General features: G+C 38.4%; 1 protein-coding gene across 1 annotated transcript; it reads left to right on the forward strand.

Annotated features, from left to right (window-relative positions):
* Nucleotides 1-35753: 35753 nt before the first annotated feature.
* On the forward strand, nt 35754-58427 carry LHFPL7 (LHFPL tetraspan subfamily member 7). Its single transcript, XM_053699828.1, has 3 exons — nt 35754-35963; nt 39822-39960; nt 58165-58427. Exons 1-3 carry the CDS (start codon nt 35754-35756, stop codon nt 58425-58427), a joined length of 612 nt encoding a protein of 203 aa, XP_053555803.1.
* Nucleotides 58428-72089: the final 13662 nt, after the last annotated feature.

Raw genomic sequence — 72089 nt, forward strand, 5'->3', positions numbered from 1 at the left:
CAGCTATAAGCACATACTACAACAGTATAACCTTACTTTTTTCTTCGATCTCTTGAATATGACATCCTTTATACTTCAGTTATATCCTGTTCTGCAAACTTCACCTTTCATCCTAGTAGTATTCCTTACCTCTTATTTTTACACAATGCAGCTCTTCTCTGTACACAGCTGTTGTATATCATTCTTGTGACTGACATTCATACATTTTTTAACACTTTGCCAACTCAGGGTGAATTTACATAGTGGGTTTTAACTATGAGCCACAAAGTGTTAACCAATTTGGTTGGGGAAAATTGATATCAGCTTCCATTTTCACTAGGTGTACATAGTCCCTCATTCTGTCAGATGTTAAATGTAACCTTACCCCATTTGCATTTAATATTCAGCGACTTGGTAGTTTTTACAGGAACATTAGTTCAGAGTATGTTGGTTAGTATCTATAACCTTGTGTCTTTAAATTTGTAAAACTATTATATTTCAGGATTTAACATATTTGATATTCATGTTAATAGGTATAACTTATATATTAATTATTAGAGTCAGTATGACTATTAAATATTCATATGATTTTTTTTATAAATTAGCTGCTTTTACATTATATTTTTCACTTGTTTATGATCTAACATGATTTTTTTTTTCTTCATATTATGTATATGGTCTCATTTCAGAATGGAGCAGGATGCCGCAAAAGTTAGTATGTTCCATGCCATCCTATGGGCGTTTAAGCCCAGAGCTTTTAGGACGGCATAGAACGTCCTAATGGTGTCTATGGGTTAAAGGGACAGTAAACATCTTATAATTATAAGACATTTATATTGTTTTCTTATAGAATAACCGCTAAGTCAAGTCTTAATGTTTTAAAAACATATTAACATCCTTTTACTGTAATTATTTTTCAAGAGCCAAACTCCACCCATCATTTGCCTTACTTGGAGGGAATTAAGGAGATAACAAGACTATAATGTTAGTATAATGTGCAGTGTTTTGCGGTTGTTATCAGATAAAGCCAATTAGGGATAGCTATGTTGCAGAGTAAGCCTTGAAAAGTTAGCAGGGTGCATTTCTGATAAATTAAAAATTGCTCAATTTTTACAGCTACATTATATCGAAATGGGACAAAAATTATAATAATATAATGCAAAGTTGTTTCTTAGCACATAACTAAGCATTATAAATAAAAAATATCAAGGTGTTTACTGGCTACAATATAAACTGTGTGCAAATTATAATTCATGACCTTCTGTTGACATCAATGGGAACTGAAAATGACCTTCAACTACCATACTTTGCTAAATGAAAATCTGACAGCTTTGTAAATTGCCGGGCGGACATCTTTTTGGTCTTTAATAATGAGAAAAAAATCCATCCATAACTATAAACCTCTCTCCCTTGACTCCATCACTGAGCAACCCTGAATTTCCTATGGATCTTACATTCCGCCCGCCATTTGATAAATCGGCCTTACGGAGGGATGTTTATCAAGCCGTCAACCGCAAATACGCTGAAATTCGGCAGCGTCATTTTGGCAAGCTTGATTCGACCCATTTATCAAAGCCTACAGACTGGCAAAAGTTGAAATTTGTGACATAACATACGATCTGCCGGTCTCAATCCGACACAGATCGATGCTTGCGTCATTACAGATGTTCCGAATACAAATTTGGCACTATCTGACACCTTTTGCCATTTATCAAACTTCTAACAGGTACGCTCACCACTATTCCGGCCCAGCATACCTGGTTTTCAATCCGCCAACCTGGAGGCCACGGATGCCAGAGGAATCAATGGGAGTCTGAAAGCAGCGAAAGCTATGTTCAATGCTGCCAGATATCCCATTGATTTCTATGGTAGAAAACCAGTAATGTTTACACCTAACACCCTAACATAAGCCCCAAGTCTAAACACCCCTAATCCGCCGCCCGACATCGCCGCCACCTACAAAATGTTATTAACCCCTATCCAATTAACCCCTATCCCGCTGCTCCCTGACACTGCCGCAACTAACTAAAAGTATTAACGCCTATCCCGCTGCTCCCGGAGCCCACCGCAACTAACTAAAAGTATTAACCCCTTATCCCGCCACAACTAAATAAATATATTAACCCCTATTCCGCCACTCCCGGAGCCCACCGCAACTAACTAAAAGTAGTAACCCCTATCTGCCACTCCCGGACCCCTCCACAACCTAAATAAATGTATTAACCCCTAAACCGCCACTCCCGGACCCCGTCGTAACTGTAATAAAATTATTAACCCCTAAACCCCTGGCCTCCCACATCACTAACTAAACCTATTAACCCCTAAACCGCCAGCCCCCCTCATCGCCATAAACTAAATGAAGCTATTAACCCCTAAACCTAACAACCCGCTAACTTTACATTATAATTACCTCATCCCTATCTTATAATAAATTTAAATTTACCTTTTAGAATTAAAATAAACTATATTAAACTATTAATTAACCTACCCTAACTATTATACTAAAATTACATTAAACTATATTAAACTATTAATTAACCTACCCTAACTATTATACAAAAATTACATTAAACTACAAATTAAATTAACTATATTACATATTTAAAAGCCTAACCCTACTCCAATTATTTAAATCTACAATTAAAAATTACAAAGTTACAAAAAAATACCAACTAAGTTACAAAAAATAAAAAACACTAAATTACACAAAATAAAAAAGAAATGATCAAATATTTAAACTAATTACACCTAATCTAATAGCCCTATCAAAATAAAAAAGCCCCCCCAAAATAAAAAAAACCCATAGCCTACAATAAACTACCAATGGCCCTTAAAAGGGCCTTTTGCAGGGCATTGCCCCAAAGAAATCAGCTCTTTTACCTGTAAAAATAAAATACAAAACTCCCCCCAACAGTAAAACCCACCACCCACACAACCAACCCCCCCAAATAAAAACCTATAAATAATCTAAAAAACCTAAGCTCCCCATTGCCCTGAAAAGGGCATTTCTATGGACATTGCCCTCAAAAGGGCATTTAGCTCTTTTACTACCCAAAGTCCCTAAGCTAAAATTAAAACCCATCCAATAAACCCTTAAAAAACCTAACACTAACCACCAACGATCCACTTTTTTTTCGAAGACCGGACATCCATCCTCATCCAAGCGGCAGAAGTCCTCAACGAAGCCGGCAGTTGTCTTCATCCAAGCGGGCCGAAGTCTTCATCCAAGCGTGCAGACGTCTTCATCCAGACGGCATCTTCTATCTTCATCCATCCGGCTCCATCTTCAAGACATCCGGTGCGAGGCATCCTCTTCTTCCGATGGTCAATGACGAATGAAGTTTCCCTTTAAGGTATGTCATCCAAATGGCGTCCCTTACATTCCGATTGGCTGATAGAATTCTATCAGCCAATAGGAATTAAGGGGGGAAAAATCCTATTGGCTGTTGCAATCAGCCAACAGGATTGAGCTTTCATCCTATTGGCTGATTGGAATAGCCAATAGAATGCAAGCTTAATCTTATTGGCTGATTGCAACACCCAATAGGATTCCCCCCCCCCCCTTAATTCCTATTGGCTGATAGAATTCTATCAGCCCATCGGAATGTAAGGGACGCCATCTTGGATGACATAATTTAAAGGGAAACTTCATTCTTCAAGAGACGTCGTAAGAAGAGGATGCTTCGCACCGGATGTCTTGAAGATTGAGCCACTCCGCGCCGGATGGATGAAGATAGAAGATGCCCTCTGGATGAAGAGTTCGGGCCGCTTGGATGAAGACTTCCGGCCGCTTGAAAGAAGACTTCTGCCGGCTTCACTGAGGACTTCTGCCGCTTGGATGAGGATGGATGTCTGGTCTTCGAAAACTGTGAGTGGATCGTCGGTGATTAGTGTATAAGCCAATAGGAATTAAGGGGGAAAAATCCTATTGGCTGTTGCAATCAGCCAATAGGATCGTCGGTGGTTAGTGTTAGGTTTTTTTTAAGGGTTTATTGGGTGGGTTTTAATTTTAGGTTAGGGACTTTGGGCAGTAAAAGAGCTAAATGCCCTTTTAAGGGCAATGCCCATACAAATGCCCTTTTCAGGGCAATGGGGAGCTTAGGTTTTTTAGATTAGGTTTTTATTTGGGGGGGTTGGTTGTGTGGGTGGTGGGTTGTACTGTTGGGGGGGTGTTTGTATTTTATTTTTCAGGTAAAAGAGCTGATTTCTTTGGGGCAATGCCCCGCAAAAGGCCCTTTTAAGGGCCATTGGTAGTTTATTGTAGGTTAGGTTTTTTTTTATTTTGATAGGGCTATTAGATTAGGTGTAATTAGTTTAAATATTTGATAATTTCTTTTTTATTTTGTGTAATTTAGTGTTTTTTATTTTTTGTAACTTAGTTGTTATTTTTTGTAACTTAGTAATTTTTTATTGTAGTAATAAATAAATTGAGTAGGGTTAGGTTTTTAAATATGTAATATAGTTAATTTAATTTGTAGTTTAATGTAATTTTAGTATAATAGTTAGTGCAGGTTAATTAATAGTTTAATATAGTTTAATGTAATTTTAGTATAATAGTTAGGGTAGGTTAATTAATAGTTTAAAATAGTTTGATGTAATTTTAGTATAATAGTTAGGGTAGGTTAATTAATAGTTTAAATTAGATTATTTTAATTCTAAAGGTAAGTTTACATTTATTATAAGATAGGCATGAGGTAATTATAATGTAAAGTTAGCAGGTTGTTAGGTTTAGGGGTTAATAGCCTAATTTAGTTTATGGTGATGTGGGGGGCTGGTGGTTTAGGGGTTAATAGGTTTAGTAAATGGTAGTGATGTGGGAGGCCAGGGGTTTAGGGGTTAATACATTTATTTAGGTTGCGGCGGGGTCGGGAGCGGCGGGATAGGGGTTAATACTTTTATTTAGTTGCGGAGGAGTCCAGGAGTGGCGGGATAGGGGTTAATACATTTATTTCATTGCAGAGGGGTTCGGGAGCGGCGGGATAGGGGTTAATAACTTTATTTAGTTGCGGAGGGGTCCGGGAGCGGCGGGATAGGGGTTAATAACTTTATTTAGTAGCGGAGGGGTCCCGGATTGGCGGGATAGGGGTTAATAACTTTATTTAGTTGCGGAGGGGTCCGGGAGTGGCGGGATAGGGGTTAATAACTTTAGTTGCGGAGGGGTCTGGGAGCGGCGGGATAGGGGTTAAGCATTTTAGTATAGTGGCGATGTTTAGTGACAGGGTATAAATAAATTTGGGAAAAAGCCGAATAGCAGCAAGATCGATGACTGTTAGTTAACAACAGTCCGCTGCTCATCGCCCCGTACTTGGTGCACGACTTTTTGCTGGCTTTTTAAATAAATATGGAGATCGTATTCAGGTCCGTGGCCGCGATGTTAGGTGAGCATATTGGTGCAGCATAGTTGACGACTTGATAGATATCCATCATAGACTCCAGTTTATCTTTGTGAGATAGAATTATATGATTTTAAATTGTATGATAGTTTTCTTTTTTGTTTTTTAAATTGTTCTTGTTCTTTGTGGACTTCAACCTTCTAAAGTAGTATTAATAAACTAGTTCATTTTTAATTTAAATTCCATTTTAATTGCTATTGGAATGCTGAAAATGATTAACACCACCAATGTAAGCTTCACTTAAGTGTGTAGATTTGTCCCCTCTAATAGACCCACTCATAGTACCAAATTTGGCATCACTTCCCCCAGAACATCAAAAAATTGAGTTAGAAAAAGCCTAGATCATATGACGTCTTACTTGAGGACTTAGTATGGAACCTGAAACACTGTATTCCTTCTTTATTTCTCGACAACAAAATAATTAGGTATTGCTTGGATTTGTGGCATAGATTCAAGCAACCTCAGATGGTGACTTCTCTTAAGCCGACTAGGACAGCCAGGGCCGCCACTAGAAATTTAACTGACTTAACCATTGATCAGGGACCCCCCCCTTTTGACCAAGTGACTAAAACGTATATGCACTTTATTCTTAAGTGTCTATTTAAACTTGGAAATGTTGTAAAGGTAGTAACATACACACACACACAGACAAACTCATACACACACACTCACACATAAGGATTCACATATAGACACTCTAGCAGACACACAAATAAACACAAAAACAGAATCAGACACAAAAACTCAGCACTTGTTTATTGACCTGACAAGTTATGAGGTAAACTACAGTTTTGTAAAAAAAAGAAGATTTAGAAAACAAAATATGGAGTTCTGATTATCTTTTTGTAAAGGAAGATGCCAACTAAATGATGACAACAGCATGCAGTGGCTGAAAGGAAGGGCCCTGAACTGCCTAAACAATAATTTAAAGGTTAAATGGTGGATTGGTGACTTCCGGAAAGGTCTCGTTAGTCTCAAAGTCTGTTGAAAGATGTGAATAATCAGTAGTAAGGTCAAAATGTCCTAAAAAGGAACAGACAATGGACACACACACAAACTCAAACTTGCACATACACCCAAGGAAACACAGACAGAGACAGCCTCAGAAAACACACAAAGACATACACACAGAGACACCCACAGAAAACACACAAAGACATACACACAGAGAGAGACAACCACATAAAACACAGAAAGACATACACACACACACCCTCACTGAGACATCCACAGAAAACACACAAATACATACACACACCCTCACAGAGACATCCACAGAAAACACAGACAGATATATATACATGCATACACACACACACCCTCACAGAGACATCCACAGAAAACACAGACATACACACCCACCCTCACAAAGGCATCCAGAGAAAATACACAAAGACAAACATACACACACCCTCACAGAGACACCCATAGAAAAAGCTCAAAGATATATGCACACACCCTCAGACATCCACAGAAAATGCACAAAGACATACACACCCACCCTCACAGAGAGACCCACAGGAAAAAAAAAACATACACACTCATAGAGACACAAACCAAAGCAGAAAGACATAAACACAGACACCCACAGAAACACTCACAGGAGGAAACATTTATGCACCTTGCATCCCCTAAATCAACATTGTGTGACATGCATGATAAAAAAAATTGTAGAAATTAAGAGATCACTTTTTAAAGAATCATATTTGTAAATGTGCAAACAAAAATAATTTTGTGAATACAAAATTGTACATTAATGATCTGGGTAGATGGCTAGATTGAAGGTTGACATATGTTTGTTTGTTTTTTCCCCATTTTCCCCAACCAAGAGCACCACTTCAAATATAGTGTACAAATGTTCCCATCTGTCAGCTGTACTTATGGATTTTGAAAATGCTGTACTCTATGTGGTCTTGGTGGAACCATAAGCTTTGGTACTCATACCATTAGATCTGGTTAAATGCAGGATTTAGGCTCATTGGTATGTATTTCAAAATTAAGTCAGCTGTAGTGTAAACTGAACTGTTTTAAGTTAACCTGTCTAACTTCAAACACTGAGCAATCTTAGTCTGAGAGTATAACATTTTATGCAGATGTAAAATAAAATGCCTGCTTGCATCTGGAAAGTCCTTGCATAAAGGGGCAGTAAACTGGAATGTAATTAATATATATATATATTATATATATATATATATATATATATATATATATATAAAAATTTAAAAAATGCATATCTGCCAAAAGGGCACCTACCATTAGTGTATTGAGGAGGAAACATTTCTGCATGGTTCTAAATATAGAATTTCTACAGCATTGTCAAATAATCATAAATACACTGCTGTTAAAAAAATGTTTTTATGGATCCCTGGCCCCACCATACAACTACTACCACACTGAAGTTACAATCTAAAATTGCACAAAGAAATAAAAAAAACATTTGCTCAGTAAGTCCTACCTCCTCAGCAAATGAAAGTGATCTGCCGTCTGACTCAGGCACACACTGTACAAACAAAGTGCCAAGTCTGTCTCACACTGTGCATAGTGGTTTAGTGCACACTCTCAAATGCTAATACTTTACTACTTGTAATAACATTTCCCATGCTCAATTAGCACTCTGCTGTAGTACTTTAGTTCTTGCCTCATGGGGCCCACCTGGCCCATTGGGCCCCTGACAGGAGTCACCCCGTCACCCCCTGATGGCGGCCCTGAGGACAGCTATTCATTGTGTAACCCTTTTTTAACTATACTTTAAATTGCTTACAAGCTGGCATTGGGTTCCCTCTAGACTCCATAGAGTTTCTAACTTTTACCCACCCACATGTTGGAGGTCTTGTGGAGCAGCTAAGGCTGATTTGCATATTTGGTGGAAATGCCCTGTAATAGCACAATCGTGTTAAACTAGGTTTACCCACAGTATTAGACCAGTATTATGCAAACTCCATTTAGAAAATGCCCAAATTGACTAAAACTAAGAAGTATACCTATCTATCTATCTATCTATCTATCTATCTATCTATCTATATATATATATATATATTATTATGATGATGGTGTCACTAGCTTTAGCTATGTATTGGAAACAACAACCAGCCCAACACTACAGAAAGTGGCAGATATTATTAACTAGATTGAACTTATGTAGGAGAATATTTTCCTAAATAGGGGTATCCCTGATTTACATTGAGCAATTTGGGAGCCATGGAACTCACTTGCTTCTACTACTACATCTAGCTTGTAATATCAATTATTTTTATATGAAGATGTGAATGGTGAGGGGTCAGTTGAGAAAACCAGTTTTTTTTTTTTTGCCAGGAAACATAGAGGGATATGGAATTTCGAAGCGTAATTGAGGCGAGCTTGATTCCCCTTATTTATCAAACCCTACAGACCATCCAAAGTTTAAATTTGTGACGTAACATACGATCCGCCGGTCTCAGTCCGATACTACAGATCGATACTTACATCACTACAGAAGTTCCGATTACAAATTCTGCACTATCTGACTACTTTTGCTAATTAACAAATATCTAACCACTATTCCGGCCCACCGTGCCATAGGAATCAATGGGAGTCTGAAAGCAGCAAAAGCTTATGTTCGCTGCTGCCCGATATCCCATTGATTCCAATGGGAGAATAAAAGTTATGTTTACACCTAATACCCTAACATGTAACCCGAGTCTAAACACCCCTAATCTGCCGCCCCCAACACCGCTGACACCTACATTATACTTATTAACCCCTAATCTGCCACCCCCTACACCACCGCCACCTACATAATGTTATTAACCCCTATCCCGCCGCTCCCGGAGCCCACCGCAACTAAATAAATGTATTAACCCCTAAACCCCTGGCCTCCCACATCACTACCACTTACTAAACCTATTAACCCCTAAACCTAACAAGCCTCTTACTTTATATTAAATATTAACTCATCCCTATCTTATAATAAATTTAAACTTACCTTTAGATTTAAATTAAACTATATTAAACTATATTAAACTATATTAAACTACTAATTACCTACCCTAACTGTTATATTAAATTACATTAAACTATATTAAACTAATAATTAATCTAACCTAACTGTTATACTAAAATTACCTCTGCCACCTTAAAGCCCCAAAAAGTAGTGCAAATAAAAGTTCAGACATGTATTGATTTACAGATCTTCTTTTGCCATACTCTATCTCGCATTGTGCACACTCCTCTATGTACCTGTCTTCAAACTCTTCACCCAGTTACTATAAAGATAAATATACTCCTGCACAACCAAGAGTTTATGGGAAAATCTTCCATCTTAACTTCCTTCTATCACTACAAGTTCATGCTACTTCCACACCTATTCTTCTGTTCATGACCTTTTTCCACACTCGCCATTTTCAAAGCTAAGGACCATGCAAAGTGCTCTAACAAATCAACTTTAGTGCTTATTCGTTCTATGCACCAAATGCCTCACTATTCACAAAAGGACAGAAACATCCATAATTAGCCGCTATACATATAAGAATCCACACTGAGAGACTTTTCCCTGTCACATACGCTGTCAGCATTTATCACTGCACCAGCAGTTCGCGTGAACTACTGGTGCAATGGCCACTAGCAATCGGGTTAATTTCTGTCCATGACCTCAGAGCAGGAGGACAGGTTATGGAGCAGTGGTCTTTAGAGTGCTGCTTCATTACTTCTGTTTCCAGCGAGCCTTACCGAGCTTGATAAATCGGCCCCCAAGAGAACAAAGAAAAATTGATAATAGCAGTAAATTAGAAAATTTGAGCTCGCATTCTATTGGCTGTTCCAATCAGCCAATAGAATGTGAGCTCAATCCTATTGGCTGATTGCATCAGCCAATAGGATTTTTTCTACCCTGATTCCGATTGGCTGATAGAATGAAGAGGATGCTCCGCGTTGGATGTCTTGAAGATGGACTCGCTCCGCGCCGGATGGATGAAGATAGAAGATGCCGTCTGGATGAAGACTTCTGCCCGTCTGGAGGATCACTTCTGCCCGGCTTGGATGAAGAATTCTGCCCGTCTGGAGGACCACTTCGCCCGGCTTGGATGAAGACGTCTCCCGGTAAGTCGATCTTCAGGGGATTAGTGTTAGGTTTTTTTAAGGGTGTATTGGGTGGGTTTTATTTTTAGGTTAGGGACTTTGGGTGGCAAAATAGCTAACTGCCCTTTTAAGGGCAATGCCCATCCAAATGCCCGTTTCAGGGCAATGGGGAGCTTAGTTTTTTTTAGATAGGTTTTTATTTGGGGGGTTGGTTGTGTGGGTGGTGGGTTTTACTGTTGGGGGGTTGTTTGTATTTTTTTTTACAGGTAAAAAAGCTGATTACTTTGGGGCAATGCCCCGCAAAAGGCCCTTTTAAGGGCTATTGGTAGTTTAGTTTAGGCTAGGGTTTTTTTTTTATTTTGGGGGGCTTTTTTATTTTAATAGGGCTATTAGATTAGGTGCAATTAGTTTAAATTTCTGTAATTTGTTTATTATTTTCTGTAATTTAGTGTTTTTTTTTTTTTTGTACTTTAGCTAATTTAATTTAGGTAATTGTATGTAATTTATTTAATTGTATTTAATTTAGTTAATTTACTTAATTATAGTGTAGTGTTAGGTGTAATTGTAAATTAGGTTAGGTTTTATTTTACAGGTACTTTTGTATTTATTTTAGCTAGGTAGTTATTAAATAGTTAATAACTATTTAATAACTATTCTACCTAGTTAAAATAAATACAAACCTGCCTGTAAAATAAAAATAAATCCTAAGCTAGCTACAATGTAACTATTAGTTATATTATAGCTATCTTACGCCTAGATTACGAGTTCTGCATTAGCTTTAAAAAGCAGCGTTAAGGAGTCCTAACGCTGCTTTTTAACGACCGCTGGTATTACGAGTATGGCAGGTACAGGTGTACCGCTCACTTTTCTTCTGTGACTTTTGGCTACCGCAAATCCCCTTACGTCAATTGCGTATCCTATCTTTTTAATGGGATTTGGCTAATGCTGGTATTACAAGTCTTGGAAGAAGTGAGCGGTACAGCCTCTACCTCCAAGACTCCTACCGCATAAAAAAGTCAGTAGTTAAGAGTTTTATGGGCTAATGCCAGAACATAAAGCTCTTAACTACAGTGCTAAAAAGTACACTAACACCCATAAACTACCTATGAACCCCTAAACGGAGGCCTCCCCACATCGCAAACACTATAATAAAATTATTTAACCCCTAATCTGCCGACCGGACATCGCTGCCACCTACATTATCCCTATGAACCCCTAATCTGCTGCCCCTAACATCGCCGACACCTACATTATATTTATTAACCCCTAATCTGCTGCCCCTAATGTCGCCACCACCTACCTACACTTATTAACCCCTAATCTGCTGACCGGACATTGCCACCACTATAATAAATGTATTAACCCCTAAACCGCCGCACTCCCGCCTCGCAAACACTATAATAAATTGAACTAACCCCTAATCTGCCCCCCAACATCGCCGCCACCTACCTACAATTATTAACCCCTAATCTGCCGCCCCCAATGTCGCTGCTACTATAATAAAGTTAATAACCCCTAAACCTAAGTCTAACCCTAACCCTAACACCCCCCTAACCTAAATATAATTTAAATAAAACGAAATTTTTGCGGGGTATTGCCCCAAAGTAATCAGCTCTTTTACCTGTAAAAAAAAATACAAGACCCCCCCCAACATTAAAACCCACTACCCACACACTCCTACTCTAAAACCTACCCTTAAAAAACCTAACAGTAACCCCCTGAAGATCACCCTACCTTGAGCCATGTTCACCCAGCCGGGCCGAATTCTTCATCCAATCCGGGCGATGTGGTCCTCCATCCGGCAGAAGTCTTCATCCATCCGTGGGGCAGAAGAGGTCCTCCACCCGGCAGAAGTCTTCATCCATCTGCGGCTCCATCTTCAAGACCTCCGACGCGGAACATCCTCCTCGGCCGACGGACTAACGACGAATGAAGGTTCCTTTAAATGACGTCATCCAAGATGGCGTCCCTCGAATTCCGATTGGCTGATAGGATTCTATCAGCCAATCGGAATTAAGGTAGGAAAAATCCGATTGGCTGATTTAATCAGCCAATCAGATTGAACTTCAATAACTACTGACTTTAATATGCGGTACCAGTCTTGACAGGAGAGGGTGTACCGCTTACTTTTTGGCAGACTCGTAATAACGGCGCTATGCAAGTTCCATTGAAAAAAGAGAATTTACGTAAGTGGATTTGCGGTATTTCCAAGTCTGTCCAAAAAAGTGAGCGGTACACCTGTACCTGCAAGAGTCATAATACCAGCGGGCGTTAAAAAGCAGCGTTAGGACCGGCTAACACTGCTTTTTAAGCCTAACGCAAAACTCGTAACTTAGCCGATGTGTTTACTTTGTGCAGCAGTATGATATGCAAGCTCTTCAGTGCTTACAAAACAAAAACACCAACTTTATGCAAGAGTAACAATTTAAAAGTGTAGAAAAATGATTACTGGTTGTAAGTAACTAATGTTAACATACTAAAATTGAAATTATTTTGATATAATCTATTTTGCTTGTAAGTTATAACTCAGAAGTTATACCTTAGTTATCCAGCATATGCAGAATAAGGTTCTTTTTATGCTAGCTTTATGCTCAAATTAATGTTCATGTCAGATTCACAGTTCCCTTTATGCCAATTATGGGCTAGATTGAGTGGACCACTAAATTACTGCGCTGCCGCAAATGGGCAAATTTGCCTGTTTGCAGGAGCACGATAATTAACTAGCCATTTCAAGTGGCTGGTTGTTGCTACCGCAAGCTTGCAGTCGCAATTAGTGCTCCGAAAATTAACCAGAGATCAGATCTCTGGTTACTTTTCTAAAAGTGCCCCAAATGCCCTCAAAATACAGGGCTTTATAGTTTTTTTATTAACTGCGCTAGGCAGTTTTGGAGCTTTAAAGTTGGTGGGAGTGGGGTGTTAGAAAGAAATCGGAACTAAAAAGTGCCTTTACATTGCAGTCTATGGGAACTGTGTCTTCCAATAGACAGCAATGTAAATATATAAGTATATGAATATATACATATATATTTATGTGTTAGTATGTGTATATACACATATTAACACATACATATATATATATATTTATATACATATATATTTAAAATTGCTGCGCTACTTACCCCCTTCGCTGTGCGAGGTTCTGACGGCATCAGAATGAGGTTCTCAAAGGAGCCTATGGAAGTGCGCTCTTGTGGCTCCTATGGGAAACTCGTTCTGATGCCGTCAGAACCTTGCAGAGTGAACGGGGTAAGTAGTGCAGGAATGGGCAGCAGTTTTAACTTGCAACACCAGCGCACATTATCGTGCACTGGTATTACAAAGTGGGGTGCTAATATCGTTTGCGAGCAAGCAATATTTAGTGCTCCACTTGTAATCTAGCCCCAAATGCCCAATTGAGACCTTGAATCAAAAGGTATGAAGCCTTATGCCAGCTGTTTACGAGAATATTACCTTAAAGGGACATTATACACTCATTTTTTCTTTGCATAAATGTTTTGTAGATGATCTATTTATACAGCCCATAAAGTTTTTTTTTTTTTTTAAATGTATAGTTTTGCTTATTTTTAAATAACATTGCTCTGATTTTAAGACTCCTAACCAAGCCCTAAAGTTTTAGGAGAATACCGTCATATAGCTACTCCAACTTGGGAAGAGTGTCTTATTTTCCACTTGCAGTGGGCTTTCCAGCTATCTTTTCAACAGAGCTAAACTGAGAACTTCTAAGTACGTTTTTAAACCATTTTATACTGGATTTTTATATCAGTATCTGTGGATCTTATCCTTTATAGTAGTGTCTATTACATGCAGTTATATGAAAATGAGTGTATACTGTCCCTTTAAATAGGATGAATAGCCCATAAAGCAATTTTATACCAGACATATGGCTTATGTAGCAACCATTGATGGCAACAATGTACCCAAGTCAGATTCATGGCTCCTGGAGCCCCATTTATGCCATTTATATGCCTATGTGAAATCTCATATTAGATTTATGGTCCTTGCAGTGCATTCTACTTCAAGCCAGTAATATGCCCAAATGGTACCACACGTTATATGCATGGGCCCTGTAGCCTCAAATAATATGGTCTTTGCAGCTCACTTTATTCTAGCTATATTCTCAAATAAAACATAAGATCAAATGCATAGCCCAAATATATCCTCAAATTCTCACATCTTGCATATTTCTGCAGTTTCCTTTATGTACAATATTTAAACAAGAGAGACCTCAGATAAGAACCTTTTAAGAACTCTGGTTAGTTGCGTGGGCCATAAACATCTTTTTGTCAGCTATATAACCAAATAAAGCTTCATGTAAGATGAATAGCCCATGCAGCTCCCTTTATGTCATCTATATGTCCATGTGGGAAATTAGATCAGAGCATGGCCCCTGCAGCCCTTTTTATTCTAGCAATGTGTCCACATATGGAGGCCTACTTATCAAGCCGTCAACTGTGCTGCATTCGCCGGCACCAATACACTCGCCTGACATTGCCTAACATCGCGGCCGTGGACCTGAATACGCTCTCCTTATTTATTAAAAAAGCTGTCAAAAAGCTGTGCACCAAGTAAGGGGCGATAAGCAGCGGACTGTTGTTAACTAAACAGTCCTCGATCTCCTAACATCGCGGCTTTTTCCCAACTTTATTTATACCCTGTCACTAAACACCGCCACTATACTAAAAAGTTTAACCCCTATCCTGCCGCTCCCGGACCCTGCCGCCACCAAAATAAAGTTATTAACCCCTATCCAGCCACTCCCGGAGCCCACAGCAACTCTAATAAAGTAATTAACCCCTATCCCACTGCTACCAGAGCCCACCGCAACAAAACAAATGTATTAACCCCTAAACCGCCGCTCCCGGAGCCCACCACAACTCTAATAAAGTTATTAACCCCTATTCCGCCACTCCCGGAGCCCACCGCAACTACATAAATATATTAACCCCTAAACCCATGGCCTCCCACATCACTACCACTTACCAAACATATTAACCCCTAAACCGCCAGCCCAAGTAAGGGGCGATAAGCAGCGGACTGTTGTTAACTAAACAGTCCTCGATCTCCTAACATCGCAGCTTTTTCCCAACTTTATTTATACCCTGTCACTAAACACCGCCACTATACTAAAAAGTTTAACCCCTATCCTGCCGCTCCCGGACCCTGCCGCCACCAAAATAAAGTTATTAACCCCTATCCAGCCACTCCCGGAGCCCACAGCAACTCTAATAAAGTAATTAACCCCTATCCCACTGCTACCAGAGCCCACCGCAACAAAACAAATGTATTAACCCCTAAACCGCCGCTCCCGGAGCCCACCACAACTCTAATAAAGTTATTAACCCCTATTCCGCCACTCCCGGAGCCCACCGCAACTACATAAATATATTAACCCCTAAACCCATGGCCTCCCACATCACTACCACTTACCAAACATATTAACCCCTAAACCGCCAGCCCCTAACATCGCCATAAACTAAATTAACCTATTAACCCCTTAACCTAACAACCCGCTAATTTTACATTAAATATTAACTCATCCCTATCGTATAATAAATTTAAACTTACCTTTAGAATTAAAATAAACTATATTAAACTACTAATTAACCTACCCTAACTATTATACTACAATTACATTAAACTATATTAAACTAATAATTAATCTACCCTAACTATTATACTTAGTATAAAATTACATTAAACTACAAATTAAATTAACTATATTACATATTTAAAAACCTAACCCTACTCAAATTATTTAAATCTACTATTAAATATTACTAAGTTACAAAACACTAACAACTAAGTTACAAAAAATAAAAAACACTAAGTTACAAAAAATAAAAAATAAACTATCAAATATTTAAACTAATTACACCTAATCTAAGAGCCCTATGAAAATAAAAAAGCCCACCCAAAATAAAAAAAAAACCCTAGCCTACAATAAACTACAAATGGCCCTTAAAAGGGCCTTTTGCTGGGCATTGCCCCAAAGAAATCAGCTCTTTTACCTGTAAATAAAAATACAAATACCCCCCCAACAGTAAAACCCACCACCCACACAACCAACCCCCCAAATAAAAACCTAATCTAAAAAACCTAAGCTCCCCATTGCCCTGAAAAGGGCATTTGGATGGGCATTGCCCTTACAAGGGCATTTAGCTCTTTTTCAGCCCAAATTCCTAATCTAAAACTAAAACCTTAGATTCCGATTGGCTAATAGAATTCTATCAGCCAATCGGAATTAAGGTTGAAAAAATCCTATTGGCTGTTGCAATCAGCCAATAGGATTGCGCTTTCATCCTATTGGCTGATCCAATCAGCCAATAGGATTGAGCTCGCATTCTATTGGCTGATTGGATGCTCTGCGCTGGATGTCTTGAAGATGGAGCCGGTCTCCGCTGGATGGATGAAGATAGAAGATGCCGCCTGGATGAAGACTTCTGCCGGCTTGGATGAAGACTTCGGCCCGCTTGGATGAAGACTTCTGCCGGCTTCGATGAGGACTTCTGCTGCTTCATTGAGGATGGATGTCGGGTCTTCAAAAACTGTAAGGGGATCTTTGGGGGTTAGTGTTAGGTTTTTTTAAGTGTTTATTGGGTGGGTTTTATTTTTAGATTAGGAGTTTGGGCTGAAAAAGAGCTAAATGCCCTTTTAAAGGCAATGCCCATCCAAATGCCCTTTTAAGGGCATTTGGATGGGCATTGCCCTTAAAAGGGCATTTAGCTCTATTACTGCTCAAACCCTAATCTAAAACTAAAACTCACCGAATAAACCCTTAAAAAAACCTAACACTAACCCCCGAAGATCCACTTACAGTTTTGAAGACCGGACATCCATCGTCAACGAAGCGGCAAAAAGTCCTCAACAAAGCCGGGAGAAGTCTTCATCCAAGCCGGGAGAAGTGGTCCTCCAGACACGCAGAAGTCTTCATCCAGACGACATCTTCTATCTTCATCCATCCGGTGCAGAGCGGGTCCATCTTCAAGACATCCGTCGCGGAGCATCCTCTTCTTATGACGACTCACGACGAATGAAGGTTCCTTTAAGTGACGCCATCCAAGATGGCGTCCCTTAGATTTCGATTGGCTGATAGAATTCTCTCAGCCAATCGGAAATATTATTATTAACCCGTAATCTGCCGCTCCGGACCCCTAAACCGCCGCACTCCTGCATCGTAAACACTAGTTAAATATTATTAACCCCTAATCTGCTCTCCCTAACATCGCCGCCACCTACCTACATTTATTTACCCCTAATCTTCCGCCCCCAACGTCGCCGCCACTATACTACATTTATTAACCCCTAAACCTAAGTCTAACCCTAACACCCCCTAACTTAAATATAATTAAAATAAATCTAAATAAAACCTACTATCATTAACCAAATAATTCCTATTTAAAACTAAATACTTACCTATAAAATAAACCCTAAGCTAGCTACAATATAACTAATAGTTACATTGTAGCTATCTTAGGGTTTATTTTTATTTTACAGGCAAGTTTGTATTTATTTTAACTAGGTAGAATACTTACTAAATAGTTATTGACTATTTACTAACTACGTAGCTAAAATAAATACAAATTTACCTTTAAAATAAAACTTAACCTGAGTTACACTAACACCTAACATTACGCAACAATTAAATAAATTACATAAATTAAATACAATTACCTAAATTAAAAAAACAAACACTAAATTACACAAAATATAAAATAAATTACAAGATATTTAAACTAATTACACCTAATCTAATAGCCCTATCAAAATAAAAAAGCCCCCCCCCCCCAAATAAAAAAAAACCCCAGCCTAAACTAAACTACCAATAGGGAATTAAGGTTGAAAAAATTAAATACAATTACTTAAATTAAAAAAACAAACACTAAATTACACAAAATATAAAATAAATTACAAGATATTTAAACTAATTACACCTAATCTAATTGCCCTATCAAAATAAAAAAAGCCCCCCCTCCCAAATAAAAAAACCCCTAGCCTAAACTAAACTACCAATAGGGAATTAAGGTTGAAAAAAATCCTATTGGCTGATGTAAGTTTAAATTTATTATAAGATAGGGATGAGTTAATATTTAATATAAAGTTAGCGGGTTGTTAGGTTTAGGGGTTAATAGGTTTTTAGTTTATGGCTATGTGAGGGGCTGGCGGTTTAGGGGTTAATAGGTTTAGTAAGTGGTAGTGATGTGGGAGGCCAGAGGTTTAAGGGTTAATACATTTATTTAGTTGCGGAGGGCTCCGGGAGCAGCGGGATAGGGGTTAATACATTTATTTAGTTGCGGCGGTGTCAGGGAGCGGCGGAATAGGGGTTAATACATTTATTTAGTTGCGGCGGTGTCAGGGAGCGGCGGGATAGGGGTTAATAACATTATGTAGGTGGCGGCGATGTTGGGGCGGCAGATTACGGTTGTTTAGACTCGGCTTGTTAGGGTGTTATGTGTAAACGTTACATATTTTCTACCATAGAAATCAATGGGATATCTGGCAGCAGCGAATATAAGCTTTCACTGCTTTCAGACTCCCATTGATTCCTATGGCATCTGCAGCCTCGAGGGCGGCGGATTGAAAAGTAGGTACGCTGGGCTGGAATAGTGGCAAGCGTACCTGTTTGATAACTTGCAAAGTAGTCAGATAGTGCTAAATTTGTATTCAGAACATCTGTAATGACGTATCGATCTGTGTCAGACTGAGACCGGCGGATCGTATGTTACGTCACAGATTTCAACTTTTGCCGGTCTGTAGGCTTTGATAAATAAGGCGAATCAGGCTTGCCACAATTACGCTGCGGAATTCCAGCATATTTGCGGTTGACGGCTTGATAAATAGGCCTCATGGTCTCAAAATAGATGCATGGCCCCTACAGTTCCATTTTATGTCAGACATATGTTCAAGTGAGAATTTGGATCAGCTGTACACCCCATGTAGCCACCTTTATAGCAGGGGTTGGGCCCCTGAAACAGATTAGATGCCAGTTAAATGCATGGCCTCTATAACCTATTTTTATGATAGCTATATGCACAAATTAAACTTAAGACCTGATACACTATACCGTGACTCATTTTATGCTAGTTATATAGTCAAACTACACCTCAGAACAAATATATGATCCTTGCAGTTCTCATTTGACACTATTGAAACCTTGTATCAATAGTATGGCTGAGGCAGCTGTTTTTATGCCGTTACTGAATATGCACAAATAAGACTTTATAGCTTGGCCCCATTATGCCCATAGTGTGCTCAAATGATACCTCAGATCAAATGCATATTCCTTGTAGCTCCTATAATTCCACATATATATTCTAATGATCAACTACATGGCATCTGTAGATTCTTACTTTCTGCTACAGCTTTATAATTGCACTTACAATGGTTCCTCATGTATGTATGCATGTATGTATGTATGTATGCATGTATGTATGTATGCATGTATGTATATATGTATGTATATATGTATGTATGTATGTATATATGTATGTATGTATGCATGTATGTATATATGTATGTATATATGCATGCATGTATGTATGTATGTATGTATGCATGTATGTATGTATGCATGTATGTATATATGTATGTATGCATGCATGCATGTATGTATGTATGTATGTATGTATGTATGTATGCATGTATGTATGTATGTATATATGTATGTATGTATGTATGTATATATGTATGTATGCATGTATGTATATATGTATGTATGCATGCATGTATGTATGTATATATGTATGCATGCATGTATGTATATATGTATGTATGCATGCATGCATGTATGTATGTATGTATGCATAAATGTGTGTATGTATGCATGTATGTATATATGTATGTATGTATGTATGCATGCATGTATGTATGTATGTATGCATGTATGTATGTATGTATGCATGCATGTATGTATGTATGCATGTACATATGTATGTATGTATGTATAAATATATTTATCCACAGGAATGCATGTGTGCACTACAGACTACAGGTGTCGATGGAACAGTCAATAGAGCCCCCAGACTTTAAAAAAAAAACTATGTCAGACTGCTCTATCTATTGTTTGAATGTCATTGAATACAGACATGGAGCCTTAAAGGTCTTTCTATTTGATGCATGCCAGTAAGCAAACAAGAAATTATAAAAGAGAAGTCAACAAAGATAAGAGAGGAAACTTGTAGCTTTTGTGTTAGTCGAATTTGCAGTTCAGTTCAAGTATTTGACTCAGTAAGAAAAGCTTCAGGCACAAAAGAGCACAGACTGTTGTATCATGTGAAGAAATGACTGTCTCCGCTGTTTCAGGCGTACTATAGATAAAGGTAAGACACTGTCTAGGAATGCATACATATGGCAGCATCTATATAACAGGCTATGAACTAGTAATATTTGTGTCACACATATAACAAAGTAACAAATAAATACAATAAAATTAGCTGTTAAATTGTTGTAAGCTGCCCAATTGCTCATTGGTTCTGTAAGACAACTCCCGAAGCTCTGCTGGCAGAAATGGACTGGTATAAGCAAGTATAAAACTTGCAACATACATTGTAATACATTTTTTAAAAGAGGCAGTTTTACAGCTTCATGTACAATTATTTTCGTAAAAAAAAATAAATACTTTTATTAACATTTGATTTGATTGTGCTTCTAGAGCAATATGGGTGCAAATGTTGAACTCTTTTTTCTGTTAAAGTAACTAATATCATAACTACACAAATACTGCAGTAATATAATGTATTGTGATATCTATGCATGGTAGATCATTAAGCTGAAAGGTTCCCCCAAATTATTGTGATTTAGCCTTACAATGAAATCAACTTTTCTTCTTGTATGTCAAAGGAGTGAGAAAGAGCGGAAGATATAGTATCAGTAGTTTTGTTTTTATTTTTTTATTGAGGGTTGAAACCAAAATACGTAGTCTAAATACAAAGACATATTCCAAACAGTTCTCACCAAATTGAACAATAACATATACATTCATACGCAGCCATGTGTCATGTAACTAGCACTGCTGATTGGATCAGCGTCAGTTTCTGCTGGGGTCAAACACACAGTAGTGTAGGTTTGCTAGTATTAAAATGACCTGCTCTAATGACGTAGAGCATGTAATTATTCGACTTTAATGACCCTTTTGACCCTTTAAGGACTGGGAATTGAAGAGAAAAACTTTTCCAAAAGACCAGAACATTTTTAGCATTTTTGCTATCACTCCATTTAAACAGAAATAGAGCTTTGTTTTTATTTATTTACCTATAAAAATAAAAAATGAAATATATATCTATATATCTATATATATATATATATATATATATATATATATATACAGGCGGCCCTCGTTTTACAACGGTTCAATTTACACGGTTTCAGAATAACAACCTTTTTTTCCAGTTATGTGACTGCTATTGAAAAGCATTGAGAAACAGTGCATTTATTAAAATAGCCAGTAGGTGGAGCTGTCCGCTTGTGTTGCAGCAAAGCCAAGCAAGCTGAAATTAATCAGTTTAACCAGACCTGAGCTATCGAGCAGATTTCAAAGGAACAAGATCTACCTATCTATAAATCAGTCCAGATTGGAATGCATAGAAAGAACTGGCTGCAGAAAAAAATGCAAGTGAAGTCTGTGTTGTGTAGATTATTTTATTAGGGTTTTTATGCTGTTTAGCAATTTTTTTGTTCATTTAACTTAGTTTAATTATATATTCTGTGTTGTGTGATTATTTTATTAGTTTTATAATGCGTGTTTAGCATTTAAAGTCTTCCATTTCAAAGCTTTAAAAATAATGTATTAGGTGTTACTTATGACAAATTTTGAGAGGGGTTTGGAAACCTAAACTCCCTCACTTCCCATTGACTTACATATACACTGGGTTTTCAATTTACATGGTTTCGATTTACAGCCATTATCCTTCTGGAACCTAACCCCGGCGGTAAACTGAGGGCTACCTGTATATATATATATATATATATATAATATATAAAATATATAATATTAGTAGAAAACAAAAGGTATTGATCTAGACCCATTTTGTTTATATTTCATGCCACCAAATGCATTCATGTTAAAAAAAATTGTTAACTTCTTCACAAACTTTGGTTTCTCACTGATATTATTTACATACTACATTACACAAATGGATGTAAAAGCTTCTCTGGGCTCCTCTTTGTTCAGAAACAGACAGACATTCAAGGCTTTGCCATTGTTTGTGGGCAATTAGAAGGACGCTAATTGCATCTGCGCACATCACTTCTCAAATGTCCGGCAGTAAAGTAGTTAATTAGATAGCTTAGTAAGGTTTATTTAGCTGTAGTGGTAGAGATTACCCTCCCATCTGACACCTTCCACCCCCTGATCCCTCCATGATCCCTCGACAAACAGCTCTTTTAGCTTCCTCACCGCCACTGGTCACCATTATCTTAGGGTACTGGCAGACAGTCTACCAGTATGCAATTACGCATAGTATGTATTTTAATTTTTGTAGTAAAGGGAATACTTCCTCACCCACCCACCACCTCCCCTGATCCCCCCAAACAGCTGTCTGACTCTTCGCCCCTCACTAGTTGCCACTAGACAGCTGCCAGTACCTATTTTGTTTGGATTTTATTTATTTTTTATTTGTTTTTTAATATTTACTATTTTTTTTCTGTAGTGTAGCAGGTCCCCCTCCCTCACCCCCTTTTCCATAGCGCAGTGTGATATTCCTCCCTCTCCTTCAATTTTTTGTCTGTAGAATAAGGTCACTCCCCATCCTCTTCGCCGCTGGGTCCGCCCACCCTCCTCCCGCCTTCCCTCCCACACTTCTCGCCAGCACCAACAGAGATAATTACAGACAGTGACAGAGACGTGTCCCTTTCTGTAACGATCTGACATTCACCTTCATATGGTATTGGGAGCACGTCCAGCACTACCTTACCATTTGAAGGGAAATGCCTTCTGCCTCTGCTGCATCTTAGCTGTCAGAACCAACAGCCAGGAAATACTCAAGTGAGGTATAACAAAATAGACAATTTCATGTTGATTTGTATACGCTTTAGAACCAACTCAACAACACAAGTGTATATTAAATTCGATCAACCACCACAACGTGGCTGGAAGACAATTAGAATATTGAACAGTTGATATTAATCAGATTCTGGAATAAATACAGGAACCGTTAAGCAGCAGGACCCAATAAAAGCTGTCCCTAAATATTACTCAATAAGCAAGAGGCGTATACTAAGTAACCAAGGGACCTTGTATAATAGCAGTGGAATTTCTGATAGTGATTTTAATTTGTGTGTTGTATCCCATCTTTTAATTATAATAATAAAAGTTATACTTTATTTAGGCCTAAGTCCCCAACTTATACATTAGTCTGGGCATAGAGTGCCTAGATAGCATTTCTTTTTGTGGAACATTAGTTCCGATAGTTCTTTTTGCCAACAGCCAGGATGGCAGCACAAAAAGTAGGTTGTAGCTACTACATTAACAAGGTACACTAGGCAAAGTACCCTGTGAAGTAGTAGCGACATTCGCAAGGCTTAAGGGGTTTAGGTATATCTCATGGAAATGGAAAATAAAAAAGTATTCATACATATATGTAAATAAATTACTATTTTCCATAAATCACAGATCAGATAGGTTGCTGCATATTCTCATGGGTTAAATGGATTTAAAACAGTGCTCCATTAGTAAAAAAATATGTGAAATTAAAGTAAACATAAAAAAAAGTAAACATAAAAAGAAGATTGTGTTAAATAAACAAACAACGTACTTATTTTCTTGCAAAATAAGAACTTATCAGTATAGCCACTGCCTGCAGCTTGATAAGGGAGAGCAGACATTCTGAGAATTTATGTTGCATTCTGCCTCTTCTGAGCATGAGCAGAAACTGACTTTATGTTTATCTTGCTTCATTGATAGTAGCCAGTTTCATATTACCCTAGAAATATTTATGGCGTCAAGTTAGATATGCCTTCTTGTAGAGGACCCCAGACCCCCTTGTGGGCAGGGTCATGGAAGTAATGAACACTGCACAAATGAAGTTAAAAAAATAAATACAAAGTAAAATCCTTTAAAAATTATGAATAAAACATGTTAACATTGATTTGTATAAAGTATAACCCACTGGTTTTAGTACTTTTTTTATGACAACAATGTGCTTCTGTGCAGCTATTGCAGATTCTCTGACTGGAAGGTCTTCATAGAAAGCTCTATAGGAACGGGCAATAAGCGTAGGCATCCTTTTAAAGGGCTAGATTACTAGTGAAGCACTATTTATCAATCCTGCTCGCACGCTAACTGTGCTCGACTAAGGCTTTTTGTGAGTTGAAAGTAATACGTTTTCTCTCGCATTAACTTGACACGCGCAAAAAAACTGAAGTTGCAATATCGAGATTGCATTAACGTATTCTCCCATAGACTTCAATGGAGGCGCGAAAAGTGGGAAAAAAACACCCAATAAGTTGTGCAAACACGTTTATCCAAGTACGCTAACCCAACACAAAGGTTCTTCACATAGCAGAATATGATTCTATTAATTCATAAATACATTCTATATATATATATAGGTAAATATATATACATATATATATATACGTGTATATATATATATAATATATTATATATGTCTATGTATATTTTCTATGTGTTTATATGTGTTTTACTGTATATTTATTGTACATATTTCACATTCCAATGTTGTTCACTTACAGGATAATGTTATTTTTATTCTTTAAATACAATATTTTTATAACCGATTCCTGCAAATCTATTCCTATAGATATATAGGTATCAATATTTATTTTACATATACAGTTTTATATATATATATACAGGGAGTGCAGAATTATTAGGCAAATGATTATTTTGACCACATCATCCTCTTTATGCATGTTGTCCTTACTCAAGCTGTATAGCTCGAAAGCCTACTACCATAAGCATATTAGGTGATGTGAATCTCTGTAATGAGAAGGAGTGTGGTCTAATGACATCAACACCCTATATCAGGTGTGGCATAATTATTAGGCAACTTCCTTTCCTTTGGCAAAATGGGTCAAAAGAAGGACTTGACAGGCTCAGAAAAGTCAAAAATAGTGAGATATCTTGCAGAGGGATGCAGCACTTTTAAAATTGCAAAGCTTCTGAAGCGTGATCATCGAACAATCAATCGTTTCATTCAAAATAGTCAACAGGGTCGCAAGAAGCATGTGGAAAAACCAAGGCGCAATATAACTGCCCATGAACTGAGAAAAGTCAAGCGTGGCAGCTGCCAAAGATGCCACTTGCCACCAGTTTGGCCATATTTCAGAGCTGCAACATCACTGGAGTGCCCAAAAGCACAAGGTGTGCAATACTCAGAGACATGGCCAAGGTAAGAAAGGCTGAAAGACGACCACCACTGAACAAGACACACAAGCTGAAACGTCAAGACTGGGGCCAAGAAATATCTCAAGACTGATTTTTCTAAGGTTTTATGGACTGATGAAATGAGAGTGAGTCTTTGATGGGCCAGATGGATGGGCCCGTGGGCTGGATTGGTAAAGAGCAGAGAGCTCCAGTCCGACTCAGACGCCAGCAAGGTGGAGGTGGAGTACTGGTTTGGGCTGGTATCATCAAAGATTGAGCTTGTGGGGCCTTTTCGGGTTGAGGATGGAGTCAAGCTCAACTCCCAGTCCTACAGCCAGTTTCTGGAAGACACCTTCTTCAAGCAGAGGTACAGGAAGAAGTCTGCATCCTACAAGAAAAACATGATTTTCATGCAGGACAATGCTCCATTCACACGCGTCAAGTACTCCACAGCGTGGCTGGCAAGAAAGGGTATAAAAGAAGAAAATCTAATGACATGGCCTCCTTGTTCACCTGATCTGAACCCCATTGAGAACCTGGTGGTCCATCATCAAATGTGAGATTTACAAGGAGGGAATACAAGTACACCTCTCTGAACAGCTGTCTGGGAGGCTGTGGTTGCTGCTGCACGCAATGTTGGAGTGAACAGATCAAAACACTGACAGAATCCATGGATGGCAGGCTTTTGAGTGTCCTTGCAAAGAAAGGTGGCTATATTGGTCACTTGATTTGTTTTTGTTTTGTTTTTGAATGTCAGAAAATGTATATTTTGTGAATGTTGAGATGTTAGCATTGGTTTTCACTGGTAAAAATAAATAATTGAAAGGGATTATATTTTGTTTTTTTGTTAAGTTGCCTAATAATTATGCACAGTAATAGTCACCTGCACACACACAGATTATCCCCCTAAAAATAGCTATAACTAAAAACAAACTAAAAAACTACTTCCAAAAAACTATTCAGCTTTGATATTAATGAGTTTTTTGGGTTTCATTAGAACATGGTTGTTGTTCAATAATAAAATTAATCCTCAAAAATACAACTTGCCTAATAATTCTGCACTCCCTGTATATATATATATATATATATAATATATATACACACACAACATTTAATAATAAAAAGTAGATTATCTGCTTCAGTTTCAGATGATATATACATATAGAATATATATCTATTTTAACACACATTTAATAAAAAATATAGATTATTTTCTTTCACCTAGATTACAAGTTTGCGTTACGGTTTTAACGCTGAAAAAATGGCCATTTCAGCTTAAAAATATTAACGCAGCCATTTTGAGTCTTGTCGGTATAGCTATACCGCAAGCATTTTCGCCTGGTAACGCAAACATCAATCCAGAATTTGAAAAAATGGGTCCGGGCTAAAATGCTTGCGTTACAAGCCTATACCGACATGATCCATTTCCGGCTATATGAAAGCATTAGTTGTGAGTTTTGCGCCACAAAAATGTTTCACAAAACTCATAACTAGTGTTGCAAAGTACACTAACACCCATAAAGCTACCTATTAACTCCTAAACTGAGGCCCTCCCGCATCGCAAACACTATTTAAAATGTTAGTTAATCTCTAATCTGCCGCCCGTCCACATCCCCCCACTATAATAAAGTTATTAACCCTATTCCACCCCTCCCTGACACTACCTACCCGCCACTAACTAAACCTATTAACCCAAAACCACGCCCAAAACCTCCAGGCCCCCCACAATCGCCACTACTAAATAAACCGGATTAACAACTAAACCACCAGCACCCCAACATTGCCATTAAATAAATTAAACTATTAAACCCCTAACCCTATCACCCCCTTACTTTAAATTTTTAAATGACAATATCCCTATCCTTAAAATAAATAAAAAACCTTACCGGTGAAATAAAAAAAAATAAGTTATAAACCTAACAACTATTATAGTAAAAATTAAAATAACTACCAATTACAAAAACTACATTACACATTGAAAAAACCTAACACTACTAAAAAAAATTAAGTCTAAAATTTCAAAAAAATTAAAATACTAAATTACAAAAAATAACACAAACACTACATTACGAAAAAAATAACACACAAAATTATCCAAAATAAAAAAACAATTACACCTAATCTAATAGCCCTATAAAAATAAAAAAGCCCCCCCAAAATATAAAAAAAACCCTAACCTACAATAAACTACCAAAAGCTCTTAAAAAGGCCTTTTGTAGGGCATTGTCCTAAAAAAATCAGCTCTTTTACCTGGAAAAAAATACAAAGACCTCCCAACAGTAAAACCCACCACCCAACCAACCAACCCCCCCAAAATAAAAAAAACCTAACTCTAACAAAAACCTAAGCTACCCATTGCCCTGAAAAGGCCATTTGTATGGGCATTGCCCTTAAAAGGGCATTCAGCTCTTTTACATTGCCATGAAAAGGGCATTCAGCTCTTTTAAAAAAGACCAAACCCTAATTTAAAAAAAAAAAAAATTACCCAAAAAAAGTAAAAAAAAACTTAACACTAACCCCCGAAGATCCACTCACAGTTTCTGAAGTCCGACATCCATCCTCATCCAGGCAGCGAGAAGTCTTCATCCAGGCGGCGAGAAGTCTTCATTCAGGCGGCATCTTCTATCTTCATCCAGACGGCATCTTCTATCTTCATCCCTGCGGCGTCTTCTATCTTCATCCCGCGGAGGGGATCCATCCTTGAAGACATTCGTCGCAGAGCATCCTCTTCATATGGTCACCGCCGTACACTGGATCTTTAATGCAAGGGAGCCTTTTCAAAATGGCGTCCTCTTGCATTCCTATTGGCTGATTTGATTCTTGACATTCAAATCAGCCAAGGGGATGAGAGCTACTGAAATCCTACTGGCTGTTCAAATCAGCCAATAGGATGAGAGCTACTGAAATTTTGTTGGCTGATTTGAATAGTAGTAGTGTTAATTTTTTTTATGTGTAATTTAGTTTTTTTAATTGGTCGTTATTTTAATTTTAGTATAATAGTTATGTTAGGTTAATTTTTAGTTTAAACTTAGGTTTTTTTAATTTCACAGGTAAGTTTTTATTTATTTTAAGATAGGGATATTGTAATTTTAATATAAAGTTAGGGGGGTTGTTAGGTTTAGGGGTTAATAGTTTAATTTAGTTTTTTGCGATGTGGGGGGCTGGCGGTTTAGGGGTTAATAGTTTTATTTAGTGGTGGTGATGTGGGAGGACAGAGGTTTAGGGGTTAATAACTTTATTTTGTGGCGGCGATGTCGGGGAGCGGCGGAATAGGGGTTAATAACTTTTATAAGTGGCGGCGATGTCGGGAGTGGCAGATTAGGGGTTAATAACTTTATTTAGGTGTCAGCGATGTTGGGAGCGGCGGATTAGGGGTTAATAACTTCATAGTGGCGGCTGTGGCGGGGAGCGGCGGAATAGGGGTGAATAACTTTTATTCGTGGCAGCGATGTCGGGAGCGGCAGATTAGGGGTTATTAACTTTAGGTGTCAGCGATGTTGGGGCGGCGGATTAGGGGTGTTTAGACTTGGGGTTTATGTTAGGGTGTTAGGTTTAAACTTAACTTTTTCCCCCCTTGACATCAAATGCGTTACGGAGCTTTTGATTCCGCGCTTCAGGTGTTTGTTTTTTTTCTTTTTTTTTTTATGTCTATGGGGAAAGCGTGCACGAGCACATATTCTCAGCCCTTGGATTTTGTGAGGTATGGAGCTTATCACCACCATATTGCACGCACAAGGAGGCTTTTCAGAAACTTGTAATGGCAGTGCTATGGAGGGTGAATTTTTGTTTTTGTTGCGTTCGTTTTGCACCCTCTATAGCGCAAAACTCGTAATCTAGGAGTTTGTGAAGAACATAGGAATGTAAAATATGCATTTTATACATTGTGTTTCTCGATTTAGATCTTAACGTGGTTGGGCTAGCGCACATGAAGGGCTCCATCTTATCGCATTATCATGAAGGGGCTTACCTAGTAGGTGCTCCTAAACAAACACAGTGTTGGGACCTGGAGAGCTGACTTTGGATACCTTCGCACAAATCATAGACTTTTGGGGAAGCCAGGTCTCGCCTAGTGCTGTAACTGATCGTAGCAACAGGAGAGCCCTTTTGTGATCTGGATTAAGTCCAGCTGATTTGGGCTGATCCTAGTGCTGGAGAGTTGTTTCACCAGTATATATAAATGTGCAATAATACTTTGACAAGCCTGCCCAATATTCCATATGTGTGGATTGGCGGGCCTGTCAGAGTGCGTAGCCAGGGCCGGCCTTAGCCATTGCGGGCCTAAGGAAGGTTGACAAAATGGGGCCCCCCTTTCTCTCCGCCTCCAACCCTGCCCCGTCTCTGCATCTAACTCCGCCCATCTCTGCCTCCAACACCGCCCCATCTCCGCTTCCAACCCCACCCCATCTCCACCTCCAACCCCACCCCCCGTTTTTAAAATGAAAAAAATTGGGAGAAAAATAATTTAAGGTAATGCACATCATTTTATAAAAACAAAACATACAAATCCACTAATGTGGAGCACTATAGCATTGTATATATTGCAATAAACCATTTCTACTATACAACTGTTAATGTATATAATGAAGAATTATGCTGAAAATTAGGGACAGTTGAGTTGAACTGGGCCTTATTTTTATGTGTTTTCTTATGATAACAAGAACATTACAGAGACGCCAGGGCCGGCCCTAGCAAGTGCAGGTCCATAGGCAGAATAACAGCGCAGTGGCCTCTACCCAGAACAATAAATACTTAAAGAAATGGGGCAATGCACTGTACCACACAGCCCACACAAACACACAGACAGCCCCCACACACAGCCAAAGCCCCCCCCCCGACACACACACAGAGCCCCCCCCACACACACAGCCCACATACACACACACACAGCCCACACACACACAGCCCACACACACAAAGCCCCCACACACACATACAGAGCCCCCCCCCACACACACACAGCCCACACACACACACACACAGCCCCCACACACACACACCCACACACACACACACAAACCCACCCCACACAAACACACCCACCTCACCCCCCACACACACCCCATACACACACTACACAGTACACAAGAGTAATAGAGATACTTGTAAACATTTTTTTTATTTTTTTTAAGATGTTAATGCTTTATTTAGAATACCAAGGTATGGCAGCTACCTGTTGTAATAAGGTTTGATTCATAGCCCCAGCCATTATAGAAAGCAGTTAGGTAGTGTACATTGGAATGCCTTCTCATAAGTGTGCATTTTATATGCAACTGAAAACAAATCTGGCTTTACATTTAGTTACACCAAGGTACAATGAAAGTAAAGTTTAACTTTGCAGTTACATTTTTTGATGTAGACAGACATTGATGTCCAATATTCACATAATCTTACATATAATAATACCATGAAAACCCAAAGCAAAAATATATAGAAATGGGAAGCCACTGTTGCAGACAGGTACTTACTGTAACTAAGGCAAGCTAGTTAGCTACAAATTATAGTTGTGTGGTATTTACTTTATACCATTTTAAATCCATATCTTGAGGTATTGTGACACATGATGGTATGCCAAGCTTTGTTATTTATCTTTTATTAATGACACCTTATGTAACATGCACCACACCAATAGGAGTCAGCGGTCAAATCATAAATGATACCCCAGCCCCACTGCAATAAAATGATGCCCCCAGCACCCCTGCAATAAAATTATGCTCCCAGCAATAAAATAATGCCCCCAGCACCCCTGAAATAAAATTATGCTCCCAGCTCCCCTCTGTAATAAATTTTGCCCCCAGCAATAAATGATTCCCCCAACTCCCAGCAATAAAATGATACCCCCAGCACCCCTGCAATAAAATTATGCTCCCAGCCCCCCTCTGTAATAAATTATGCCCCCAGCAATAAATGATTCCCCCAACCCCCTGCAATAAAATGATACCCCCCGCACCCCTGCAATAAAATTATGCTCCCAGCCCCCCTCTGTAATAAATTATGCCCCAGCAATAAATGATTCCCCAACCCCCTGCAATAAAATGATGCTCCCAGCACCCCTGCAATAAAATTATGCTCCCAGACCCTTTCTGTAATAAATTATGCCCCCAGCAATAAATGATTCCCCCCAGCTCCCCTGCAATAAAATTATGCTCCCAGCCCTCCTCTGTAATAAATGATGCCCTCAGCAGTAAATGATGTCCCCAGCAATAAAATGATGCTCCAAGCCCCTCTGTAATTAATTATGCCCTCAGCAATAAAGGATTCCCCCCAGCCCCCTTGCAATAAAATTATGTCCCCAGCACCCCTGCAATAAAATTGTGTTCCCAGCCCCCTTCTGTAATAAATTATGCTCCCAGAAATAAATGATTTCCCCCAGCACCCCTGCAATAAAATTATGCTCCCAGCCCCCCTCTGTAATAAATTATGCCCCCTGCACCCCTGCAATACAATTATGATCCCAGCACCCCTTCTGTAATAAATTATGCCCCCAACAATAAATGATTCCCCCCCAGCACCCCTGCAATAAAATTATGCTCCCAACCCCCCTCTGTAATAAATTATGTCCCCAGCAATAAATGATGCTCCCAGCCCCCCTGCAATAAAATAATGCCCCAGCCTCGCTGCAATAAAATGATGCCCCCAGTACCCCTGCAATAAAATGATGCTTCTAGCACCCCTGCAATAAAATGAGACCCGCATCCTCGCTGCAATAAAAGGCAAGCTGATTAGCTACAAATTACAGTTGTGTGGTATTTACTTTATATGATTTTAAATCTTATTATCTTGAGGTATTGTGACACATGATGGTATGCCAAGCTTTGTTATTGAGCTTTTATTAGTGACACCTTACGTAACATGCACCACACCAATAGGAGTCAGTGGTCAAATCATAAATGATACCCCAGCCCCACTGCACAAAATGATCCCCCAGCACCCCTGCAATAAATTGATGCTCCCAGCAATACAATGATGCCCCCAGCACCCCTGCAATAAAATTAGGCTCCCAGCCCCCCATAATAAATTATGCCCCCAGCAATACATTATTCCCCCCAGCACCCCTGAAATAAAATTATGCTCCCAACCCCTCTCTGTAATAAATTATGCCCCCAGCAATAAATTATTCCCCCAGCACCCCTGAAATAAAATTATGCTCCCAACCCCTCTCTGTAATAAATTATGCCCCCAGCAATAAATTATTCCCCCCGCACCCCTGAAATAAAATTATGCTCCCAACCCCTCTCTGTAATAAATTATGCCCCCAGCAATAAATGATTCCCCTCAGCACCCCTGCAATAAAATGATGCTCCCAGCCCCCTCTGTAATAAATGATGCCCCCAGCAATAAATGATGCTCCCAGCCCCACTGTAATAAAATTACGCCCCAGCCTTGCTGCAATAAAATGATGCCCCCAGCACCCCTGCAATAAAATGATGCTCCCAGCACCCCTGCAATAAAATTATGCCCCCAGCACCCCTGCAATAAAATTATGCCCCCAGCCCCTGCAATAAAATGATGCCCTGAGCCCCCTGCAATAAATGATGCCACCAACCCCACTGCAATAAATGATGCCCACAGCAAAAAAAAAGGAAGCCCCAGGCCAGCCCCCTGCAATAAAATGATGCCCCAGAAATAAAATGTCCCCAGCCCCCCTGCAATAAAATTATGCCCTCTGCCTCCAGCCATAAATGATGCCCCAGCCCACCTGTAATAAAATTATGCTCCCAGCCCCCCTCTTTAATAAATGATGCCCCCAGCAATAAATGATGCCCCAAGCCCTTCTGCAATAAAATGATGCCCCAGCCCCGCTGCAATAAAATGATGCCCCCCTGCAATAAAATGATGCCCCCAGGACCCCTGCAATAAAATGATGACCCCAGCACCCCTGCAATAACATGATGCTCCCAGCAATAAAATTATGCCCTGAGCCCCCCTGCAATAAATGATGCCACCAGCCCCACAGCAATAAAATGAAGCCCCTGCAATAAAATGATGTCCCCAGCCCCCCTGCAATAAAATGATGTCCCTGGCTCTCCCTGCAATTAAATGATGTCCCCAGCAATAAAATGATGCCCCCAGCACCCCTGCAATAAAATTATGCTCCCAGCCCCCCTCTGTAATAAATTATGCCCCAGCAATAAATGATTCCGCCAGCCCCCTGCAATAAAATGATGCCCCCAGCACCCCTGCAATAAAATTATGCCTCCAGCCATAAATGATGTCCCATCCCTCTACAATAAAATTATACCCCCAACACCCCTGCAATAAAATTATGTCCCCAGTCCCCCCCCCGCAATAGAATGATGCCCAAAGCCCCCCTGTAATAAAATGATGCCCCCAGCACCTCTGCAAAAAAATGATGCACCAGCAATAAAATGCCCCCCCCCCATGTGTAGCAGGGGTATGTTGGGTCACAGCCCACCAGCAGGGTCGTCACAGCTCAGTTGTTGAGAAACCAGGGTCTATGGGGTGCTAATAACTGCATGTTGGATCATAGAGGTGTGCTAAATCCCTCACATAATGGACTTCTATTGGGGTGCGCAACTCATGTCAGATATCACTCGAGCAGTAAGCCGATGGTGCACAAGTACTAGTGGAGCTCTTCATGTAGTATACAAGTGATAGCTATATTATTAATAATAATGGTTTGCTTCAGGTCTTAAAAAGTACTAAATTGTGCAGCAGAATTTTGGTTTCAGATTCAGCGCAACACTTAACTCACCACTTGTAATATGAGCGCAATAAGCTCTCTAATAGCACTCCCTGCGATATCCACTAAAAATATAGGACACACTAAGAAATGTTGCCTAACATATTAAACCATCCACTTGTAGTACCAGATTGTGCTTTTTTTTAACTTAATTAAAAAATCTCAGTTCATGATGTGTCTGTAGTTAACAATTTCTTATTATTTTATGTAACTTTCTAAGTTTTTGGACATTTTTAAAATGTCAATACACTTATAGGGGTATAAAATCCAAATATGTTCTTTTGTGATTCATATAGCGCATATGATTTACAAAAAAAGTTTCCAATGAACTTCTATTATCTTATTTGCTTAGTTTGCATGATATTCTGTGTTGAAGAGATACCTAGGTAGGCATCTAGAGCACTGCATGGTAGGAAATAGTGCTCTTGCAAATAAATAACATTCTGCTGCCATCTAGTGATCCAGGCATGTGCACGCCAGCCCCCTGCTTACGTCCCTGTTTTTCATCAAAAGATACCAAGAGGATGAAGAAAATGTGATAATGTAAATAAACTAGTAAGTTGTTTACAATAATATGCTCTGTCTGAAACATGAGAGAAACGTATTGGGTTTCATGTCTCTTTAACCTTTTAACGCCGTTATGCCGTTCTATTCCGTCATATTTACACTGGGCTTTAAAGCCGTTATGACGGAATAGAACGTCATATCAAACGGCTGTCCTGAAGCCTTCTGCGCTTCAAGGACTTGATCGCGGTCTGGAGGGCGTTCCTAGGGTTGTAGGGACGCCCCCCAGATGCGATCCAATAATTGAAATCTCGCGATCGTATGCACGATCGCGTAGTTTCAATTTGTCTACATCGGAACAGGTGTTCCGATGTAGACACTTTAACCCTGTCACGAAAGGGTTAACTGCAATTATAAACAAACATTCAGTTGATCATATTTGATTTCTGAACTTGTTCCATAATTTCTCAAGTCTACATTTTTCACTTTTTCATTAAACCAAGAAACAATAATGGTTAACAAAACGTGAAATGAAAAACCTTAAAAAATGTAATAAAAAATTTAAAAAAGTTCCTAATAGCTGACATGAAAATAAATTAAATCAATCCGAAAATCATGCGTTTTTGTAGTGCAAAAAAAACAAAATGTATGGTTAGGTATAGGAAAGGATGGATACAAATATTATAGGATGGACAGGAATATGAAATCTCTTCAGATGGATTAGAATAGACCACAGTGATCTAATTTATGACATTTTGTCTTTCAGGCTAAAAACAGGATTCGTTAACAAGCTACTTTCAAGATGGTTTCATATATGGGGTTTCTTTGGTTAACCCTCTCCTTAATTCTGTCCCTTATTTCTGGATTCAGCCTAATGTCTTCCTCATGGTTTAAAACTGGTAATGTATCTTTTGGGGTCTTTATTCAATGCAGTGGTGTCGTCAGCACTCCGTGTAACCAGACATGTACTGTATACCGGACCTTGGAGGAAATTCCTGACATTTTCTGGCAGGTAGCTATACACAATATACTGAAAACATTCATAAATGTTAAATAGTTAAAATTAGATGATGAGTCAAAATTCTTTAAGTGCAAAGAATGACGTGTAGTGAAGCATAATTAATTAATTTGTCCTCAAATTCCTTGGTTACTAAAGATGCCTAAAAAGTTACTTCATTAATGGAATAAAAATGATGCACTTGTAGTAATTAATGGAAAGATAAGACATAATTTAGTAGATTCATTATATTGTTCTCAAAAGCAGAGTGTTTGGACAAGATAAATGCAAATATAATTCATTGTTAAATTCTACAGTCCCACTATAAATAACATGGAGACTGTGTTAAACTTTGAAAAAGAAGACTTATAGGGGGATATTTATCAAAGCCTCAACTATGCTGCATTCGCCAGCACCAATACGCTCGCCTAACATCGCGGCTGCGGACCTGAATACGATCTCCATATTTATAAAAAAAGACGGCAAAAAGATGCGCACCAAGTACGGGGCAATGAGCATCGGACTGTTGTTAACTAACAGTCATCAATCTTGTGTCTATTCGGCTTTTTACCAACTTTATTTATACCCTGTCAATAAACTCTGCCACTATTCTAAAATGTTTAACCCCTATCCCACAGCTCCCGGACCCCGCCGCAACCTAAATAAAGTTATTAACTCCTATCCCGCTGCTCCCAGACCCCGCCACAACCTAAATAAAGTTATTAATCCCTAAACCTCTGGCCTTCCACATCACTACCACTATCTAAACGTATTAACCCCTAAACCGCCAGCCCCCCACATCGCCATAAACTAAATTAAGCTATTAAACCCTAAACCTAACAAACCGCTAACTTTAAATTAAAATTACAACATCCTTATCTTATAATAAATTAAAACTTACCTGTAGAATTAAAATAAACTATTTTTAAACTATTAATTAACCTACCCTATTATCCTACAATTAAATTAAACTAGCAATTAAATTAACTAAATTACATATTAAAAAACCCTAACCCTACTCATATTATTTAAATCTACTATTTAACCTAACTAAAATTACTAAATTACCAAAAAAATAAACGCTAAATTACAAAAAATAAAAAACACTAAATTACGAGAAAAACAACAACCACATTATCAAAAATATAGAAGAATTACACCTAATCTAATAGCCCTATTAAAATAAAAAAGCCCCACCGAAATAAAAAAACCTAGCCTACAATAAACTACCAATGGCCCTTAAAAGGGCCTTTTGTGGGGCATTGCCCCAAAGAAATCGGCTCTTTTACCTGTAAAAAAAATACAAACACCCTCCAACAGTTAAGCCCACCGCCCAACCAACCAACCCCCCAAATAAAAGCTCTATGTAAAATAACCTAAGCACCCCATTGCCCAGAAAAGGGCATTTGGATGGGCATATCAGTCTTTTGCCATGCCCTGAAAAGGGCAATCAGCTCTTTTACAAGCCCAAACCCTAAGCTAGAATAAAAAACTACCCATAAAACCCTTAAAAAAACCTAACACTAACCCCAAGACGATCCACTTATAATTCTTGAAGTCCCGCTTGAAGGATCCATCCAGCCGACGAAGTCCTCATCCAGGCGGCAAGAAGTCTTCATCCGGGCGCCCTCTTCCATCTTCATCCAGCCGACAAAGTCTTCATCCAGACGGCATCTTCTATCTTCATCCATCCGGCGCTGAGCAGGTCCATCATGAAGACATCTGAAGACATCCAGCGTGGAGCTCCTCTTCAATACAGTTGCCGCCATAAACTGGAACTTGAATGCAAGTGACGTCATCCAAGATGGCGTCCCTTGCATTTCTATTGGCTGTAAGGTTCCAATCAGCCAATAGGATTAGAGCTGCTAAAATCCTATTGGCTGATTGGATCCGCGCCGGATGTCTTCAGATGTCTTCAGGATGAACCCGCTCCGCACCAGATGGATAAAGATAGAAGATGCCATCTGGATGAAGACTTCGCCGGCTGGATGAAGATGGAAGAGGGCACCCGGATGAAGACTACTTGCCGTCCTGGATGAGGACTTCGCCGGCTTGTAAAAGAGCAGATTTTCAGGGCATGGCAAAAGACTGATATGCCCATCCAAATGCCCTTTTCAGGGCAATGGGGAGCTTGGGTTATTTTAGATAGGGTTTTTTGGGGGGGTTTAGTTGGTTGGGTGGTGGGTTTAACTGTTGGGTGGGTGTTTGTATTTTTTTTACAGGTAAAAGAACTGATTTCTTTGGGGCAATGCCCCACAAAAGGACCTTTTAAGAGCCATTGGTAGTTTTTTGTAGGCTAGTCAATTTTTTATTTTGGGGTGCTTTTTTATTTTGATAGGGCTATTAGAGTAGGTGTAATTCTTTTTTTATTTTTGATAATGTGTTTTCCCCCCCATAATTTAGTGTTTTTATTTTTTGTAACTTAGCGTTTATTTTTTTTTAATAATTTAGTAATTTTAATAAGGTTAAAAAGTAGATTTAAATAATTTGAGTAGGGTTTGGGTTTTTAATATGTAATTTAGTTAATTTAATTGCTAGCTTAATTTAATTGTAGGATAATAGTTAGGGTAGGTTAATTAATAGTTTAATATAGTTTCTTTTAATTATACAGGTAAGTTTTAATTTATTATAAGATAGGGATGTTGTAATTTTAATTTAAAGTTAGTGGCTTGCTAGGTTAAGGGGTTAATAGCTTAATTTAATTTATGGCGATATGGGGGGCTGGCGGTTTAGGGGTTAATAGGTTTAGTTAGTGGTAGTAATGTGGGAGGCCAGAGGTTTAGTGGTTAATACATTTATTTAGTGGCAGCGGGGTCCAAGAGTGGCGGGATAGGGGTTAATAACTTTATTTAGGTTGCGGCGGGGTCCGGGAGCGACGGGATAGGGGTTAATACGTTTATTTAGTGGCTGCGGTGTCGGGGAGCAGCGGGATAGGGGTTAATAACTTTATTTAGGTTGCGGCAATGTCAGGGCGGCAGATTAGGGGTGTTTAGACTCGGGGCTTATGTTAGGGTGTTAGGTGTAAACGTAACTTGTTTTCAACCATAGAAATCAATGGGATATCCGGCAGCATCGAACATAAGCTTTCTGTGCTTTCAGACTCCTATTGATTCCTATGGCATCCGCGGCCTCCAGGGTGGCGGATTGAAAACCAGGTATGCTAGGCCGGAATAGCCGCGAGTGTACCTGTTGCAAAAGTTGTCCGATAGAGTCGAATCTGTATTCGGAACATCTGTAATGACGTAAGCATCGATCTGCGTCGGATTGAGACCGGCGGATCGTATGTTACGTCACAAATTTCTACTTTTGCTGGTCTGTAGGGTTTGATAACTAGGTCGGATCAAGCTCGCAACAATTACGCTGCGGAATTCCAGCGTATTTGCGGTTGACGGCTTGATAAATATCCCCCATATACTGTAGACCTATTCAAATGAGGGGGCACAATGCTGTTTCTCACTTAAAGGCTAGAATATAAATTATTTTTACAAATTAGAATAAAAAAAAAAATTGTCTAGAAAGATAAGATAATTTAGGAAGATATGTACCACAAACCTAATTATACACATACGCTCAGAAACATATACAATAGATCAACATAAAGGCAATCCAGACAGATATGTTGCAAATAGGAGTAATAGAAAATTGTGGGAGGAGAGGGGGGGGGCAGATAAATAGCACCAGTCACACTGTGGCCCCATGGTCTTGGGCTGGACAAGCCATGCATAAATTGGTTTATGTCATATATATAAATTATGTTTGTTATAAGGTTATTAAATATAAAACACAACAATAAAATAACGAATGAACAAGGGATAAAATATTGGCCAGGGTATTCTTATTTGTTTCCATTAATTACATCATATTCGATTTCAGATTGCTGCAGTAATGCTTTTCGGTGGTTGGCTTTTGCTGAGTTTTGGGGCAGTGTTGGTTTTATCATGGACTATTATACCAACAGGGCTCTGCCAGAGAAGAGTATGCACCCCGGCCAGATATGCTCAGACTGCTGCAGGTACAATACTGACTCATACAGCATTGCAGAAACAGAATTATATTTACAATAAAGTGCTATGGAATTTTGTAGTGCTTTAGAAATAAATGATAATTGCAATAAAAAGATCTATTTTTTATACAGACTACATATGGACTAGATGTACTGTATATATTTTACTAAGGCCGGATTGGCCTAACAGGAGAGCAGGAGATTTCCCAGTGGGTCACAGCACCTGGGCTAGTCAGCCACAATTTAATGGGGTGGTGCTGCTGCTGAGTTGATGCAGCAGTATCACCTTTTTTTTAAGGTCACAAAAACAATATAGGAGAGAGACCTACGAGAACCAAATAATTGGTTATCAAGCCGTTATGAGATATTTAAAAATGAAAAACGTGAGTATACGTTATATGGTTGAGTAAATTTTTAATTGCTAAAGTCATAAAAATCATAACAGCAATATACAGCAGCAATATGTATTTAAAAGCAATGTATAATAAGGGTTAGGAACATATTAATAAGAATAATGAACTCTAATGAGAGCTGTGTGCTCCAGTTAGAGCTAGGTAAAAGAGCAAATGGGTTCTAAAGGTATAACGGTTCAGTTATAATGAAAAGAAAATCAATATATATAACACTGCAGTGAATGAGTGTATGGGGCCTATTTATTAATGTGTGAGCAGACATGATATGAAGTAGCGTATCATGTCCGCTGCAAATCAATAAATGCCGACAGCATACGCTGTCAGCATTTATCATTGCACCAGCAGTTCTTGTGAACTGCTGGTGCAATGCCGCCCCCTCCACGTTATGGAGCAGCGGTCTTTACGGAGCTTGATAAATATGCCCCTATGACTCAAAATAAAAGAAAAAAGATGAATAAAATATAACAAGAGAGGGCCCTCTAATAATATTAACGATCCAAATGGAACAATGGTAAGGACAGTCTGAGCAGGTCCTGTGTAATGTAAAGTCTCGTAACTCACTGTTACCAAGTGATCGGCTTACAATCCACTGTGCCTTTTTCAGTGACCAAATGGTCTGTAGAGATGAGGTGGAACTCCGTTCATACAGCGTTCATACAGCGTTGTGTGCCAATGGCGGCTGGAAGTAATCCTGTAACAGAGTATTGATGAAGGTGGTCTCTATTTGCAAAGAGATTGTATTCAGATCGGCACCTCAGCAGTAAGGTTCCCAAATTACATGTGATCTGTTTAGAAGGGACCGCTCTGCAGATCAGGTGGAATACCTACGAAGAAAGGTGCAGCTCCACAGCGATACTTTGTCCCACTGGGTAGAAGCCTTTGTGGGTCGCTCTGCTGGACGTCTTGTAGGTGTTAGAAAACAAAGGAACAGGTGGTCAATTTAACAGCAATGAATTCCGAAGTAGTAAAAACCCCACTTGTAAACTTCAATAGTAGGAAAACTAATGAAAATGTTTTTAAAAAAAATAAGCCGTGATTGCAAGTGGCACACAATTATTAGCGTGGGACACAATAAGCAATATTGCGACTGCAATAACTATTGTGCATATTACAAGTTGAAAGTAGACAATTGCGTTCAACGGATTAGCAGGCTTGAAAACCTAGCATAAAGTGTAAGGGTAAAAAAAAAAAGTTGCACCAAACACAACATAATTGTCAGGATCCCATAAGCTCTTTTCATTCTAAAATGCCAACTGCAGGGCGGAGATGCTGTTGGTTACTCCCTTGCTGGGCCCTGCCTAGGATTGAACCCTGGACTCCAGGTTCAGAGTCTGGCTTGCTCTATTTGTGCCATTAGAGGATCTTTATTTGCAGGGGTTTGTGGAAGAAGATTATCATCAGTATGTGTGTCTCTCAGCTCCACCCCTCTGCATGCTAGCCAATTAGGGAAGTGCTCTCTGACTACATATTGAGCAACCTATGCCTTGCTTTGGCATTGGAAGCTTTCTTGTTCCTGCTTGTTGCTGGACTTCCTGCTGGTGACAAAGACTAAGTTTGGATACTTGCTGCCTGCCTTTGAACCTTGGACTGTCCTGACCTTGTCTCTGCACGTGGCACAGTTATTACTCTTGCTTGGACTTTCGCTGTTGTAGTTTCCAAGCTCCAGTACCTTATTGCCTGCTTTGCCTATTTGTTTATCCTGCCTCTAGCACTGCCTTTGCTGCTGCTTGCAGCTTGTATTCAGCACCTTGTATTTCCTTTGCTTAGCCTAGAAGCGGGCATTTCCTCTGTTTAGACTGAAGGGGGTACTACAGTACTTGACCCTGAAGCAGATCTTCCAGTACTTGGCTTTTGTCTGTCTGAACTTGCAACTGAACATCAACTATTCTGGATTGTACAGTTTTCTTCTGTTCATTTTTGCTTGTACCTATTCCTCAGTATAAACTATTTCAGGACATTACTTGCTATTTGCCTGTGCAACTTTCTCCCAATAAACTGGACTGTTGTATATATTTAAGTCTCCAGTCTATTGTTATACAATTTACCCATTTTCTTGCTAACCATGCTATTGGGCTCCATCCTGTTAAAGAGGCCAGAATTATTTCAGAATACCAAAGCCTACAATTTATGGAACTTTCAGGGGTGGCTCAAGCCATGACAGTCCTGTCCTTGCTAATCCCAACCATCAATCAGCAAATGGCAATGTTGGCTAAAATCCAGGACTTGTCTGTCAAGATATCTTTAGAGTTTGCCAATTGCTTCCCCGACAGTTAAGTTGAGCAACAATTTACTCATAAGATTGCAGAGCCTAAACTTGATATTTGTTTTCCATCTAAAGGCTCACTTCCATTGAGTTGTTAAAAATGGAGCCGTAGGCTACAGAAGTTGCCGCCAGCTAAAAGTAATTTACAGCACAATTTTAGTAACAACCTTCCATTGAAATATTATGCGCAGTGCGTGCAGTCACTCTTTTCGTGTAGATGTAAGTTAACGTTATGCTAGCACTTCCATCCGATGGATTTCTTGAAAATCAATTAGTTGCTATGGTAACCTGACTTTACACTATAAAATTTATGTTTAACGTCTGTGCTTTTTACCTGTGATCACCTCTAAAGAGAAACAAAAACAAAGATACACTTATTTATAATACATATTTTTTTAACTATAAAGTAAATACTATTTTTTATTATAATTATAGTTTCCACTTTATTAATATATGTAATATGTATTGCTGCCCTAGGCATAGGTCTAGTTTGAATTCTGTAGATATGTGCTTGCATATATTTTTATATGTAAATACATACTGATATTTCCATAAAAATATAAGTGCAACACAAGTCCTATACATTGGACAACAATAAACATTGCATAGCACAATTTATTTCTACATGAAACACTTATTATTTGTAAGTTTTAAAATTTAAATGTGAACCAGGCATCAAAAAGCTCCTTTTTCCTCTTTTACACCTAGTTGAGCTGGGGGTAATTTTTCTTAATGTATCGACAGCCTCCAACAGTGTATTAACGGTTTGCACTTTCATTGGAAACCTGGTATAATTGATATAATTTATATCATTGATAAATTAATGACTTTGAATACTTTCTAAGGGACATGACATTTTTTCGGTAGCCGGAGTTCGGAGGCCATTGGAAGCATTCGATAAACAAAATTGCTTCTGACAGCATATTTATCAGTTTGCAAGTGCACGCAAACCTAATTACGATTCAATGGAAGCGAGACCTAAGTCTTCAGCCAGACTAGACAGGACAGCCTCAGCACCTGAGTTGAGCCAAGCACATCGTAGATATAACAACATATCACCAAGCACATCGTAGATATAACAACATATCACCAAGCACATCATAGATAAAAAAATATATCACCAATGTCACCTGGCGGTAAACGCTTACCCCTTTCTAAAAAAGTAATGTCTCATAGCAGGCTCAAAGTACTTTGTTTTTACAGTGGGGGTTTAGGACACTTCACCCAGCCTGCCAAATTCAGCCTCCAAAGAATCTCAGACAAGTGTGCTTTACTAAACCTGCTACAGCACCTGAGAGAGAAGCTAGAGCTAGGCCTACTAATATCCCCAAAACACAGCTGCCAGATCAGCAGGCCACACAAATGAGGACAACCAACTCTGCTGCTTAATTTAAGAGAAAATACCTAAATAAACCGAGAATATCTCTTAGGCCACAGTTGACTGATCAGCAGACTAATAAAAAGATAACTGTAAAAGCTGCTACATCATATAAACATCAAATCAGACCTGACACCCATTCATTGCCACAGCAGTCTGAGCAGCTGGCTAAAGACATGACTCCCAAAGGCTGACAGCAATGAAATAAATGGGAGACAAAATGAAGAGTATGAAGTTTATCCTGAGGATAAACTTTTGGATCCTGACTATGAATCTTACTCCACTGATGAGGACATGGACGAGGAAAACTTACAGGGAGAGTGTGACGTTAATCCTGAGGCTAATATTTTTGATCCTGACTATTATTATTATTCTTTATTTATAAAGTGCCAACAGATTCCGCAGCGCTGCCCATGGGTACAAGGATAACAGTACAATGAAGAAACAATACGATAAGACAAAATTTTACAGACAAAAACAGGGGGAATTGAGGGCCCTATTCCCGTGGGAACTTACAATCTAGATGGGTAGGATGGGAAACAGGAGGTGGGGACTGCAAAGGTGAGAATGATATTAGTGAGGAGATAGAGGGCAGCTGTTAGTTAAGTAAAGTTAGTATGACTATGAATTTTACTCCACTGATGAGGGCATTTAAGAGACAGATTTACAGGCCAATGGTTCCTGTTTATCTGTCACGCCTAAAACAATTGCTTCTTCCTTTGCCAGCTATGATAAACTACCGACTCACAACGAATCACCAAGTCAGAACTATTCTGTACCACCTCCTTATACTGCCTGTGTTTCCCAGTCCCCCCCGATGCTATTAAGGAAGATATGTTCTGTGAGTTCAACGTTACTGGAGCCCATTTCCTTGAGAGTAATCCTGCACAAGAAAGATCTTGTTTTGTAACATTCCCTGATGAAACTGTTTTCAAGAAGGTATTGACGTTTGGTGGCTTTTCCTTTGGAGAAGACCCTGTCAAAGTGGATATTTCTAAAAGCTCTCTACACTTCAACAGCAGTCTCAAGCTCATCACATTTTAACCACCTGTAATGTACTCACTGTTCCAGTCCACTCTAGGGACATTTCCTCTTCTGGCTGTGTGAGGGCATCAGATGGCACCTGCGTTTAAAGACTTTGCCTGCTATGAAAAGGCCTTGGGTGCCAGGAGGTCACCCATTTGCTTAGCCCAGGAGCTGGCATTTCCTTTATTAAGCCCAGGGGTGGGTACCAGGGGCAAAACTACAGGGTGTGCAGAAGTCGTAATTGCGACTGAGCCCCCAAGGGTGGGGGTCCAGCTTAAAAAAAACGTTGACTTGCCACTGCCTGCACTGATATCATGTGAGTGTGACATGATGCTTTACTAGTGTCTCTGACTACAGGGGTTAGTGTTTCTGTTTTACCCATTGGTGTTTATGTGTGTGTGTGTATGTATGTATGTGACTGTGTGTGTATTTATGCATGTATATGTGTGTGTGTATGTTTGTGGAACCAGCAAATTACAGACCTTGTTACTACAGCATGGGGGGGCAGGGGGTAAACAGTGTCCGTCTATACAGTACAACTATATACAGTACGGGGGGCTGGACCATGTCACAGACTACTGTGGTCACTTTATAAAGTACTGGGGCGGGAAGGGTCAGGCCAGCCATCTCACCGGCAGATTACTGACTGTGTCACTGATTCACTATAAACAGTACTGATGGGTTAAACAGTGTCACTATATACAGTAATAGGGGGTCAGACCATCTCACAGACTGTAGGCACAGGGTACCTCCTTTTGCAGACATGTAATCTGATTCACATTTTTTCTGTGTTAAATGTAAAAAAAAAAAAAAAAAGATATGTATCAATTTCACTTTTTTTGGGGGTGGGGGTGGGGGGGCCCTTCTTAGATTCTTGCACCTGGGCCCTGTGGTTTCTAGTTATGCCTCTGGTGGGTACTACAGCCCTTGGTCCTGAAGTGAATCTTGCAGTACTTGGCTTTTGTCTGTCTGAACTTGCTACTGAACATCAGCTATACTGGTTTGTAAAGTTAATCCTTGCTTGTACCTATTCCCTATTATAAACTATTTCAGGACATTACTTGCTATTTTTTTCTGTGCAAATTTCTCCTAATAAACAGGACTGTTGTATATATTTGATGGGGTTTTTTTAACAGCGTGCTCCATTGAAGTCTATATGGGGAGAAGAAGTTAATGCGGTCACAATATCCTGAAGTTAAACTGCCTCGGATTACGCTTGCTCACTTATTACTTTCAACTTGTAATGCACGTGCTAACCCGCTTGTGTTGAGTTTAGTTTGAGCGCAGTTAGCGTGCAAGCAAAAAAAAAACAGTTAGCGTGCAGCTTGTAATTTGGTTCGTAATTTGCTGTGCTTGGTTAACCTTGTTAGTGGTCACCCAATACAAAACCACTATACAAAAGTATATATTTAAAGAAAGTATTTTTATTTATTTTGACATTTTTAATGTAAATCTTTTATCACCATGGAAATAAAATAAAACATAGGGATAAAAAAAAGAAAAAACACTTTATTAAAAGAAAATGTAACACTTTGATTGGCATCGCTGTGGATGAGGAGAGGAAAGAAGGGGTAAAGACAAGTCATTGTATACAAACATATAATTTTTGACATGTGATCACTGTGACTGGCTGTCACATTATTGGGCATTAATGGACTCTACAAATGGATTTGTAAATAAAAATTACTTGACTATTTATGTAAGATTTGAGTGCCCAGAAATGTCTTTCATTTTCTTTTTCTCAGGCACCTCACTGACAGGCATGTGATCATTGGGATATTCTTGCTTGGGGTGACCTCCATAGAGCAATTTCTGCGCTCCTTCACTGCTGAGGCATGCAGAAATATAGCTACTGTTGGCAAGACCATCGCTACCCCAGCTTAGGAAGCAGGTTCCATCTGTAAGGGCTTAAAGGGACATGAAACCCAAATATTTTCTTGATTCATGATTTAGAAAAAGCGTGCAATTTAAAACAACTTTCCTATTTACTTCTATTTCTAATTTGCTTAATTTGCTTGATATCTAAATAGGCTCTGTAGCTGCTGATTGGTTGCTGCACATTGATGCCTTATTTGGTATAGACAATTCCAGCATACCACTGGACAGGGTACACATTTAAGCACTCATACCCTTCAAAAATAGGAGAAGTGTGACATGCAAAATACAAAATAAAAACAATAATCTTTATTAATAAAATCGATTAAAATGGGTGGAAAAACACACAAAAATGGATTGCAACCATGAAATATGAAATCAATATGAAATCTATTAGATTTTCGCTTGGCATCAAAGTCCAGCAGGGTATCTAATATAGTATCAATTACTATGATTGGATTGTAGCAGAAAATTGCAATATATTGACTCTCAGATATGATAAACTATATAGGTAACAACTACTCAAAATTAGATGTATAGAGCCATAGGTATTCTACCTGGTAACAGTTCTGGTAGGGTAATCAATACTGAGTATATTTATATGTCTCTTCCCAGTTAGAAAAGTGAATGCAAGAATACCTTGCTATAATGTATAGTAGTATACCCTACCAAGGATGTAAAGTCAACTATTTAACACTGTTAGGATGAACCACTACAAATGCTACAGCATTCCACTTAATAGGTTAATTAGATAGAATACATAGGAAACTGTGTTATAACAAATGTGAGGGTCATAATTATAGTAGTGGACTGTGTGCCTGGTGGTAGATACAGCCTGAGGTTACATGCAGTGCTGATACATGAAAAAAGTGGTTGGAGTTTATGGTGATAACACTACAACTTAAATGTCTAGTCCTTAATGTTGGAGTAACCTCCTAGTTAAATAGTGGTCTATAATGCTACCTATATACAACACCATTCAGTGTTGGTAATACAACTTGTAAATATTTAAATGGTTAATAAAATCAAAGTGCCGTGCACCACTAAACAGCCCTTCAACATATAAGTTCTGTTAAACCATTTGTATCAATAGTTACAAAATAGTCATCATATATACATGATTATACTGTCGATATTTAGGTTGCTCATATTGATTATTCCTTAGGTGAATGCATTAGCCATGATTTAAATAATACTACCGACTTTAACTCATGTATGGTTCACTTGTAATATAACTAAGGAGATATTATTTATCGATTACTGCATCATAAGTCTTAGTATATCATTAGTAAATGAGACAAAATGTGAGCATATCATTCTGGTCTAAGTATGAGAAGCGCAATTCAGCTTAACACTGGCCCCTGTGAGCGGAGTATAGAGTCGTAAATATCATGGAGCTTCCAAACACGCTGCCTATAGCAATTCAACTGTTATCCACAATAAAGTTAAACTCCAACATGTGCAATCAAAGTTAAAAAAGGGCACCCATCTACCCTTATACCCCCCTTAACATGTTTCACCATACTGGCTTTACCCATGTGCATTGCTGTTTTATCAACAAAGGATATCTAAAGAATCAAGTAAATTACATAATAACAGTAAATTGGAATGTTGTTTAAAATTGTATTCATTGGCCCATATTTATCAAGCTCCGTACGGAGCTTGAAGGGCAGTGTTTCTGGCGAGTCTTCAGACTCGCCAGAAACACAAGTTATCTAAAGACCGCTGCTCCATAACCCTGTCCGCCTGCTCTGAGCAGGCGGACAGGAATCGCCGGAAATCAACCCAATCAAATACGATCGGGTTGATTGACACCTCCCTGCTGTCGGCCAATTGGCCGCTAGTCAGCAGGGGGCGGCGTTGTACCAGCAGCTCTGGTGAGCTGCTGGTGCAATGTTAAATGCGGAGAGCGTATTGCTCTCCCCATTTAGTGAGGTCTTGCGGACCTGATCCGCACTGTCGGATCAGGTCCGCAAGAACTATGATAAATAAGGGCCTACATCTGAATCATAAAGGAAAAATGTGGGGCTTCATGTCCCATTCAGTGCACAAGATCAAACGATGTGGTTAACCCCCATAAAGAGGTTAAACTAATATTATTATTTTTATTATTTAATTATTTGTATAACTTAGCAAAATTATGAAGCGCTGGACAGTTTGAGACTGTGATATAATTTCGAGTAGTAAAAAACTTTTTCAATACATTTTTAATATTTATTTTTCTCCCATCCTGTAATTTAACTTTCAAAATATTTTCCAGTAATGAGGATTGGACGTGCACATGGCAGGTTTCACATACCTATCTATCCCTGATACACACCTGTTCCTAATTGGCCTCAGCAGAAATTATTAGATAAATAGAAAAATAAATTGCTAACAATATTACAGTAGCTAGTTATTGAAAAACAACAGCTGTGTGTTTTAGTGAATGTAGTACCTTCAAAGGAGAAGTTAGCTGGTAGTGGTGTTCCTCAAGGGTCAGTTCATTGGTCTGTTTTATTTCAGATATTCTTTTTAGCAGGGGAGGAAGAGAGGTATTTGGGAGGGATCATGTAGAGATCAAGGGGTGGGAGGGTAATCTCTACACTACAGCAAAAATTAACCTTACAAGTAGATTAACCCCTTCACTGCCGGTAATTTCAGAAGTATGCAGCGCAGCTGCGTTTAGCTGCCTTCCAATTGCCGAAAATAAAGGGGATCCCAGATAAGCCTTTACAACCATTAGTCTTATGACTGTGGTAGTTATATTTCAGTGAGAAACCCAAAGTTTTCAAAAAAGTTAACGTTTTATATGATCATATTTGGTGGCCAAATAGTGGCATCAAATATACCAAAAGGAGCCAAGATCAATACTTTAGTTTGTCTACTTTAAAAAAATGTTTTTTATTATATATACCTGTATGTATGTGTAAACATATATATTTATATATATATAGTTTTCATATGTAAATTAGGAAAACAATACTCTATTTCCAAATAAACAAAATGATAGCAAAATTTCTTCGGTACAAAGGAATAAAGAAAAGAACTAAAATTTCTACCAAATTATTCTAATTGCTTAAACATTTTCAAGCATGGCAGGAAACTGCAAAATTGTAATTGTGTAATTTTTTGTGCAATGTTTTTGCATATGTTCATTGCGTTGCACATTGTTTGTTACAACATTCTTGGTATCATTGTAGTGTTAATTTGGCTCAGATGTGTATGTGCACGGTTCTTTATTTAAGGTGTCTTTGTGTGTAGTTTGATGCCAGTGCATAGAATTGACTAATTGGGAATGCTGGTTGTATTGTTGCATCTTAGATTTGACCTTCTTTAGACTTAAGTACCTTACCTTGCCTACCAGATCTCTGCTCTCATTTGTCTTATTGGTTTGTGGAACACTTTGACCTTCTGTATTTTTGACACTAATGGATGAGAAAAATCAATCCACTTCAAAGCATCTGCTTTTTTCAGGTCATTTACATTTCAACCAAACTACAAACCATAGTGCAATGTGGTACGAGTCAGGTGCAGCAGATCCGCACTGCTAATAACTAGCCAAAGTAGGGAGAACAAACACTTTCAGGTAGGTAGAAAATATAAAATAAGCTTTTATTTCTAGCATATTAAAAGTGCAAACAAATGGTGCTCCTGATACAGATCTTATGCATTTCACATTCTAATAAGCACTAAATCATAGTTCTTTTTAATTATAAATAAATAATATATATGTAATAAATATGTTGAAAATAAAAGCTTTTCATTATATGTTCTACATAATTATTTATATGTTCTACATAATCATGAGTGTGGCCATTTTTCCTACTTTGGCAATGTATTTTGATCTGCCTGATTTTTGTTATGTGTTTACATAACTTTATAAATTACATTTTAAATGGATTTATTAAGAGTGAGTGGGGTTTTCATCAACATTACTTATCATAGGTCAGATTACGAGTGGAGCGCAAAATTGCACTTTCGAGAGTGCAATATTCGCGCTCCACTTGTAACACCAGTGCACTTAATTGTGCACTGGTATTTGAAGTGACCCGCAATGCGAACATGACCTCACATTCTCAATAGAGCGCACTTCCATAGGCTCCAATGCGTGATTTACCCCCTTCTCTATACTAGGTTCTAATTCTATCTCTGACGTCATGAGAACCTAGCGAAGCAAAAGGGGTAAGTCGCAAATTGAAATATATGTATATGAATATATACATAAATATTTATGTGTTTATATGTGTATGATAAGCATATACATATACATTTACTGGGAACACACAGTTCCCCATAGACCGCGATGTAAAGGCAATTTTCAGTGTGCCCCACACCCCTTAAAACTGTTTTGTGCAGTTTTTTTTTTATTAAAAGAAAAAATGCTACATTTTTTTTATAAAAAAAACTTAAATGTACGTTATTTTGGGGGCAATTGAGACACTTATGGAAAATTAACCAGAGATCTGATCTCTGGTTAATTTTCTGATTGCTAATTCCTATGTGGTAACAATAACCAGCCTCTTGTAATCGCTGGTTATTTATTGTGCGCTAGGAAACAGGCAAATTAGCACTCCACTTGTAATCAAGCCCTATATAAATATTTTAATTTTCTTACATAGCTTTGATTTTAATTAGTTATAAATAGCTAAATATAAAAATTATATTTTACAATATTGATGAATATTATTATATTATTATTATGTAAAAATATTAATTGCACTTGCAGGGTAACTTTACAACCATTATTAAAGGGAGACAAACATGCAAAAAAAAAAATGCTCTGATTTAGGTTAGAGGATTTTATTATTGCATTATTATTTGCAGAAAACAATCTGTCTACCTCTTGCAAAAAGGTTAAACACCTGACCACATCTGGTGAGCCAATGACAAGATGCATGTTTGTAGCCACCAATAACCAGCTTGTTCCCAGTAGTGCATTGCTGCTGCTGAGACTAACTAGATATGCTTTTCATCAAAGAATACCAAAAGAACAAAGTTAATTTAATAATTAAAGTAAATTGAAAATTCTCTTACATTTGCATGCTCTAGCTGAGTGTTCTCATAGCAAATTAAAGTGATATACATGTGTGAGGAACTGCTCCTTCACTCCTAGATGACAACAATGCAATCCAAAACATACAGGTATAAAATACTGTTAATGTCAGGAATAAATTTGAACTTTGGAGATCATAGTGAAAGCACAAGGAATTGTGGCAAAATAGCTGCTATACATTATGGCCCAAATTACAAATGGAGCGCTATTGATAGCACAGGGTGCACTATCAGCATCGCAGGCCTCTGGCAAGAATAGCGCACAATCTGGTATTAGAAGTCTATGGTAATTAACCAGAGAATGTTTAGCGTGGCCGACATCTCTTTAGCGATCATATTACAAGTTGTGAGCTTTGTGTTGCGTGCAAGCTCTAAATATTTAGCACAACTTGAGACCTGTAGTGGATCATGTCCGCTCAACATCGATAAATGCTGATAGCATATTTTGTGTGAAATGCTTCTGCAATGCCGTCCCCTGCACATTCGCGGCCAATCGGCCGCTAGCAGGGGGTGTCAATCCTCCCGATTGTATCCGATCTGGATGAATCCTTTCCGCCACTTCAGAGTTGGCGGATAAGTTAAGGAACAGCAAACTTTTGTTTCCGGCGAGCCAGAAGGCTTGCGCGGAAACAGCTGCATTCGCAGCATGATAAATCGCCCCCCTGAAGTGAAGTGTTTGGGCTAGAATAAAAGTATAACAAAACACATGTAAAACAAATACAAATATATTATTACACTTACATATATTAAATGTAAAATAATTATTTATTAATTAATTAGTGGCTAGAGTAGTATTCTTGCTAGAGCGAAAACTCTGCTAGGATTTTCATGTTTGCGCTAGTCGAATTGCGCTTGTATTACAAGTTAAAAGTAAACAGTTTTTTCTCCACCGGTAACCCAAATCACGCTTAAAGTTGTAATTTGAAAATCACGATTGCATTTTCACATTCCCCCATAGAAGTCAATGAAGAAAACACCCACTCTCTCGCACAAACACCATGACATATTCTATTTCTCATTACTGCAAACCCAACATGAAATTATGAATATTTAGATTTCCAATCACCTAGATTACGAGTTTTGCGTTAGAGGCTGTGCAGTGCTAACGAGCAGTTTTCTCTCACCGCTCACTTACCTGCAGCGCTGGTATTACGAGTTTTTACAAACCCGTTGTTAAAAGACAAGAAGTGAGCGTTGAGCAAAATTTTGCTCATTACCGCACTCCAATACCAGTGCTTTTTAAGTCAGCGGTGAGCTGGTGTAACGTGCTCGTGCACGATTTCCACATAGGGATCAACGGGGAGAGCTGGCTGAAAAAAGTCTCAACACCTGCAAAAAAGCAGCGTAAAACTCACTAACGCAGCCCCATTGATTCCTATAGGGAAATAAAATTTATGTCTACACCTAACACCCTAACATGAACCCCGAGTCTAAACACCCCTAATCTTACACTTATTAACCCCTAATCTGCCACCCCCGACATTGCCGACACCTGCATTATATTATTAACCCCTAATCTGCCGCTCCGGACATTGCCGCCGCCTACATTATACTTATGAACCCCTAATCTGCTGCCCCCAACATCGCCGACACCTACATTATATTTATTAACCCCTAATCTGCCGCCCCCAATGTCGCCACCACCTACCTATACTTATTAACCCCTAATCTGCCGCCCCAACGTCGCCGCCACTATAATAAACATATTAACCCCTAAACCGCCGCACTCCCGCCTTGCAAACATTAGTTAAATATTATTAACCCCTAACATCGCCGCCACCTACCTACATTTATTAAAGTTATTAACCCCTAAACCTAAGTCTAGCCCTAAACCTAACACCCACTAACTTAAATATAATTTAAATGAATCTAAATAAATATTCCTATCATTAACTAAATTATTACTATTTAAAACTAAATACTTACCTGTAAAATAAACCCTAAGCTAGCTACAATATAACTAATAGTTACATTGTATCTAGCTTAAGGTTTATTTTTATTTTACAGGCAAGTTTGTATTTATTTTAACTAGGTAGAATAGTTATTAAATAGTTATTAACTATTTAATAACTACCTAGCTACAATAAATACAAATTTACCTGTAAAATAAAACCTAACCTAAGTTACACTAACACCTAACACTACACTAAATAAAACCTAACCTAAGTTACACTAACACCTAACACTACACTATAATTAAATAAATTAACTAAATTAAATACAATTACCTAAATTAAATTAAATTAGCTAAAGTACAAAACCCCCCCACTAAATTACAGAAAATAATAATCAAATTACAGAAATATAAACTAATTACAAATAATCTAATAGCCCTATTAAAATAAAAAAAGCCCCCCCAAAATAAAAAAACCCTAGCCTAAACTAAACTACCAATAGCCCTTAAAAGGGCCTTTTGCGGGGCAAAAATAGAAACAACCCCCCCAACAGTAAAACCCACCACCCACACAACCAACCCCCAAAATAAAATACTAGCTAAAACAAACTAAGCTCCCTATTGCCCTGAAAGGTCATTTGGATGGGCATTGCCCTTAAAAGGGCAGTTAGCTCTTTTGCAAGCTCAAACCCCTAATCTAAAAAATAAACCCGACCAATACACCCTTAAAAAAACCTAACACTAACCCCCTGAAGAGCGACTTACCGGGAGACGTCTTCATCCAAGCCGGGCGAAGTGGTCCTCCAGACTGGCAGAAGTCTTCATCCAATCCGGGCAGAAGTGGTCCTCCAGACGGGCAGAAGTCTTCATCCAGACGGCATCTTCTATCTTCATCCAATCAGCCAATAGGATTGAGCTCGCATTCTATTGGCTGTTCCAATCAGCCAATAGAATGCAAGCTCAATCGTATTGGCTGATAGGATCAGCCAATAGGATTTTTTCTACCTTAATTCCGATTGGCTGATAGAATTCTATCAGCCAATCGGAATCTAAGGGACGCCATCTTGGATGACGTCACTTAAAGGTACCTTCATTCTGTTTTAGTCGTCGGAAGAAGAGGATGCTCCGCGTCGGATGTCTTGAAGATGGAGCCGCTCTGCACCGGATGGATGAAGATAGAAGATGCCGTCTGGATGAAGACTTCTGCCTGTCTGGAGGACCACTTAGCCCGGCTTGGATGAAGACGTCTCCCGGTAAGTCGATCTTCAGGGGGTTAGTGTTTTTTAAGGGTGTATTGGGTGGGTTTATTTTTTAGATTAGGGGTTTGGGCTTGCAAAAGAGCTAACTGCCCTTTTAAGGGCAATGCCCATCCAAATGCCCTTTTCAGGGCAATGGGGAGCTTAGGTTTTTTTAGCTAGTATTTTATTTGGGTGGTTGGTTGTGTGGGTGGTGGGTTTTACTGTTGGGGGGGTTGTTTGTATTTTTTTTACATGTAAAAGAGCTGATTATTTTGGGGCAATGCCCCGCAAAAGGCCCTTTTAAGGGCTATTGGTAGTTTAGTTTAGGCTAGGGATTTTTTTTATTTTGGGGGGGCTTTTTTATTTTAATAGGGCTATTAGATTAGGTGTAATTAGTTTAAATTTCTGTAATTTGTTCATTATTTTATATAATTTAGTGTTTGTTTGTTTTTGCACTTTAGCTAATTTAATTTAATTTAGGTAATTGTTTTTAATTTAGTTAATTTATTTAATGATAGTGTAGTGTTAGGTGTTACTGTAACTTAGGTTAGGTTTTATTTTACAGGTAAATTTGTATTTATTTTAGCTAGGTAGTTATTAAATAGTTAATAACTATTTAATAACTATTCTACCTAGTTAAAATAAATACAAACTTGCCTGTAAAATAAAAATAAACCCTAAGCTAGATACAATGTAACTATTAGTTATATTGTAGCTAGCTTAGGGTTTATTTTACAGGTAAGTATTTAGTTTTAAATAGGAATAATTTAGCTAATGATAGGAATATTTATTTAGATTTATTTAAATTATATTTTAGTTAGTGGGTGTTAGGTTTAGGGTTAGACTTAGGTTTAGGGGTTAATAAGTTTAATATAGTGGCGGTGACGCTGGAGGCGGCAGATTAGGGGGTAATAAATGTAGGTAGGTGGCGGTGATGTTAGGGCCAGCAGATTAGGGGTTAATAATATTTAACTAATGTTTGTGAGGCGGGAGTGCGGTGGTTTAGGGGTTAATATGTTTATTATAGTGGTGGCAATGTCGGGGGCGGCAGATTAGGGGTTAATAAGTGTAGGTAGGTGGCGGAGACATTGGGGACGGCAGATTAGGGGTTAATAAATATAATGTAGGTGTCGGCGATGTTGGGGTCAGCAGATTAGGGGTTCATACATATAATGTAGGTGGCGGCGGTGTCCGGAGCAGCAGATTAGGGGTTAAAATTTTTATTTTAGTATTTGCGATGCAGGAGGGCCTCGGTTTAGGGGTTAATAGGTAGTTTATGGGTGTTAGTGTACTTTTTAGCACTTTAGTTATGAGTTTTATGCTACGGCGTTGTAGTGTAAAACTCATAACTATTGACTTTTAAATGTGTTAGGACTCTTGACAGGGTAGGGTGTACCGCTCACTTTTTGGCCTCCCAGGACAGACTCGTAATATCAACACTATGTAAGTCCCATAGAAAAAAAACTTTACGAAGTTTACGTAAGTCGTTTTGCAGTAAGGCCAAAGAAGTGTGCGGTGCCCCTAAACCTTCAAGACTCGTAATACCAGTGGGCGTAAAAAAGCAGCGTTAGGACCTCTTAGCGCTGCTTTTTTACCCTAATGCACAACTCGTAATCTAGCCGAATGTTCTTTAACATGTTTGTTTGTAATATGTGCATATATGATCACATAGAGTTATACTGTACAGTTATATTGTAATATGTGCATGATTAGGATTGGGAAAACCGTTGCAAAATCGTTTGCGCCTAACTTGTAATATAACCCTCAGTGGCCGAATTATCATTGTGCGAGCGGACATGATTCGATATTGCGGATCATGTCCGCTGAACATCGATAAATGCCGACAGCATACACTCTCAGCATTTATTATTGCACCAGCAGTTCTTGTGAACTGCTGGTGCAATGCCGCCCCCTACAGATTCGCGGACGCTAGCAAGGGATGTCTGTCCGACGACTCAGAGCAGGCGGACAGGTTATGGAGCAGCGGTCATTAGACCGCTGCTTCATAACTTGTGTTTTTCCGGCGAGCCTGAAGGCTCGCTAGAAACACAGGGCATCAAGCTCCATAAATCTTGATAAATATGCCCCAAAATGTCAAAATGTAAAATAAATGCCTAAAAAGTATTTTAAAGGTATATGGTATATGACAAGTTGTATTTGTATGTGTTTATGTATTTATGTGCATGTATGTTTTAAATATGTATGTGCACACATACAAATACAGTATATACAGTATATATATATATTTATATAACAACTTCTCCATGTATCCAGGATCGGCAACTCCCAAACGAATACAAAAGCAGGCAACACAGGCAAGGAATCCTCAAAAAACGCCTTTAAAGGGACATTAAACACTAAATACATGCTAGATAGAATGATGCATTCAAAGAAAAGATTAGTCCATGACTAACATGTAGATGTATTTTTTAAAGTTTCATTAGTTGTTTAAAAAGTGACAAAATAAGTGTAAAATTTTAGTGTCTATAAAACACTGGGTGCTGCCATGTTGTAACTTGTGTTACCTTCTCTGCTGTGGCCAATTAGGGACCATTATAAATAGGTCACTAGAGTGTGCAGCCAATGGCTGTGCTGGATTTAACAGTGTTCTGCACTTCCATTTCTAACAGGAACTGAAAAGCTCACAATTTCAGAATGGAATTACAGGCAAAGAGGACAAAATAAATAATGAAAGTATATTGCAGAGCTGTTTTATTATATACAATTTATCATTTTATATTACCATCTCAAAGTGTTTAATGTCCCTTTAATAAGGTAAACAGATTTGGCCCAAAGCCATAAAGTTTCAGCTCACACAGGAGCTTTTATCAAATGGCCTCCATATACGTTTGGGAGTTGCCAATCCTGGATACATGGAGAAGTTGTTGGATGTTATATAGCAGCGCATGAGGCTGCTGTCTTTGGTTAGTGTGTGCCATTCTACATGGATATATATATATATATATATATATATATATATATATATATATATATACACAAATATACATACACATTAGCTTACACACATTTTTAAAGAGGCAAAGTAACACAAGTATTTCCAGTAACATTTCCTTTTTCCTTTTCCCATGCAGTTGTAGTCACAGTAATGGGTCTGCTGATCTTCCCAGTCAGTCTCCGCTCTTCGTTTGCTAACCAGACCTGCGGCTCCTCCTATATGTACAAGAGCGGCAGCTGCTCACTGGGTTGGGGTTACATGATGTCCATCATTACAGTGATGCTCTCTTGTTTCCTCCCTATTATTGGATGTTATAACTTAAATGAAGTGAAGACTAAAATATTAAAGAATGAAATTACACAGAATCTAATGGTGTGTGAGGATCACATTTTAAAATAACAATAAAATGAATCACATTTAGCATCTTTTTGTGTCTTTTTTTAAGTAATTATTTTTTTTAACAATTTTCATAAAAGAAAATACAGGTTGCAACAAATTATCTTAAAGGGACACTAAACACTTTGAGATTGTAATATAAAATGTTTAATTTTATGTAGTAGAGCAAATTTGCAATATATTTTAATTTTTTTTTTCCTCTTCCCATTTTCCTGTAATTTTACTCTGAAAAATGTGGGCTTTAAAATTGATGTTAAAAGTAAAAGTGAAGATCCACTAATATATTTTATAAGTCATTGGAATGGTTACACATTCTAGCTCTTTTATACCAAAATGGAGGCACCCATTGGTTTATGGAGACTAAAACTTTACAGTTGCTTTCTGAATATTTAAAAAACAAATCTAATGTTGAAAAAGACATCTGCAAAGTATTCTCAGGCTATTCTTTGTCTAGGAATTATTTAGGGCTACGAGTGGCGTATTAACAGCTACGCACAGCGAATAGGGGTTTATTGAGGGTGTTTGCATGTGTCAGGTTTTCCGCTCATATTACAAGTTAAAAGTAAATGTGATGGACTGAGCGCAATCACGATTTACACTAGAATGATTACCATGTCCTCAGAGCTCTGATTAACTGTTTTGCGAAACAAAAAAGTGCCACAAAATGCATTAAAAATACATTATAAAGTATAGTTACACTCATAAAAACACCTTCTAATAAAAATATTTTAAAAAAATATTGCAAAAACAAGCTATAAGGGCTCAAACATTTACACATTTAAACACATAAATACATATGTACACGTAGACATATATATGATTGCAGTTAAGTAGATGAAAATATGAAAAAGCATATTTATGCAATGTTTAACTGTATGTTTACAGTAAATATTTGACATTCCAATGTTCTGCACATAGCAGAATATGTTCTAAGTATTTTTGAATAGGTATTCCTCTCTCTCTCTCTCTCTCTCTCTCTCTCTCTCTCTCTCTCTCTCTCTCTCTCTCTCTCTCTCTATATATATATATATATATATATATACATACATATATATATATATATATATATATATATATTATATACTGTATATATATATATATATATATATATATATATATATATATCATCATGTATACAGTATATAACAGAAGTGAGTAGACCCCAGTGCAATATCACTTAAATGTCAAATGATTCCAAATTGTATAATCTAACAGTAACTGCATTACGTCTAAGTTTTACAGTATTTGCTCTTATGTAAAATTAAAAACTAACAGTTTAGATTTACTATATTAAAAATACCGTCCCCAAAGCAGGAAATCAATGCAACAAGTCAGTGCACCTTTCATTACTGAGATTCAAATCTTTTATTTTTTTGATACTTTGCATGTTTACCTTTATTTTTGATGACAGACTCAATCCTCCTTGGCATGGAGAAAACCAGTGTCGTACAAATTTCTGGAGAGATGTTCTGCCCTTCTCCAGAGATAATTTATTTCAGCTGCTCTTTGCTGGAGGGGCTGTGTTGCTCTACCATTCCCTTTAAAATACCACAAAGGTGTTCTACTGGATTCAAGTCAGGTGACATACTTGGCCAGGTCATAGTTTTCACTTGTTTCTCCTTTAGAAACTCCTTTTGTGATTTTGGCAGTGTGCTTTGGATCTTTATCATGCTGGAATATTCGTCCTCTGCCAAACGTCTGGAGACTAGGAGTCATCTATTTTGGTATATTTCAGACATTCATGGTGCCATCTATAAATGTCATCTCCCCAACACCTTTTGCAGTCATGCAGCCCCATATCGTCACACTCACACCTCCATGATTCACTGTTGGGACTATGCATTCACTGTAATAACCTGACCAGGTTCACACCAAACATGCTGCACCCCATCTGAGACGAAAAATTGTATCTTGGTCTTGGCCATCTTACCAAATAATGTGCTCCCAGTATTCATCAGGCTTTTCATGTTGTATAGCAAAGTTTAATCTTGCAGTTTTGTGCTGAAGAGCAAGCAAGGGTTTTTTTCTTGGACGCTGTCCATAGAAGTTGACATTATGCAATGTCCTTAGCACTGTCTGAGCTGTCACAGAAACTCCAATTTCTATCGATAATCTCTGAGCCAAATCTGAAGCACTTGCCTTGATGCAAATCTGAAGACTTGCCTTGATGCAAATATGAAGACTTGCCTGTTTTTCAGAGCTAGATTGTGCAAGTAGCGCACTGTCCGTGGTGTCATTTTAGGAGGACAGCCACTGGGGCTCTGATATTTGGCACTGTGTATCGATCTATACCTCCTGATTACTGATGCAACTGTGTTTTGACTGATTTTTAGTTGGTCACCAATCTTCCTGTATCCTTTTCCATCTTTGAGAAGTCTCACAATCCGATTTTTCAATTCCTCTGGCAATCCTTTTCCATGTGGATACATGATGCAAACTTACAGATAGAGACAGCCCATTGGTCAAAAAATTGCAGAATCTGTTTAGCGCTGCGTAATCTGTTGGCTCTACAAACCGATAATAATAGTAATAATAATAATAATTAGACTGTTTTGGTAACTATGCTTATGCAATTAGGCTAATTGGAAATGATAGGTGTAATCAATTTTGTTTCAGTGATCTAACTTGTGTGTCAGTGACCACAGTTGTATTCTCTTTTGTTGCATTAAAGGGCCATAATACCCAAATGTTTAAAAACTTGAAAGTGATGCAGCATAGCTGTAAAAAGCTGACTAGAAAATATCTCCTGAACATCTCTATGTAAAAAAGAAAGATATTTTACCTCAAAAGTTCCTCAGTAGCCACCTCCCATTGTAAAGGATTTCTAGGCAGCATATTAGTGTGTCTGTCCCGGGACATCTTAGGGAATGAGCATCGTGAACTCTCATATTATTTCACCAATCAGGTAAAGGAAGCTTACTATGAAATCTCATGAGAGTTAAGTCAAATCTCATGAGATCACAGTAAGAGTTCATGACCTCAGCACTGCTGATGCTGATTGGCTGCTGTTCATTTCTTCATTTTTTTTATTTTTTTACCTGCAGCTGGGAGCAGCTGAGTATAACTTTTTACACAGAACTAACTGAGCTGAGGAGATTGTGAGGTAAAATATCTTCCTTTTTTACATAGAGATGCTCAGGTGATATTTTCCTGTCAGCTTTTTACAATTATACTGCATCAGTTTCAAGTGATTTAGCATATGAGTATTATGTCCCTTTAAATTTCTACTTTGGGGCCTGTATTTTCAATATAATCTTTCTAAAGTATTTGTTTTTTGATTATTTATAATAGGAAATACTCTACTTGTCAACTTAGAAATAAAACAATTATTGAGAGGTGATACAATTTTGAATAATTTGATATTTAAGTGATATTGCCCAGGGGTGTACTCAATTCTGTTGTATACTATATAAAAAGGTATAACTACATATTTGTGCAAAAAAAACATCATATATATATATTTAGAGTTTTGTCGGTAACGACCCGCGTATCTAACGCTGGCTTTTTTCCCCCCGCACCTTTTAAATACCGCTGGTATTTAGAGTTCACAGAAGGGCTGCGTTAGGCTCCAAAAAGGGAGCGTATAGCATATTTACCGCCACTACAACTCTCAATACCAGCGGTGCTTACGGACGCGGCCAGCTTCAAAAACGTGCTCGTGCACGATTTCCCCATAGGAAACAATGAGGCAGTTTGAGCTGGAAAAAAACCTAACACCTACAAAAAAGCAGCGTTCAGCTCCTAACGCAGCCCCATTGTTTTCTATGGGGAAACACTTCCTATGTCTGCACCTAACACCCTAACATGTACCCTGAGTCTAAACACCCCTAACCTTACACTTATTAACCCCTAATCTGCCGCCCCCGCTATCGCTGACACCTGCATATATTTTTTAACCCCTAATCTGCCGCTCCGTACACTGCCGCAACCTACGTTATCCCTATGTACCCCTAATCTGCTGCCCCTAACACAGCCGACCCCTATATTATATTTATTAACCCCTAATCTGCTGCCCCCAATGTCGCCGCTACCTACCTAGATTTATTAACCCTTAATCTGCCGACCGGACCTCACCGCTACTATAATAAAGTTATTAACCCCTAATCCGCCTCACTCCCGCCTCAATAACCCTATAATAAATAGTATTAACACGTAATCTGCCCTCACTAACATCGCCGACACCTAACTTCAAGTATTAACCCCTAATCTGCCGACCGGACCTCACCGCTACTCTAATAAATGTATTAACCCCTAAAGCTAAGTCTAACCCTAACACTAACACCCCCCTAAATTAAATATAATTTAAATCTAACAAAATAAATTAACTCTTATTAAATAAATTATTCCTATTTAAAGCTAAATACTTACCTGTAAAATAAACCCTAATATAGCTACAATATAAATTATAATTATATTGTAGCTATTTTAGGATTAATATTTATTTTACAGGCAACTTTGTAATTTTTTTAACCAGGTACAATAGCTATTAAATAGTTCATAACTACTTAATAGCTACCTAGTTAAAATAATTACAAAATTACCTGTAAAATAAATCCTAACCTAAGTTACAATTAAACCTAACACTACACTATCAATAAATTAATTAAATAAAATACCTACAATTATCTACAATTAAACCTAACACTACACTATCAATAAATTAATTAAACACAATTCCTACCAATAAATACAATTAAATAAACTAGCTAAAGTACAAAAAATAAAAAAGAACTAAGTTACAAAAAATAAAAAAATATTTACAAACATTAGAAAAATATTACAACAATTTTAAACTAATTACACCTACTCTAAGCCCCCTAATAAAATAACAAAGCCCCCCAAAATAAAAAAATGCCCTACCCTATTCTAAAATTAAAATAGAAAAGCTCTTTTGCCTTACCAGCCCTTAAAAGGGCCCTTTGCGGGGCATGCCCCAAAGAATTCAGCTCTTTTGCCTGTAAAAAAACCCATACAATACCCCCCCACATTACAACCCACCACCCACATACCCCTAATCTAACCCAAACCCCCCTTAAATAAACCTAACACTAAGCCCCTGAAGATCTCCCTACCTTGTCTTCACCACACCGGGTTCACCGATCGGTCCAGAAGAGCCTCCGAAGTCTTCATCCAAGCCCAAGCGGGGGCTGAAGAGTGATGTCCATCCTCCGGCTGAAGTCTTGATCCAAGCGGCGGCTGAAGAATTCCATCTTCGGGCAGAAGTCTTCATCCTATCCGGGCAGAAGAGTAGATCCGGACCGGCAAACATCTTCATCCAAGCCGCATCTTCTATGTTCTTCCATCCGATGACGAGCGGCTCCATCTTCAAGACCTCCAGCGCGGATCCATCCTCTTCTTCCGACGTCCTAAAACAGAATGAAGGTTCCTTTAAGGGATGTCATCCAAGATGGCGTCCCCCGAATTCCGATTGGCTGATAGGATTCTATCAGCCAATCGGAATTAAGGTAGGAAAATTCTGATTGGCTGATGGAATCAGCCAATCAGATTCAAGTTCAATCCGATTGGCTGATTGGATCAGCCAATCAGATTGAGCTCGCATTCTACTGGCTGTTCCGATCAGCTAATACTACTAGGTAGCTATTAAATAGTTATGAACTATTTAATAGCTATTGTACCTGGTTAAAATAATTACAAAGTTGCCTGTAAAATAAATATTAATCCTAAAATAGCTACAATATAATTATAATTTATATTGTAGCTATATTAGGGTTTATTTTACAGGTAAGTATTTAGCTTTAAATAGGAATAATTTATTTAATAAGAGTTAATTTATTTCGTTAGATTTAAATTATATTTACCTTAGGGGGGTGTTAGTGTTAGGGTTAGACTTAGCTTTAGGGGTTAATAAATTTATTAGAGTAGCGGTGAGGTTCGGTCGGCAGATTAGGGGTTAATACTTGAAGTTAGGTGTCGGCGATGTTAGGGAGGGCAGATTAGGGGTTAATACTATTTATTATAGGGTTATTGAGGCGGGAGTGAGGCGGATTAGGGGTTAATACATTTATTATAGTGCCGGTGAGGTCCGGTCGGCAGATTAGGGGTTAATAATTGTAGGTAGGTGGAGGCGACGTTGGGGGCGGCAGATTAGGGGTTAATAAATATAATATAGGGGTCGGCGGTGTTAGGGGCAGCAGATTAGGGGTTCATAGGGATAACGTAGGTGGCGGTGGTGTGCGGTCGGCAGATTAGGGGTTAAAAAATTTTAATAGAGTGGCGGCGATGTGGGGGGACCTCGGTTTAGGGGTGCATAGGTAGTTTATGGGTGTTAGTGTACTTTAGAGCACAGTAGTTAAGAGCTTTATGAACCGGCGTTAGCCCAGAAAGCTCTTAACTCCTGACTTTTTTCTGCGGCTGGAGTTTTGTCCTTAGATTTCTAATGCTCACTTCAGCCACGACTCTAAATACCGGCGTTAGAAAGATCCCATTGAAAAGATAGGATACGCAAATGGCGTAGGGGGATCTGCGGTATGGAAAAGTCGCGGCTGGAAAGTAAGCGTTAGACCCTTACCTACAAGACTCTAAATACCAGCGGTAGCCCAAAACCAGCGTTAAGAGCCTCTAATGCTGGTTTTGACGGCTAACGCCAAACTCTAAATCTAGGCAATAGTGATGTCCCGAACTGTTCGCCCGTGAACGGTTCACGGCGAACTTAGCTTGTTCGAGTTCGCCGCTGCGGGCGAACACATGCGATGTTCGATCCGCCCCCTATGTGTCATCATTGAGGAAACTTTGACCCTGTATGTCACAGCCTTCTGACACATTAGAGCCAATCAGCATCAGACACTCCCTCACAGACCCTCCCAGCTTCTTGGCAGCAGCCATTTTAGACTCATAACGACCTTGCTTTGTTAGTGAGAGGACGTTTTGTTTTGCTGCTGCTGACATTATAGGGAAATAGATAGCTAGGCTAGTGTATTAAGTGTCCACTACAGTCCTGAAGGACTCATCTCTGCTGCAAGGACAGCACCCCAAAAAGCCCTTTTTAGGGCTATAACTCGAGCCGTTTTTTTTGTTTTGTTTTTTTGTATTTTTATTAGCATTTGCCTGGCTTTCATATGCTGTGATTACTGCCACCACTGATATCTGACTAACAACATTAGTTTAAATTTAACCAACAAAAATTTGAAATTATTTTGCTAGTGTAATTTATTTTCATTTTCTATCAGGCCTGTGTCACACAGCATATACTCTGGTTCATTGCTCTGTGCCAGCCACCAGTGGTCATAACCGCTTATAACATTATTTTAAATTTAAAAAAAAACTTTTAAATCATTTTGCTAGTGTAAGCTAATTTCATTTTCTATCAGGCCTGTGTCTGTCAGGCTCACACAGCATATACTTCAGTTTTTTTTCAGTCTTTTGGTTAATTGCTCTGTGCCAGGCAGCCACCACTCATATCTGCTTCACCTTATTCTAAATTAAAAAAAAAAACTTTTAAATTTTTTTGTTAGTGTAATCTAATATTATTTTCTATCAGGCCTGTGTGTTTTGCTGACTTACAGAGCATACTGTGTTTAATTGCTGCCCTCCCTAGTCTATGAGCCACGACTCATATGTGTTTAACCTTTTTTTTTAATTCCCCCCCCCAAAAAAAACTTTAAATCATTTTTCTAGTGTAATCTAATTGTATTTTCTATCAGGCGTGTGTGTATCAGACTTACAGAGCCTACTGTTTTTAATTGCTGCCCTTCCAAGGCTATCAGCCACGACTCATATGTGCTTAACCTTTTTCTTTAAATTCCCCCAAAAAATCTTTAAATCATTATGCTAGTGTAATCTAATTTTATTTTCTATCAGGCCTGTGTCTAACTGTCTAACTGACTTACAGAGCATACTGTTGTTAATTGCTGCCCTACGTAGCAGCCAGCCAGTGCCACCACTCATATGTGCACTGCTTAACATTATTTTAATATTAAAATATACACTTTTAAATTATTTTGCTAGTTTAATCTAACTTAATTTTCTATCTGGCCTGTGTTTTTCTCACTTACACAGCATACTGTGTTAAATTGCTGCCCTACCTACCAGTCACGACTCATATCTGCCAGCCTGTGTGCCAGGCCTAACTAGCCAATTAGTGCCACCAATCATAGTTGTTGTAACAGTATTGAAAACATTGTAAACGTATCTATCAAATGTAGATTGCATCTATTGATCGATGTAATTCGTATCTATAAAATATATATTACATATTTTGGTTGATGTAATTCTTATCTATAAAATGTATATTGCATCTTTGATTCGATAACATTCGTATCTATCAAATGTATATTGCATCTATTGATCAATGTAATTCGTATCTATCAAATGTATATTGCATCTATTGATCTATGTAAATTGTATCGATCATATGTATATTGCATCGATTGAGCTATGTAATCTATGTATCTATCTATCTTGTGGTTGCGCAAATGGACTGTTTGCGGTTGATTGCGGTGCATTACACTTGGAGTTTGCTCTATAAATGTGAAGAGGCCGTAACCCTTACACTACCTGATAGATACGACATCATAACAGATGTTTTAAAGCACGTTATTGCAAACAATTTGGGAATGTTAGGTGATTTAGGCCCTTTATGGGTTAAAAGCAGACTCTGCATAAACTATGTAATTTTCCATGGGAGTTTTGCCAGGGATCCCCCTCCAGCATGCCACAGTCCCGGTGTTAGTCCCTTTGAAACAACTTTTCCCTCACTATTATGGCCAGAAAGAGTCCTTGTAGGTTTTAAAGTTCGCCTGCCTATTAAAGTCAATGGCGGTTCGCAAACAATACCGGAAGTTCGAGTCCGCCGTTCGCGAACCGAAATTTTTAGGTTCGCGACATCACTATATATATATATATATATATATATATATATAGAGAGAGAGAGAGAGAGAGAGAGAAAAAATAACTCATTGTGTAGTTCCTAAACAAATCTAGACAGGCTTGAAGGCTTGTTTTCCCACAGAAAACCTCTGAATTACATTGTTTCCAATGCAGCAAAGGATTCTGGGTAAGATATGCAAATTAAGTACCCAATGACACACCTTTTTACTTCAGTCTGCTTTTCAGCAGATTCCCTTTACGCCAAAGTATCGCTGTTCACACAGCTTATAAACTTAGCTAGGGTTAGTGCAGTGATTCATAACCATCCCAGGACAGACTGTTTCGTAGTTGTTGCTACTCATCAGCTGGGAGAAGGTTTGAATCACTGCTGGGTGAAGTTGATTCCCGGCAGAATACAACAACATTTTAAATTAGGGGGAGATAAAAGACGAGTTTAAAATCCTCCACTACGCCTTTTATCTCCCCCTAATTTAAAATGTTGTCCTGGGATGGTTATGAATCACTGCACTAACCCTAGCTAAGTTTATAAGCTGTGTGAACAGCAATACTTTGGCATAAAGGGAATCTGCTGAAAAGCAGACTGAAGTTAAAAGGTGTGCCATTGTGTACTTAATTTGCATATCTTACCCAGAATCCTTTGCTGCATTGGAAACAATGTAATTCAGAGGTTTTCTGTGGGAAAACAAGCCTTCGAGCCTGTCTAGATTTTTTAATGAACTACACAATGAGTTATTTTCTCTATATTTTGTGCGTAGTGGAGGATTTTAAACTCGCCTTTTATCTCCCCCTAATTTAAAATGTTGTTATATATATATATATATATATATATATATATATATATAAATTTAAATATGTATTTTTGAATATTATGTGAAGAACATTGGAATGTGAAATATTCATATTTTCATGTCGGGTTAGCTCACTTGAGAATATGCAATCATGTTTGCGTGCGAGTAGAGTGTTAGGATTTTTTTCCAATTTTATTTTCTCCATTGACTTCTATGGGCGAATAGGTTATCACATGTGCGATATTTTAAGTTCAGCTTTTAACACTTGTTGGGTTAGCGCGTGAGCGATAACTGTTTACTTTAAACTTGTAATATGTGCGCAACCCGATGCGCAAAATACTTACTTCTATTACAGTTAACGTTTGAGTGCTCCATTTCTAATGTGTCCCTTAGGCCTAGATTTGGAGTTCGGCGGTAGCCGTCAAAACCAGCGTTAGAGGCTCCTAACGCTGGTTTTGGCCGCCCGCTGGTATTTGGAGTCAGTGATTAAAGGGTCTAACGCTCACTTTTCAGCCGCGACTTTTCCATACCGCAGATCCCCCTACGCCATTTGCGTAGCCTATCTTTTCAATGGGATCTTTCTAACGCTGGTATTTAGAGTCGTTTCTGAAGTGAGCGTTAGAGCTCTAACGACAAGATTCCAGCCGCCTGAAAATAGCAGGAGTTAAGAGCTTTCTGGGCTAACGCCGGTTCATAAAGCTCTTAACTACTGTACCCTAAAGTACACTAACACCCATAAACTACCTATGTACCCCTAAAGCGAGGCCCCCCCACATCGCCGACACTCGATTATAATAGAATGCTAGCTCAATCTGATTGGCTGATTGGATCAGCCAATCGGATTGAACTTGATTCTGATTGGCTGATTCCATCAGCCAATCAGAAAATTCCTACCTTAATTCCGATTGGCTGATAGAATCCTATAAGCCAATCGGAATTCGAGGGACGCCATCTTGGATGACGTCCCTTAAAGGAACAGTCATTCGTCGTTCAGTCGTCGGTCCGGATGGATGTTCCGCGCTGGAGGTCTTCAGGATCCTGCCGCTTCGCTCCGGATGGAAGAAGATCGAAGATGCCGCTTGGAGAAGATGTTTGCCGGTCCGGATGTCCTCTTCTTGCCGGATAGGAGGAAGACTTTGGAGCCTCTTCTGGACCTCTTCAGCACCGGATTATGGATCGCCAACCCCCGCTTGGGTTGGATGAAGATCTTGGAGCCAGGACGGATCGGTGATACCTGGATGGTGAAGACAAGGTAGGAAGATCTTCAGGGGATTAGTGTTAGGTTTATTTAAGGGGGGTTTGGGTTAGATTAGGGGTATGTGGGTGGTGGGTTGTAATGTTGGGGGGGGGTATGGTATGTTTTTTTTTACAGGCAAAAGAGCTGAAATTCTTGGGGCATGCCCCGCAAAGGGCCCTGTTCAGGGCTGGTAAGGTAAAAGAGCTTGTAACTTTTTTAATTTAGAATAGGGTAGGGAATTTTTTATTTTGGGGGGCTTTGTTATTTTATTAGGGGGCTTAGAGTAGGTGTAATTAGTTTAAAATTGTTGTAATATTTTTCTTATGTTTGTAAATATTTTTTTATTTTCTGTAACTTAGTTCTTTTTTATTTTTTGTACTTTAGCTAGTTTATTTAATTGTATTTATTTGTAGGAATTGTGTTTAATTAATTTATTGATAGTGTAGTGTTAGGTTAATTGTAGGTAATTGTAGGTAGTTTATTTAATTATTTTATTGATAGTGTAGTGTTAGGTTTAATTATATCTTAGGTTAGGATTTATTTTTCAGGTAAATTTGTTATTATTTTAACTAGGTAACTATTAAATAGTTCTTAACTATTTAATAGCTATTGTACCTGGTTAAAATAATTACAAAGTTGCCTGTAAAATAAATATTAATCCTAAAATAGCTATAATATAATTATAATTTATATTGTAGCTATATTAGGGTTTATTTTACAGGTAAGTATTTAGCTTTAAATAGGAATCATTTATTTAATAAGAGTTAATTTATTTCGTTAGATAAAAATTATATTTAACTTAGGGGGGTGTTAGTGTTAGGGTTAGACTTAGCTTTAGGGGTTAATCCATTTATTAGAATAGCGGTGAGCTCCGATCGGAAGATTAGGGGTTAATAATTGAAGGTAGGTGTCGGCGATGTTAGGGAGGGCAGATTAGGGGTTAATACTATTTATGATAGGGTTAGTGAGGCGGATTAGGGGTTAATAACTTTATTATAGTAGCGCTCCGGTCCGCTCGGCAGATTAGGGGTTAATAAGTGTAGTTAGGTGGAGGCGACGTTGAGGGGGGCAGATTAGGGGTTAATAAATATAATATAGGGGTCGGCGATGTTAGGGCAGCAGATTAGGGGTACATAGGGATAACGTAGGTTGCGGCGGTTTACGGAGCGGCAGATTAGGGGTTAAAAAAAATATGCAGGGGTCAGCGATAGCGGGAGCGGCAGATTAGGGGTTAATAAGTGTAAGGTTAGGGGTGTTTAGACTCAGGGTACATGTTAGGGTGTTAGGTGCAGACGTAGGAAGTGTTTCCCCATAGCAAACAATGGGGCTGCGTTAGGAGCTGAACGCTGCTTTTTTGCAGGTGTTAGGTTTTTTTTCAGCTCAAACAGCCCCATTGTTTCCTATGGGAGAATCGTGCACGAGCACGTTTTTGAGGCCGGCCGCGTCCGTAAGCAACTCTGGTATCGAGAGTTGCATTTGCGGTAAAAATGCTCTACGCTCCTTTTTTGGAGCCTAACGCAGCATTTGATTAAACTCTCGATACCAGAGTTAAATTTATGGTGCGGCCAGAAAAAAGCCTGCGGAGCGTTAACAGCCCTTTTACCGCCGAACTCCAAATCTAGGCCTTAGTGTTTAATATCCCTTTAAAGCCAAACAAGAGAAATTAAGCTATCAATTAACAATTCAAGAATGTTGTATATTTTACTATGTTATGAGGATTTGATAAAATTGTATTAATAAAAAAAGATATGCACGCAATATTGTATCTAAAGATCTTTTTAATGGCTAGGGCCAATTTTATCTCTTTAAGACAGATACTACGGAATGTAACCAGTGGTTTCCAAAATGTTCAGCAAATATAACACACACGAGTGAAACAATTCCATGACTCACCCTCTTCCTGATCGGAAATTATTGCTCATTATCCTCTCATTTATTGTTCTCATAATGTTACTAAATAGCTTTTCTATAGTGGAGGGGTGAATTAAACAAGCACATTTTTTAAATTTTGTTTTACTTTTTATTGTAATCAACATCAAAATACAGAGGTATGGATCAAAAACAGTAAAGTAAAAGATACAAAATAAACAAATATTCCTCAGTTAACAATGAACATTACATTGATGTCCCTAAACACTATTTAAAAGTTCCTGAGATGTCTGAACTCCAGTCTCTGGGTTCCATTTATTAAGCAGCTGCTTCGGAGCCACATTGTTTTAGGTCCACCTGAAACGGAAGTTGCGAAGCAGCGGTCGTAAGACCACTGCTCCTTAACTTATGTGGTGAACTGAAATCATCCCGATTCAATCAGAATGATTGACGGACCCTGCTAGCGGCTAGTGCCTCCAGTGAGCAGGGGCAGCTGTGCATAAGCATTTCACTAGAGTATCCTTTGTTGAAAAACATACATATAGTAGGTTCAGGAGCGGCAGTACACTACTGGGAGTTAGCTGCTGAATGGTGGCTGCACATATATGGCTTTTGTGATTGACTTACCTGAAGTGTTTAGCTAGCTCCCAGTAGTGCAGTGCTGCTCCTTCAACAAAGCATACAAAGAGAACAAAGCAAATTTGATAATGGAAGTAAATTGGAACATTGTTTAAAATTGCATGGTCTATCGGAATCATAAGAGAAAATTGTTGGGTTTAAAGGGACAGTGTACTGTAAAATAGTTTTTCCCTTAATGTGTTTCTAAGCACCTTTTTTTACCAGCTTCAGAGTATAAAATGTATGAAAATTAGCTTTTTAAGGTTTATTTGTGTTTATGAATTAGCTGATTTTGTGTTTTGAAGC

The sequence above is a fragment of the Bombina bombina genome, chromosome 2 (genome assembly GCF_027579735.1).
Source record: "Bombina bombina isolate aBomBom1 chromosome 2, aBomBom1.pri, whole genome shotgun sequence".
Lineage (NCBI taxonomy): Eukaryota > Metazoa > Chordata > Amphibia > Anura > Bombinatoridae > Bombina > Bombina bombina.

What these genes read in the sequence shown, in the direction of transcription:
- LHFPL7 (XM_053699828.1), top strand. Translation starts at nt 35,754, where the DNA reads ATGGTTTCATATATGGGGTTTCTTTGGTTAACCCTCTCCTTAATTCTG. An exon ending in TTCCTGACATTTTCTGGCAG is followed by an intron (nt 35,964 to 39,821) that starts GTAGCTATACAC and finishes ATTCGATTTCAG; the next exon opens with ATTGCTGCAGTAATGCTTTT. An exon ending in ATATGCTCAGACTGCTGCAG is followed by an intron (nt 39,961 to 58,164) that starts GTACAATACTGA and finishes TTTCCCATGCAG; the next exon opens with TTGTAGTCACAGTAATGGGT.